Source organism: Aquarana catesbeiana, linkage group LG03 (genome assembly GCF_042186555.1).
Source record: "Aquarana catesbeiana isolate 2022-GZ linkage group LG03, ASM4218655v1, whole genome shotgun sequence".
Classification (NCBI taxonomy): domain Eukaryota; kingdom Metazoa; phylum Chordata; class Amphibia; order Anura; family Ranidae; genus Aquarana; species Aquarana catesbeiana.
In genome coordinates, this window is record NC_133326.1 from 99500223 (window position 1) to 99555929 (window position 55707).

General features: G+C 42.0%; 1 protein-coding gene across 1 annotated transcript; it reads right to left on the reverse strand.

Moving 5' to 3' along the window:
* Positions 1-13299: 13299 nt before the first annotated feature.
* On the reverse strand, positions 13300-40951 carry LOC141131511 (transient receptor potential cation channel subfamily M member 1-like). Its single transcript, XM_073618872.1, has 4 exons — positions 40760-40951; positions 23185-23387; positions 14749-14881; positions 13300-14646 (listed from the first exon to the last, which is right to left on the reverse strand). Exons 1-4 carry the CDS (start codon positions 40939-40941, stop codon positions 13359-13361), a joined length of 1806 nt encoding a protein of 601 aa, XP_073474973.1. The 5' UTR covers positions 40942-40951; the 3' UTR covers positions 13300-13358.
* Positions 40952-55707: the final 14756 nt, after the last annotated feature.

Below are 55707 nucleotides of genomic sequence, written 5' to 3' on the forward strand. Positions count from 1 at the left end.
TTTTACAATGGCTAATCCCCATCAGTGGACACCTCCTCAGGTAAGTCTTCCATTTCTCATTACACCCTCACACGCCTCAAATCACTCTTACACTCCTTACAACTAATGGATGTTTGGCGCATACAACACCCCACTGAGAGAGACTACAGCTGTTACTCAGTAGCCCACAATTCATATAGCTGCATTTTTTTTTTTTTGACCTCCCCCTTCAAGCCTTGCTGGGCAACATTCTCTGGTCTGATCATGCCCCTGTTCATCTACGCTTAATACAGTTGCCCAGGGCCCACAGGAAATCTTCGTTGTGCCTTAATGATAACCTACTTAAAGACACACCCTGTGTGGCAGCGATCAAACAGGCGATCCATGACTTTGTCTTGGACCACAGATCTGATGATACCAGTCCGTTAGTTAAATAAGAAGCACTGAAATGTGTGCTACATGGAGTTTTTATACAGCACGTTTCCAGATTGAAAAAAGCTTGAGCAGCTGACTTTGCTTGACTTCTTTCTACCATAGCCGCCCTGGAATTATCCCACAAACACCTTAGACTCTAGTATTTATGTTGACCTTTCCAATGCTCAACATGAGTTACCTGGGATCCTGCACTCTCACGCCCTTATAGCCAGGGATAAAGCACATAACTATCATTATTCTTTGGCCAATAAATGCGGGCATCATTTAGCAAAAACCCTACATACCCCCAGGGTATTTCCGCTACCTTTCGGCAATATTATTCTAAATTATATAACTTGCCCCCCCAACCTAGAGCCTCCATGCTGGGCCCCTCTTTGCCCACCAAATACAGGAATACATTTTAGAGACTGCCCTTCCAAGGGTGGAGACTGAAGATGCTATTGACCTAGACAAACCATTGTCTGACTCTGATGGGTTTTCCTCACGATTCTATAACGCATTTGCCCCTCTCCTCTTGCTCCATTATTATCAGTGGCTTACAGCTTGATAGATGACTCCCATTTACCATCCAAAGATCTCCTATCCGCCAACATCTCCATAATCCCCAAACCAGGCAAAGATCCTTCCCAATGTACTAGTTACCGCCTGATTTCCCTATAGACTTAAAATTATTTGCGAAGGTGCTGGCAAACCATTTGTCCCCCCTCCTCCCTGCAGTGATACACAAAGACCAGGTGGGCTTTGTGCCTGGTAGAGAGACACGTGACAACACCACTAAAACAATCTATCTCATCTCTTACATTCAGAGACACAATTTAAAAGCATGTCTTCTCTCTTTTGATACCGAGAAGGCATTAGACCAAGTGAATTGGCTTAAGTCTCTCCTTGGAACAGATCGGTCTTGGTCATACCTTTATCACTAAGGACATGTCACTATACTCCCAACCTTCAGCTTTTGTTCTGGTCAATGGCTCCTCCTCTATACCTTTCAACATAGCTAACGGAACCCATCAGGGCTGCCCTCTTTCACCCCTTCTCTTTGTCCTAGTGATAGAACACCTAGCGAGGGCTATCAGACAGAATGAGTCTATAATTGGTATCCAGATGCCATCCTCCTACCATAATCTATCGCTTTACGCTGATGATTTATTGATATATATTTAACAACCACACACATCCCCGCCTTCTTTACTACAGGAATTATGCAGATTTGGAGAATTCAGTAACTTTAAATTAAGTATGTCCAAGACGGAAGCCCTTAATATATCCCTACCAGCAACCACCCTTACTCAAATACAATCCAACTCCTCTTTTCAATGGAATACAAGAGGATTCTCTTATCTGGGTATAACCATACCCTCTAATCTATCAGACCTCTATTCCCTGAATTATGTCTCTTTACTGACAAGCATTTGGTCGCATAAACACACTCAAAATGGACACCCCCCCTAAACTACTCTATTTATTTCAGATGGTACCTATTACTGTCCCCAAATGCTTTTTTACCTCTCTTCACTCCATGTCTATCTGCTTTGTCTGGCATTGGAACCTATCGCGCATTCGCTACACGCTACTCACTTACCCCAATCCTCACGGAGGAGTGGGGTTACAAGATTTTGAACTGTACCATAAGGTGGTTATATTAGCTCGGGTGTTAGAATGGTCACCCCTTTACCAAGCCCTCCACTATGGTGGAACAAGACCTGTCAGCATTCAACTTACTGGCCCTTCTCTGGGGTCATGGATGAGACCTACAAAGACACTCTTCTTCCTCCCCACTAGCACCTGCTGCTCTTTACTTATGGTATAAAGGGAGAATGTCCTCTCTCCTATCCACTGACCCTTCACCTCTCACATCGTTGTTCGATCACCCTGCTCTGATTCAGGGTATAGGCTCTTCTAGTGTAGGTCCATTTACACGCTCCTCTTGGGCTGTAGCTCATTCCTTTGTATCTCCCAGCTCCAGCACCCCTAATGTCCCTGAGGGACAGGGTAACTGGCTCACTGCACTCCGAATATCCACATTCTGCTTTACTTTATTCTCTTCTTCTCAGACCAATAGGTCTCTGACAGGGTATGAACAGCTGTGCTCTCTGTCAGAAACACCTAGACATCTACTCTCATCCATTTATAAATGACTACATGGCTTACTACATGATCAACTCCCCCCTTACACCAGGAGGTGGTCCACAGGCTTGGGGAAAGAGCTTTCTGCAATTGACTGGCAAAAGTCGTTTCGCTTTACCAATAAATCATCTATATCTTGTTATACGCAGGAAAAAATGTTTAAACTCCTCTCCAGAGGGCACAGGTACCCACACTCTCTGCATAACATTTTCCCATCGGTTCCTCCCACTTGCTGGTGGTGCAGATCAGCAGAGGGGACCTACCTTCACGTTGAGTGGACTTGTAGTAAAATCCAGCCCTTTTGGTCTCAGTTTTTTTCCACACACAATGCCATGTATAACAAACCTCTGAAACCTACCCCGGAAATGGCACTTTTGTCAATGCTCCCTGGCTCAATTGCATCCAAAAAACTCAATTTGTTACATTTTTCGCTGTTGGCAGCCAGATAATTAATTCCTTTATTTTGGAAAACGGCCACCACACCCCCACTATCACTATGGGTCTGGAAGAATGGAAGAAATGCTGGCTTTAGATAGTGACACCTTTGATAAATTAAAACTCCTATGGCTTGTCTGGATAGATTTTTCCACCTCAGACCCACTGAAAATAACGTTGACAACGGATCATTCATGTGACCACGCTCCTTGCCTACTCCATGTGAGACACACCCTATCATGCTCATCCGACAGCCCCCCTTTTCTTCTTCCTTTTTTCCTTCCTCTCTTTTCTCTACCCGACCACACCGGGGTCTATTACTTCTTAACCCCCCCCTTATCCCTCTTATTACTTCCCCTTTTTGTCCTCTCTCCCCTCTTCTGACACTCTTAAAAGGATCATTTGTTCAGACCATGATTTCTCAACTTAGACTTTCCGATTATGTATGTTACCTGATGCACAAGCCTTTTCCGTTCAGTTATACGTAATTTTGTTCTCTTTACCTATGTTAAATAAATTGTACAATGTCATATGTAAACTGGATGAGAGGATTTTCCTCTATTGTTCTGATTACTTTTATTTTTTTAAAAACAATAAAAAATATATTTACCTCTAAACCCCACATGGATTTTATGGGTATACTCAATAAAGAAAATGATTTTTTCTCTATTTTTCTAACAAGAACTCTATAGAAGTGTATAGAGTTCAACAATTGTAAAGCACTGCTGCAGGTTTGTCTGCCTGCTATCTGCCCTCAAATCCTTATAGAAAGGTGCCGGCCTGGCTCACAACCGTGAAAACTTCAGACATCAAATGTGTGGACGCACACTGATGTAAGGAAACTCCAAGAAGTTATATTGTAAAGAAATCTACAAATAAACAAAATATCACAGCACCTAACCTTTGGGAGCGTATGCTGATGCGCATCACGCTAAGGAGTGCTTACTCATAACAATGAACCCATAGTGGTAGGTAAAGTGCATGAAAACAACCCTGGCATTAGACATGAAGAAGATTTATACTCAATGATTTAATATTTTAGAGATACATGTCTAAATCCTGTGACTAAAAAGACTTGTGTAGTCCAGTCCTAACATCTGTTTTATGCCAAAATTAAAATAAACCTTCAAACCTTTTATTGTGTTGTAACAGAATGTTCTTCTCGCAGAATATGAAGAGTTCTATGTCCTCTTCTTTAAATTCATTACACACTTGTAATAGTCCAAAATGTGCTGATTATGCATTATACAATGTCTGGAAACACTGAATCACAAACAGCATCAATAAATAAATCTTAAGCCATTAATAAGGATTTCATCTTCAGAAGCACCTTCTCTTTATCTTTTATACACCTTGCCATTGCAGCAAAATTTTTTGTATAAATATTTTTGTGGCTATGTTTTTGTGTCTCAATGACTTGATGCCTAATTCATGAAGTTTTTAGGTTATCAGTCAAGTGAATCCAGTCACTTTCTCATTTTGTTGGGTGGCACGTGTTACCAGACCTATGACTCTGGAGGCCCAGCAATTTGTTTGCATCTTTACCAGAGTTATGCCAAAGACAGCACACAGGCAAGTGTAGTGTTTCTCGGGTAGCGATGTGTTAAAGCCTAAGACCCCATACACACTATACATCTTTTGTTGTCAGATTTCCTTTAGATTTATCAAAACCATGTAGTGCAAGGGCCTGCCTGATTGCATACAAATTTAAACTCTTAAGGTTTGACCTCATATTATATGGTTTTGGTAAATCTGAAGGATAACATTTACATAAAATTGTATAGTGTGTATCCAGCTTAAGTTTGGTAAATTCATCAAAGTCCACATACCCCCACAGTAGCTGAGAAGCATACTTATTTACTATGAAACTCAGTGCCATCTAGTAGCCATAATATGGTATTTTTTTATTTTTATAAAGAACTTTTGCTCTGCAGAGAACAAAGACTGAGAACATTCACTGTTACCTAATTTGCACAGCACATATTTATATGCAGTTTTGATGGATAAACAGCTATGCACATTTTTTAAATACACCCCTTAATGTTGCTCAGTGAGCAGATAAAATGCATGAGCAGTAAAGTTTCTTAAACAGGGGTTTCCTCTAGTTTTAGAACATGCATTGCTGCTTGCATGGCTTAGTATCCTGATTCTTAGTACCTGGAATTGTTGTTGAGATCCTCTAAGAAGAGGTACTGTATATCAGTGGATATAAAAGATTCTGAATTATATTCAATGCAACTTTTGCCGGGAATGTTGAATAATAGAAGTTCATCAAATAACAGAAACTTGTTTAAAAAATGAGAAGAAAGAGCAATAATCATTGTGGGGCATTATTGAGGTTTATACATTTGATTTGTAAGTAAAAATGTAGACAACAAAAGTTGTGAAAATGTATTTTATCAAAACAGAATGAACACATTTTTTGCTGGTAAATTTACAGTGCAAGTAAATTATTTTAGTCAATGTTTCTTATGATAATAGGGTTTATTAGCTGTGTTTTCATAGTAGTAAAAGTACCCTAGTTTTAAAGCTGGACTCCAGGCACAACAAACTTAATTTAAATATTTGTCTTATTAGCCGCAAAGGATATAAATCCACCTTGTGTGCACCACATGCTTTTTCAAACAAAGTTATTACCTTGTAAAAGTAGCAGTGACATCATCACTGCACTGTACATAGCCAGTGCAGTAGGGCTGGTATGGGGGGGGGGGGGGCAGAAGGGACATGTGCCCCAGGTGCAGTCTCTCTATGTAGAGGCAGGAGTGCACTTGGAGTTCCAGCAGCTACCTTCTTCCCTCCATACTGATAGAAGCCACTACAGTATAACTTCTGTCAGTAGGGCATTTTTTCCTTTGGAGTTTGGCGGTACTCGATATTGCGCCCCCTTCACCACTTGTTGTAAATACAGAAGCTGACTTCCTGTGCCAGATTCTGTGTGTATAAGTGATAGTGCGCCTCTCCTCGCAAAGAGCACTCCCTGACAGCCTTGCCTCCTGACTGGGTAAGTAGCTGGGCCTGGAGTGGATGGGAGAACTCTGTACTGGGGAGGGGAGAGAGCTTTGTAGTGGGGGTGAGCTCCATACTGGGCAGGGGGGAGTACTTTGTAGTAGGTGGTGTTTGAGGGGTTGCGTTAAGAGTTCTCTACTGGGGGGGCTTTGTAGTGGGGGAGGTGTTGGGGGGGAGAGCTTTGAACTGGGGGAGGTTTGTAATAGGGGTTGAGGGGAGAAGGCGGGGGAGAACTCTAGTACTGGGGGGAGTTGGAGGGGTTGAGGGAAAAGTTCTATAGTGGGGGGCTTTGTTATGGTGTTTCTTCTACCACTGACTCAGGGACATTGTTTTTTTTAATTGACACCACTGACTCAGGTATATTTTTCCTTTTTGAGACAACACTGTCTCAGTGATATTTTTTTCATTCCAGTCACACCACCCACTAAATGACATTTTTTTATTTCAGTGACACCGCTAATGCAGGGACATTTTTTTCCTTTGCCACAGTTAGTCCTATATTAGTGCATCTAGTTTTAAACTTTTCAGTTGGTTGCAGTGTACCAAAAACATTTTGGTGAACTCTGATTTCGGCCCCATCCCATTCTCTACCTAACTGGGGGGTTGGTGGTAGTGGTGGGGTAATAGGTAGACATGTGCAGGTCGTTTCATTCCGAATTAACCACTTCGCAACCAGCCGCCGCAGTTTACACTGCGGCAGGTTTTTACAACTGCACGAGCCGTCGTAGCTGTACGTTGGCTCTTTAAGATGCTGTAGCAGGCACGCAAGCGTGCCTGCAGTGTGTCCCCGGAGCTGATGTGCATGCCCGGTGGGCACGATTGCTCGTGACAGAGCGAGAACCGAGATCTGTGTGTGTTCTGTCATGGGAGAGGAGAGAGATCGTGTGTTCCTAGTAAGTAGGAACAACGATCTCTCTCCTCCTCTAGTCAGCCACATTCCCCCCACAGTTAGAAACACACGTAGGGAACACAGTTAACCCCTTGATCGCCCCCTAGTGTTAACCTCTTCCCTGCCAGTGACATTTATACAGTAATCAGTGGCTATTTTTAGCTCTGATCGCTGTATAAATGTTACTGGTCCCCAAAAAGTTTCAAAAGTGTCCGATGTGTCTGTTGGAATGTTGCAGTCCCGATAAAAATTGCAGACCACCGCCATTACTAGAAAAAAATAATAATAATAAAAATGTCATAAATCTATCCCCTATTTTGTAGACGCTATAACTTTTGTGCAAACCAGTCAATATACACTTATTGTGATTTTTTTTACCAAAAATATGTATAAAAATACATATCGGCCTAAACTGATGAAGAAATTTTTTTTTTCTTTAATTTTTGGATATGTATTATAGCAAAAAGTACAAAATATTGTGGTTTTTTTTTTCAAAATTGTCGCTCTTTTTTTGTTTATAGCGCAAAAAATAAAAAGAGCAGAGGTGATCAAATACCACCAAAAGAAACCTCTATTTGTGGGGAAAAAAAGAACATACATTTTTTTTGGGTACAATGTCGCACGACCGCGCAATTGTCAGTTAGAGCAACACAGTGCCGTATCGCAAAAAATGGCCTGGTCAGGAGGGGGGCAAATCCTTCCCGGGCTGAAGTGGTTAAAATTTTAAAGAATTTTCAGAAATTCGGATGTATCTGAATTTCCGAATTACAATAGTACTGAATTTAAACGAATCTGAAATAATGAAAAATACATTTGGACAAAATTCACATTTAAATTTTTTTCTAATACGTTTTCGAATTCGACAAGTTTTCGAATTCGAGTAGTTTATAAATTCGTATTCGAAAAGTTTTCGAATTCGAATCATTTTCCAATTTCCAAAGAGAATAAAATGGAATAGAAAATAAAAGAATAGAATAGAAAAAAATAGTAGACTAGAAAAGAATATAACAGAAAATAAAAGAATATAAAATAATAGAGTAAAACACAGCAAAATAGAATAGAAAATAAAAGAACAGACTAGACTACAATATAATAGAAAGAAATAGAATAGAATAGAATAACATAGAATATTTCCATCTTCTGAAATTTGAATTTCAAATAGAATACATTTGAATTTGAATACATAAAAAAAGAATAGAATAAAAAAGAATAGAATAGAAAAAAAAGAGAATAGACTATATTAGAATAGAAAAGAATAGAATAAAATAGAATAGAATAGAATAGAATAGAAAGAATATAACAATTTCCCAAAAGTCAAATAGAATATAAAAGAATAGAATAGAAGATAACAGAATAGTATAGAAAAAAAATAACAGAATATAATAGAATAGAAAGAATATAACCATCTTCCGAAATTCAAATTTTGAATAGAATAAATTTGAATAGAAAATAATAGAATATAATAGAATAAACAAATAAAAAAGAATATAGTTAAAAAAACAATAGAATAGAATAGAAAGAATATAACTATTTCCCAAGATTCAAATAGAATCAATTCAAATTTTAATAGAATAGAAAATAATAGATTAGAATAGGAAGATGGTTATATTCATTCTATTCTGTTGTTTTTTTCTATACTATTGTGTTATTTTTATTTTCTATTCTATTCTACTCTATTCTTTTCTATTCGATTCAAATTCAAATTGATTCCATTTGAATTTTGGAAAATGGTTATATTCTTTCTATTCAAATCTATTCTATTCTATTGTTTTTTAATTCTATTCTTTTCTATTCTATTTGAATTTCAGAAGTTGGTTATAATCTTTCTATTTTATTCTATTCTTTTTATTCTATTCCTTTCTATTCTATTCCATTCTATTCTGTTCTTTTATTTTCTACCCTATTTTGTTCTGTTTTACTCTATTATATTATATTCTTTTATTTTCTGGTATATTCTTTTCTATTCAATTTTTTTCTATTTTATTCCTTTATTTTCTATTCTACTTTATTCTCTTTGGAAATTGGAAAATTATTCAAATTTGAAAACCTTTCAAATTGGAAAACTATTCCAATTCGAAAACGATTGGAATTCAAAAACTTTTCGAATTCAAAAACTATTCGAATCGATCCAAAAACGAATAAACGAAACTAATTGCGAAAACGAATTAAACAAATTTAACTAAACAAATTTATGTAAATAACAAATCGAATTTCAAAAAAAAAAAAAAAATGAATGGAAATTAAACACATTTTTTCGTTCTGCACATGTAGGCAGTGGGGGTTGTGAAGTGGTGGGGTACCGAGTGGGGGGGAGAGGCGCAGTTTCCCATCTTCACCCTGGACACTGGATGACCTTGTCCTGGCACTGCTGTGCAAACAGGGGCCCAGCAGCTCCAACCACTACAGGCTGTCTGCAAATAACTACGGGAAGAAGCGCAGACAAGACCAGTCAACCTGCACAAGGAGAGAGCTCAGACGTGAGCAGTCTTTATCACAGGAAGCTCCTGCGCAGGGGTAATATTTATCACTGGATTACTGTACAGATCTGGAAGAAATACACAAAGCACACCAAGATTCAAGTAAGAATACGCATTCCTCTTTCTGGAAAAAAAAAAAAGGTTACACATGCCTCTTGCATTTAGACAATATTTGCTTATCCTGGAGTTCAGCTTTAATCATTTACTTCAACTCACTATATTAATCAAAGTCCATCTAAATCTACTGAGTGCCAAAAGGGCAGCAGCACAGTTCCCTAGAGACTCTAGAGTTTAAGGCAGCACTCCACTCATAGGGGCTGATTTGTACAGACCAGAAGAAGTATCCTCAGCAACCACACATCAACCAACCAGACCCCAGCTATAATATGTCTTGTGCAGGTTTTGAAATAAAATAATTATCTGATTAGTTGTCATGAACAAAACAGCATCTTCCTTCCTTTTGGGCTTAATTAACAAACTCAATTGATTTATGTATTTGTGTTTGAGATACTTCCACTACTATCTTCTGTATTTATATAGCATTGACATATTGCACAATACTTTACAAAGTACAGAGAACGATGAGTAATACAAATGTAAACGTTAAAAGGCCACTTTTGGAAAAAGTTTGACATTAAAACAAACTCCAGGCAGATATAATAAAACTACAAATGACTCCAGTTATGTATTCATTAAAATTAATATATTTATTTTTAAGCTTGGCTAGTGTAAGTAAAAGCTGCCATTATAACAGCTTCCTGTAATGATTTGTACAGCAAAGGAGGGCAAGCATTGTAAGCCAATCAGCCTCCACTACAATTTTCATGTGATCGCTTGTATGAAGATTGTTTGTCAGAACATTTAATAATGCCATCAGTGTCTATACAAAGTTCATATAAAAGACCTTAAAAAAATCAAGGCAATGTATGGCAAGGAATGGCAAGTTATGGCAATTTTTACATAGTTACATTGGTACAGCTTGGAGTATTATTATGCCATATCCGTGGGATGCCAGTGGAAGCTGGAAATCACTGTAGTAGGTGCCACAGGAGTTCCATGCTGAAGCCAGTGGCAATCAGAGTCGTAGCAGTGCCTACTACAGTGATTTCTAGCTTCCAGGGGGACCTCACAGGTATGGCACATGCATACCTACATTGGACCAAACTGGACCAGTGTAACTATGTAAAAATTGCCATACCTGGAATTCTATACCTAGATTTCAGCTTGAAAATGTTTTTTTTCAATTGACAAGACAATGATGCAATACTTAACATTTAATTTGGAATGGATGGGAGTGAATTTGATTCCATATAGGAAGCACATTTACATTTAGACTTTTTGTTTAATCAGATAAAAAAAACAGAAATTTTCCATCCTTCTCTTCGATTTTCCTTGTCAACGAATTTAAAAACAGTTGTCAATTTGACTACATTGATCATTGAAAGAAGGTTTTAAAAACTACAGTTTTCAATTAAATTCTACCAGTGTATGGTTAGCTTAACACTAGGAGGTTGCTGAGAGTTTGGGAGAGCAAAATGTAGTCTGGAGGCTGGGGGGGTAGGCCGGTGATCATACTGCATTGTATAATTGTCTGTCAAGAGTGCCCGAGTCACAAGAAACACTGAACTGAATTATAAACAGTTTAGCAAACAAACAGTCTTTATATATGGTATATTTTAGATGTTTCACTAGATATTTGATTGGAATTGCTTTAAAATATGGTCCTTGGAGAGGTGACAATCCTGGGCCACTTTATAAATAAATTCCAATAAAATTGGTGTAATTTCAACATTTGTTAATGTGTGGAGGCTTAAGAATAGTTATAGACCTGTAATAACACAAAAAGTTGGACATTTTTCGTAGTGGTCTTTTAAATACTGATTCCTTGACTAAAGTAAGTGTTTTGGAATGTATTTATTACAAGTATAAAGAAGAATGATTTGTTGAAACCCATGACAACCAATCAGACAGCAGTTTAGCAAGAATTGCAAAACTGCTAAGTTGAAACCTTGCACCTTGTTAAAAAACACAACATTTTTCTAAAGTTACTTCTTTGTGTTTTTGCTTTGTCGTAGCCATGTTTCAAGTAATATTGGACGAAATTGGGTTTGCTGAGAAATGTGCAGTAATAATATGCAAGTGAAGTAACCCAAAGAAACCTATTGGAAATAATCTTGTAAATGAGTATGTGAGCCTGAAAGTGGATCGGTTGCTAATGGTTATAGCACTTTGTACATTACTATTGCACAACACTGTCGCATGTTAATTTTTTTTAACCTTCTCAGGCATTACTGTACACTTCTTTCATTGGTTCTGTCTTGTCTCTATAAATCACATAAAGGACAAATGTACAAAAACCCACAATACTTTTTCATTATCCCCGTTCACACCTAATCATTAATAAACTGGATAGGAAAAGAGAGTTATGAGTACTTTACTTTTAGTCCATTCCCCATTAAACTGACACAAATAATTTCTCAGAAATTACACGAAAACACTAAATAGTGGAGGTCAGCGTTAGTTGTATAGTTATCAAGTGTTACTGGAATTTTAAGGTTAAATTGGTCATACATGTCCTGAACTGCTTGTCAGATTAGGCCATTTTAAACATAAACTATTAATAAACACTTATGTATGGTGTGAAAATTATTTTCAAAGTATACCGTCATGATAAAAGGTTGAATACATGACACCTGGCATAGTACATGATAGCCATATCTGACAGTGCATATTAAAGGAATGCCCCTTTTGTACTCTTTGTGATTGGGGAATTTTGCTTGCAAGTCATAGATCTGACAACCTGGATTGGTGGCCAAGCTTGATACATATACTGATAGTCAGGCTGGTGTATTCACATACTTGGAAACAAATATATAGTGGTTGGTTTACCAAAGGCAAATAAACTGTTTACATTGCAAGGTATATTTCATTTTGCAAGGATTTTTTTTAGCCAAGTAAATGAGGTAAAGTTCTGAATTTTTTTTTTCTTGCATGTGATTAGGTGTTCTTTGAAAGTGTATTTTCCTACCACATTCATTAAGCAGAGGGGAAAATCCTATTTACCTGTAGTAAATCAACCCCATAAAGTTTGCCTTATTTTGAATGCTTGAATAGAACAATGATGATTATTTGACCAAATTGGTCAAATTGGTTTTAGTATGTAACCTGGGATAGTCATTTATATAGGCCTTCTGGGTCTCTGACTCTCACTTCAGAGACCTTTTTTACCGCTTATAAAATAAAATTAGCTTAAAGTGTATCTAAACCAAGAACAAAAAAATGTTTTACAAATGTATTACAGCTTACTACTCCTTGGGGTGGTGGCTGCATTTGTTTTTTTTAAGTTTCTTTTGCTTTATGTTCACCTAGTAATCTTGCAAATACCACACTCCCTGGCCCTGGGTGGTTAGGTCACTCCTCCATTGTATTAATGGAGGGAGTCATGGTTGTCACACTTGGCTGCTCTCCTGATATGGACTACAAACATATTCATATCTCTTCATCTCCATTACATGGACAGCAGGGCACTTCATAGTTTACAGAGGAAAACTGGGAAAGAAGTCATTCTTCAATGTAGTTCAAAGAAAGTGACAAGAACACTACATTTCTAGCAAGATAAACAGGTATTTTCTGTATTTGCTGAAAATGTTCTTAGCTTAAAAAAAAAGGAAAACTAATACAGTCACCATATTTAAGAACTGTAAGCTGCAATATAATGCATTTTTGTTCTTGTGTTTAGTTAACAGTTTAATTAACATACTTTTTGCAAGGACAGCATGGTGCTAAAGTTTCTTGTCCTTGCACCCATTCACTATTCTATAAATTAACAATTACCTTAATTTTACCTTTTTTAAAATGGTGTTGAAATTGTCAAGTATTATTTGTTATCAATATACTTTCTGGCATGAATTTCTGTGGTATTTTATAGAAGTGTAAAAAAATGAAAAAATCTTATGGTGATTAACCCTTCCCAATTTTACTCCACTAATTCAAATAAATATTGTTTAATATTAACACTCTGTTTCTGTGGATGCATTATCTTTCTTTGTTTTCGAATCATCTGCTGCGCTACCACAGGCCACTACAATATTCATGACGCTGCTTGCATGCCCGGGTCTTTCTAACTTATCCATTAAGGATCGTGATTTTCTTGAATGGCAATGTAAACTTTTTGATCTAGGAGAAGCAAAGCCACAAGTCTTGTCTGACTCTACAGACAGTAAGTTTTCTGTCTCTGTCCTTTCAGTGAAAGGTGTGCAAGGAAAAGAGGCACTGTTTCCTATTTCTCCAATATCACTTTCATCTTCTGTATCTGTTAGCAGTGGCTTAAGCTCAGCTTGAATCTCAGCCTCTGATACAATATTGGGAAGCTCTGGTGTTTGCTTTTGAGATTCTTCTCCTTTACAACTCCAGTTGTTTTCCCAATCTTCTATAGCTGGAGTACACATCTGATCCATAATTGTGCTGTATTCTGTTGTCCAGTTGTTAACTCCACCTACTAGCTTTCCACCTTGTGTAAAGAAAAAACTTCTAGATTTGGTCATAGTTGCCTGACAAGTGTTAAATGACTGACCAGGGTAATATCGCATAGCTTTTGATTTCTCTAAGGGATAGGATATGGTAGCTTCTAGTTTTGTCCTTTCTACTGTTAAATGAGAGTTTGAAAAATCAGAAGCAGTGACTTCTGATATGGACTGTCCATTCACGATGACATCAGTTTGCTTGGCCATTTCTCCACCAGAATTTTCAGAGTTTACATTAAGGTTAACATTTTCTGGAGTCCAGGTTTCTATGCTGGAAAGTGGTTTTGTTGGTGGAACTATTCCTAAAGTGACTTTGTTAAAATCGTTTGTTGCTACAGCATTTGCACTTGAGGCATAACGAAGACTTGCCTGCCGTGGAACAAGTTGCGTGTTTTGATCTTGTTCACCTTTCTCTACTTTCATCCCAAAAGAATATGCTTTTCTACGAAGCCCAGGAGCAGGTGACATTGAACCTATGCTATCATCACATGGTAATTCTTCAGGTTCATTATGGTATTTATATAAGCTGTTTCCATCAGAACTGTTTACACTTCCTTGTCTTAAGAGAAAGGCAGCATCTACATCTGATGAAGCTCGTGAGCGTACATGGATAAATTCTGATTTGTCAATTCCTGCAAGCTTTTCAAGAGCATTAACCATTCTTCCTGAAAGTTCTTCTAGTTGAGAAAGTCGAAGGTCAACCGTCTGCAGAGATGCCTTCATGAAATGTTCACGCTCGTTCACTTCTTCTAGCCGCATTGACATATTTTCAACTCTACAACAGTAAATAAAGAGTCATTTGGAGCTCATGCAATAACAGCTAGAACAATATGGACTTTACTTAAGTCACGTGAGGTCTATTCTGAAATTAAACTACCTTTCAGAAGTGACCCGAATACGCTCATCGTTTGATGATTGTTGCTCGTCCTCCTTCTCCTGAAAATACTCTTCCACACACTGCTCCTCAAACTCATACAGTTTTTTCAGCTCTTCTTCATTAAGAAACAACTCTGAAGGATTCAAGAAAACATTTACATTGATAAGTTATTACATCAGATAGTTTTTTTTTTTTTTGGGGGGGGGCGCAAAGAAAATTAAAAATGAAACAATTAGTAATGCAGGACTGTAAATACTTAAATTACTGCTAGATAAAATATTGAAAATGCCTCACTGTACCCATCAATTGCAGCCTCACTGTGCCTGTCAATAAATGCAGCCTCACTGTGCCCATCAATTGCAGCCTTACTGTGCCCATCAATTGCAGTCTCACTGTGCCCATCAATTGCAGTCTCACTGTGCCCATCAATTGCAGCCTCACTGTGACCATCAATTTCAGCCTCACTGTGCCCATCATGTGCAGCCTCACTGACTGTGCCAATCAATTTCAGCCTCACTGTGCTCATCAATTGCAGCCTCACTGTGTCCATCAATTGCAGACTCATTGTGCCCATCAAATGCAGCCTCACTGTGCCCATCAATGGCAGCCTCACTGTGCCCATCAATTGCAGCCTCACTGTGCCCATCATATGCAGCCTCACTGTACCAAACAAATGCAGTCTCACATTGCCCATCAAATGCAGCCTCACGGTGCCAAATAAATGCAAAATAAATGCAGTCTCACTGTGTCCATCAATTGCAGCCTCACTGTGCCCATCAATTGCAGCCTCACTGTGACCATCAATTTCAACCTCACTGTTCCCATCATGTGCAGCCTCATTGACTGTGCCAATCAATTTCAGCCTCACTGTGCTCATCAATTGCAGCCTCACTGTGCCCATCAATTGCAGCCTCACTGTGCCCATCAATTGCAGACTCATTGTGCCCATCAAATGCAGCCTCACTGTGCCCATCAATTGCAGCCTCACTGTGCCCATCAAATGAGGGCTCACTGTGCCCATCATATGCAGCCTCACTGTGCCAATCAAATGTGGCCTCACTGTGCCCATCAAATGCAGCCTCACTGTGCCAAACAAATGCAGTCTCACATTACCCATCAAATGCAGCCTCACTGTACCAAACAGATGCAGTCTCACTGTGCCAAACAAATGCAGCCTCACTGTGCACACCATATGCAGCCTCACTGTGCCCATAAAATGCAGGCACACTTTGCCAATCAATTTCAGCCTCACTGTGCCCATCAATTGCAACCTCACTGTGCCCATCAATTGCAGCTTCATTGTGCCCATCATATGCAGCCTCACTGTGCCAATCAAATGTGGCCTCACTGTACCCATTATATGCAGCCTCACTGTGCCAATCAAATGTGGCCTCACTGTGCCCATCATATGCAGCCTCACTGTGCCAATCAAATGCAGTCTCACTGCACCCATCAAATGCAGCCTTTACTGTGCACTCCATATGCAGCCTCGCTGTGCCCATTAAATGCAGGCTCACTGTGCCATCAAATGCAGCCTCACTGTGCCCATCAAATGCAGCCCCATTGTGCCGAACAATTGCAGCCTCACTGTGCCTGTCAATAATGCAGCCTCACTGTGCCCATCAATTGCAGCCTCACTGTGCCCATCAATTGCAGCCTCACTGTGCCCATACATTTCAGCCTCACTGTGCCCATCATGTGCAGCCTCACTGACTGTGCCAATCAATTTCAGCCTCACTGTGCCCATTAATTGCAGCCTCACTGTGCCCATCAATTGCAGCCTCATTGTGCCCATCAAATGCAGCCTTACTGTACCCATCAATGGCAGCCCCACTGTGCCTGTCAATAAATGCCCCCTCTCTGTGCCAATCAATTGCAGCCTCACTGTGCTCATCAATTGCATCCTTAGTGTGCCCATCAATTTCAGCCTCACTGTGCCCATCGTGTGCAGCCTCACTGTGCCCATCATGTTCAGCCTCACTGACTGTGCCAATCAATTTCAGCCTCACTGTGCTCATCATTTGCAGCCTCACTGTGCCCATCAAATGCAGCCTCACTGTGCCCATCAATTGCAGCCTTACTGTGCCCATCAATTGCAGCCTCACTGTGCCCATCAAATGAGGCCTTACTGTGCCCATCATATGCAGCCTCACTGTGCCAAACAAATGCAGTCACACATTGCCCATCAAATGCAGCCTCACGGTGCCAAGTAAATGCAAAATAAATGCAGTCTCACTGTGCCCATCAATTGCAGCCTCACTGTGCCCATCAATTGCAGCCTCACTGTGACCATCAATTTCAACCTTACTGTGCCCATCATGTGCAGCCTCACTGACTGTGCCAATCAATTTCAGCCTCACTGTGCTCATCAATTGCAGCCTCACTGTGCCCATCAATTGCAGACTCATTGTGCCCATCAAATGCAGCCTCACTGTGCCCATCAATTGCAGCCTCACTGTGCCCATCAAATGAGGCCTCACTGTGCCCATCATATGCAGCCTCACTGTGCCAATCAAATGTGGCCTCACTGTGCCCATCAAATGCAGCCTCATTGTGCCAAACAAATGCAGTCTCACATTACCCATCAAATGCAGCCTCACTGTACCAAACAAATGCAGTCTCACTGTGCCAAACAAATGCAGCCTCACTGTGCACACCATATGCAGCCTCACTGTGCCCATAAAATGCAGGCTCACTGTGCCCATCAAATGCAGCCTCACTGTGCCAATCAATTTCAGCCTCACTGTGCCCATCAATTGCAGCCTCACTGTGCCCATCAATTGCAGCCTCATTGTGCCCATCATATGCAGCCTCACTGTGCCAATCAAATGTGGCCTCACTGTGCCCATCATATGCAGCCTCACTGTGCCAATCAAATGTGGCCTCACTGTGCCCATCATATGCAGCCTCACTGCGCCAATCAAATGCAGTCTCACTGTGCCCATCAAATGCAGCCTTTAATGTGCACTCCATATGCAGCCTCGCTGTGCCCATAAAATGCAGGCTCACTATGCCATCAAATGCAGCCTCACTGTGCCCATCAAATGCAGCCCCATTGTGCCGAACAATTGCAGCCGCACTGTGCCTGTCAATAATGCAGCCTCACTGTGCCCATCAATTGCAACCTCACCGTGCCCATCAATTGCAGCCTCACTGTGCCCATAAATTTCAGCCTCACTGTGCCCATCATGTGCAGCCTCACTGACTGTGCCAATCAATTTCAGCCTCACTGTGCCCATTAATTGCAGCCTCACTGTGCCCATCAATTGCAGCCTCATTGTGCCCATCAAATGCAGCCTAACTGTACCCATCAATTGCAGCCCCACTGTGCCTGTCAATAAATGCAGCCTCTCTGTGCCAATCAATTGCAGCCTCACTGTGCCCATCAATTGCATCCTTAGTGTGCCCATCAATTTCAGCCTCACTGTGCCCATCGTGTGCAGCCTCACTGTGCCCATCATGTTCAGCCTCACTGACTGTGCCAATCAATTTCAGCCTCACTGTGCTCATCATTTGCAGCCTCACTGTGCCCATCAAATGCAGCCTCACTGTGCCCATCAATTGCAGCCTTACTGTGCCCATCAATTGCAGTCTCACTGTGCCCATCAATTGCAGCCTCACTGTGACCATCAATTTCAGCCTCACTGTGCCCATCATGTGCAGCCTCACTGACTGTGCCAATCAATTTCAGCCTCACTGTGCTCATCAATTGCAGCCTCACTGTGTCCATCAATTGCAGACTCATTGTGCCCATCAAATGCAGCCTCACTGTGTCCATCAATGGCAGCCTCACTGTGCCCATCAATTGTAGCCTCACTGTGCCCATCAAATGAGGCCTCACTGTGCCCATCATATGCAGCCTCACTGTGCCAATCAAATGTGGCCTTAATGTGCCCATCATATGCAGCCTCACTGTGCCAAACAAATGCAGTCTCACATTGCCCATCAAACGCAGCCTCATGGTGCCAAATAAATGCAAAATAAATGCAGTCTCACTATGCCCATCAATTGCAGCCTCACTGTGCCCATCAATTGCAGCCTCACTGTGACCATCAATTTCAACCTCTCTGTGCCCATCATGTGCAGCCTCACTGACTGTGCCAATCAATTTCAGCCTCACGGTGCTCATCAATTGCAGCCTCACTGTGCCCATCAAATGCAGCCTCACTGTGCCCATCAATTGCAGCCTTACTGTGCCCATCAATTGCAGTCTCACTGTGCCCATCAATTGCAGCCTCACTGTGACCATCAATTTCAGCCTCACTGTGCCCATCATGTGCAGCCTCACTGACTGTGCCAATCAATTTCAGCCTCACTGTGCTCATCAATTGCAGCCTCACTGTGTCCATCAATTGCAGACTCATTGTGCTCATCAAATGCAGCCTCACTGTGTCCATCAATGGCAGCCTCACTGTGCCCATCAATTGTAGCCTCACTGTGCCCATCAAATGAGGCCTCACTGTGCCCATCATATGCAGCCTCACTGTGCCAATCAAATGTGGCCTTACTGTGCCCATCATATGCAGCCTCACTGTGCCAAACAAATGCAGTCTCACATTGCCCATCAAATGCAGCCTCATGGTGCCAAATAAATGCAAAATAAATGCAGTCTCACTGTGCCCATCAATTGCAGCCTCACTGTGCCCATCAATTGCAGCCTCACTGTACCCATCAATTGCAGCCTCACTGTGTCCATCAAATGCAGCCTCACTGTGCCCATCATATGCAGCCTCACTGTGCCAATCAAGTGCAGCCTCAATGTGCCAATCAAATGCAGTCCCACTGTGCCCATCAAATGCAGCCTCACTGTGCATACCAAATGCGGCCTCACTGTGCCCATCATATGCAGCCACACTGTCCCCATCAATTGCAGCCTCACTGTGCCCATCACATCAATTGCAGCCTCACTGTGCCAATCAAATGCAGCCTCTCTGTGCCCATCAAATGCGGCCTCACTGTACCAATCAAATGCAGCCTCACTGTGCCCAACAAATGCGGCCTCACTGTGCCCATGATATGCAGCCTCACTGTGCCAATCAAATGCAGCCTCGTTGTGCCCATCAAATGCAGCCTCACTGTGCCCATCAAAAATGGCCTCACTGTGCCCATCATATGCAGCCTCACTGTGCCAATCAAATACAGCCTCACTGTGCCCATCAAATGTGGCCTCACTGTGCCCATCATATGCAGCCTCACTGTGCCAATCAAATGCAGTCTCACTGTGCCCATCAAATGCAGCCTCACTGTGCACACCATATGCAGCCTTGCTGTGCCCATAAAATGCAGGCTCACTGTGCCCATCAAATGCAGCCTCATTGTGCCCATCAAATGCATCCTCACTGTGCCCATCATATGCAGCCTCACTGTGCCCATCAAATGCAGCCTCACTGTGCCCATCAAATGCAGCCTCACTGTGCCCATCATATGCAGCCTCACTGTGCCAATCAAATACAGCCTCGCTGTGCCCATCAAATGTGGCCTGTACAGTATGGAGGGTGTACAGTATGTGTATATAGAGGGGGTGGATGGTATTAGTATATACAGGAAAGAAGGTGGGTGTATACAGCTATATATACACCCACCTTCCTTCCTGTATATAGAGACCTTCCTCCGTCATCACTGACTGCAGATTTACATCATCTGTCCTGTATACAGCTATATATACACCCACCTTCCTTCCTGTATATAGAGACCTTCCTCCATCGTCACTGACTGCAGATATACATCATCTGTCCTGTATACAGCTATATATACACCCTCCTTCCTCCATCATCACTGACTGCAGATATATATCATCTGTCCTGTATACACCTATATATACAGTAACAGGACAGATGATGTATATCTGCAGTCAGTGATGATGGAGAAATGTCTCTATACAGGAAGGAAGGAGGCTGTATATAGCTGTATACACTACAGGACAGGACAGATGATGTATATCTGAAGTCAATTCAGTGATGATGGAGGAAGGTCTCTCCTTAGGGCCGATCGCTGTATGCAGGGCTTTTTTTCTCAGACAATAGGTGCAGGAACTCCCCCTTTCCGAGTCACCCCTTCTCTCCGCCCCCTACCCACCTCCCAGTACCATTCCTTTTAGACAATATAGAACCAAGTATCATTTTGAGGTGCTAAGTAATTTGTATGGAATTTGGTAATGATATCAAGAAAAGCAGTAAAATATATCCCCTGCAGCCAGCAACAATAGGTCCCCCTAACAACAATGGACCAACCACAACATAATTTCCCCGCCAGCATCAACAGATCTCCGCACAGCCAGCATTAATAGTCTGTCAGGCTGCCATCAACAATAGACCCCTCCCCCAACAGTAGATCTCTTTCAGCAACAACTGATCCCCCAGGAACATAACACCCCCCCAGCAACAATAGGTCCCCCACCAGCAACAATAGGCCTCCCCAGCAACAATAGACCCCCCTTGCAAAAATAGATCCCCAGCAGTGATCATCAATAACCTGCAGCACACCCCAGCACCCCTTGCCATTACATACAGTCAGTCCAAGAGGTGCCGGAACTGCGTTCCCCCGCGTTCCCACTGAAAAAAAGCCCTGGCTGTATGTACATACACATATCCCAATCATTCATTCCCTGGGCCTAGTCTGCACTGCCTGAGGTGGACTGAGTGGAGAGACAAGCGGAAGTATGTGCAGAGCGGAGGGGCTCTGGGCTATCAGTGGGATTATGATACCAGCTGAGAGTAGTAATAGTGGGCCGCAGCACTTCTCATTCGGTGCTGCACTGCTGCTTACCCGTCCGGCCAAATATCAGAGAGGTGCCTGCTCAGGCCTTGCTGTGCGTTCCATAACATCCACACATTGCCTTTAGTTATAGTTTAAAGGACTACTTTTTTTTTCATGACTAGCTTTGGGGAGGCAGTCCCCCTATTGATGGGCCACCACTGATGCCAGCCATTCTGAATGGGCAAAGCTCCAGCACTTGCTTGTAAAAATGGAGCTTACCCACCTCCTTCTGCCTCACAGATATTCCTATTGGCCATTAAGGAAATCCATCATAGTGATGGACCAACTGGGTAGTGGAATGTATGGGAATAAGCAAGCTACAACACTACCCAGAATGTGCAGGCACCTCTAGGTTCCTTCAATTTATACTTAAGTCAGGAACACCATGTCAGCCATCAGAGAGATCGTGCCAGCCATAAGGCTCATGCTCATGCACACGTGAGGCACACACATAGGAACATACATACATCAGCATGTATGTGGATGCATGGACAATTCTACCACAAATACTGGCACCTATTGGCCTATTTAAACCTGTGATCATTTCTGGATTGGCCCATTTAAGCAAAAGAACATTGCTGTGTGGTCTTTCAGCTTGTATCTTTGTTATCCCTGATCCAGAATTGACTCTGTTATTGACCTAGCCCTCATTTGACCTGCCTTTGGCTTACCCTTGCCTGCTTATGTCTGCTGCCTACCTGTGTTACTGACCTCAGCCTAGACTCTTTACTAAGGTTTTGCCTGTCAATTCTCTACCTCGTCGTCTGCCTGCTGCCAACCTCCACTCATCTCTGGCCTTGATGCTGCTCGTGATCTGGTGTCTTCCTACTCAACTGTTACCAAACTTGGCTTGTGACCCAGTTCTGCTCTCTACTGGTCTGGGTGAAGTCAGGGCACCCTCTCAGCTGTGCTTCTGTATATCTGTTGCCAAGTTCAAATCTGCCATTCCAATTTCCAAGCACCTGTGCCCTTCCATTGCCCTGCTTGCACAGGAACTGAACAAGAGGCCACCCCATCTCAAGCTCCTCAAACAGGTACATGACAACTTGCTTGCAGCTCCCTTGACTATGACTAATGTGAATGCGACTCTTTTTTTTAAAGGGGCAGAGTCGCATTCACATTAGTCATAGTCAAGGCTGAAAGTTTTACCCCTGCTCAGCCTCCAAACAAAAGGTGAAATCCAGTCAAAGCACTGTTTTTGTTTTTTATTTTGCTGTATATATCCCAGTTGGGAAGATTTACACCTACTTACTGTCAAGGTGTGTAGGCACTGCGGTTAAATTAAACTATAATGAAAGGCTTCATATAGAGTGGAGAGAAATTATAACACTTGTCAGGTTTTTACTGCTGTAAAATATTACATTTTGGGTTGTGCCCAGTAATAAAGGGGAAATCTTTCAATAGGGATACTAATTCTGGTCACCCTGGTGACAATCAAGGATTCCCTCACTATGAGGGTATTTCCTCTCACTCCCTGTTTTGACTATGGGACAGGTAGCAAATCTTCCCAATCGAACACAGATGGCAAAAACTAATGGGTTATACCCCTCTTGTACTCTATCCAAAATGAAAAAAAAGTGGCTTTAGTTCTTTAATAAAAAAAATAAAATCTGTAGAGAAAGGGATCATTTCATTACACATATATATTCAATGGAGTTAATTCTCAAAGAATAAACATACTCAGGCCTCTGTCACGCTCATCCTGCTCCCCTTCTTGCTTTCTTCTACAGCGACAGCAAAGACGTTTCAGGATGATGTACAAGTGGCTAAATATTATCATTGGAGGAGGTAGGACGGGCCGGTCGTGAAAAGTCATAATGAGCTGGTAACGCTGGAACTTCCATACTTGATTTGAAATAGACTTTACTTCAAAAAAGGTGTTACTATAAAAAAAAAAAAGAGAATATAGAAAGTATAATCAATACACAAAAACTCCCAAACAAATAGTTTGTAACAGTTTATATATTACATTGTAATAGTAAGCCTGCTATGAAAGAAAATGTCATATTATAAAGACTCCAACAGCTACCTATTTCTGAAAAATATACATATATGGTGAACTGTTAGGAGTTCTAAATTAAAGACATAAACAGGATTTAACCTCCCTGGCGGTATGATTATTTCGGATTTTAGGTGCTGAAAGCGGTACAATTATTTTGCATGGAAATTTGGCGTTTTATATTGTAGGTCTGTAAATCTTAACAATAACACACTTAAATCTGTCCAAACCAGAGTCTAGTAGATATCCCGGGTATGATAAAGTTTGAAACACAAAAACATAAATTATAATATAATAAATAAAAATAAATAATTAAAAAAAAAAAAAAAAATAGTAATAAAATAAATTTCCCCACAATTCACTATCGCTCAATTCTGCAAGTGTTCTAATTTACTATCGCTGTTTTCTAGCTGGTCTAAAGCCACTTTTGACGTAAAGGGACACTTTTTGGTTGCTATGGACAATCTCCAGTTTCCAGGCAGAAAGAACAGTGTATATCATGTAAAACTGCATGCAGGGCATGGGACAAAGCACTGGGGACAAAAGGGATGTGAAATCATTTCATACAGTACTGTAATCTGTAAGATTACAGTACTGTATGTGTTATGATTTTTACTTTTTTTTTAATTTGCCGCCAGGCTCCGCCCCCGTGCGTCGCGCCGCTCGCAGGGAACGGAGCCTGGCACGGAGAGGCTTCGGAGGAGGACGGAGCCCTCGGACACTGCGGGTGACATCGCAGGATCCCGGGGACAAGGTAACTAAAGCCGCCCCAGGATCCTGCAATGCGATCCCGAGTGTGGCTCGGGGTTACCGCTAATGGTACTGAATTTTAACCCCGAGCCACACTCGGGAATACCGCCAGGGAGGCTACACAACAAAAAGAATAACTATGTTTAATACTATATTGACATAAAATAGTACATGGATGTAAGACTAGATATGTTTATTCTATATGTTTATTCTATGTGTAATGTTTTACTGAACAAAATGTACGAATTATATGTATTATGAGAATAATTTTCGAAAATAAAAAGAATTTTGAGTATAATACTATATTCAAAGTTGAAAACAAGAGCTAACACTAAAAACTGCCAAACGGTTTAACCACTTAAGGATCGGAAGGATTTACCCCCTTAATGACCAGGCCATTTTTTGCAATACGGCACTGCGTCGCTTTAACTGACAATTGCGCGGCCATGCGACGCTGTACCCAAACAAAATTTATATCCTTTTTTTTTTCCCACAAATAGAGCTTTCTTGTGGTGGTATTTGGCGGCTATCAGTCCAGGCACTTGGCAGTTCCAGACTTCCAGAGTTGGGATGACCTGGTACCTAGACTGATATTGGTGATGTCAACAGACTTCAGTCCGCTCTCTGTGGAAAATGGGTCACAGGTGTGCAAAACTAATTGCACTCCTGTGACCCATAGGAGAAGCCCAGCCAAACAAGCTCAGGCTGGACTTCTCCTTTAAAGCGGAGTTCCACCCAAAAATGGAACTTAAGTGAAGGTGACTCCCTGACATGCCACATTTGGCATGTCATTTTTTTTCAGGGGGGGGGGGAGCGGATACCCTCTTTTTAGGAGCATCCAGTTCCTATTTCCTCCCGGGGCTCTGCGGAGGCAGAAGGAAGTTCACCTCTCCCCCCTCCCTCCATGCAATCTTCTGGGACACGTCACAGGTCCCAGAAGATTGCCCAGCCAATCACAGCGTGCAGCGTAGCTTGTGCATGTGCAGTGCGTGCCCAGCTGTGAAGCCACAGTCGGGCGCCCACAGTCACAATGCCAGCGCCTGGGAGAGGAGGGGGAGAGGAGCGGGGCTTCGTTCGCCCGCATCGCTGGACCGTGGGACAGGTGAGTGTCCCATTATTAAAAGTCAACAGCTACACTTTTTGTAGCTGCTGACTTTTATATAGGTGGAGCGCCGCTTTAAATGGCATTTTAATGACAGAAATGGTTTGTGGCTAGAAACAGTGAGAATAACTGGTTTCAATTGCAATTGGGAAGTATTTATTTTTAAAAAGCTCTTGCTAGAAAAGTAAAAATAACTGCGAAAAGATTTAAGCCAACATTTTTGCAGTTGAACACTTGTTCTGGAATGACACCAGAATAGGCTTTCTAAGAAAACAAACTGCCATGGAACTGCCCCTCTTACTTTTTTTAAATCATTCCCCTCCCAAAATAAAAAATATCCTCCTTTTAAATAGCGAGTTAATGAAAATAGTTTTAGTAAGAAGCAGACAGAAAACTGCAAAAAATATTCCCATGGCTTACAGTTGTCACCACCAGAAAGCTAAAAATAACTGCAAAAAGATTTAAATGAATATATCTGCACTTGAACAACTTGAACACCTGTCACAGAACCACACCACAAGAAAACATTTGAAAAGGATAAAAACTGCCACTGAACTGCTCAACTGACTTTCTATAAAATCTTTTAAATGGCAGAATTTATGTTTTTTAGCTAGAAACAGAGATAAAACCACAGTGTCATTAGAGCAATATATAGCGTCACTAGGGCAGTGTCAATAGGGCAGAGGTTGGTGTCTGTAGAGTAGTGAACATTTTCACTCAGTAGAGCAGTGGATGGTGTCAGTCAGTAGAGCAGTGGATGGTGTCACTCAGTAGAGCAGTGGATGGTGTCACTCAGTAGAGCAGTGGATGGTGTCACTCAGTAGAGCAGTGGATGGTGTCAGTCAATAGAGCAGTGGACGGTGTCACTCAGTAGAGCAGTGGACGGTGTCACTCAGTAGAGCAGTGGATGGTGTCACTCAGTAGAGCAGTGGATGGTGTCAGTAAGGCAGTGGATGGTGTCATTAGTATCTTAGTTTATTTTATTTTATGTTATTTTTCATAATTTTATTTTTTAATTATTTTATGCAATTTTATTTGTTATGATATTTTCCTATTTTTTTAACAGCTTTGCTGAGAGGATTTGGTGAAATATCAGGGATCTAATCGGACCCCTAATGTCTCACTTTTGAGACAGAGAAAGGACTGTATCCTCAATCCCCATTTCTGCAGTCTCAGCTGAACTAAACAAATGAACAGGAAGAGCTCTGCTCATTCACAAACTGAAGCAAAGTAAACAGAGTTTACTATACTTCAGTTATGAATAAACACAGTAAGTGATCAGTACAGATCATTCACTGTGTTTGTTTAGAAAAAGAAGGGGCCCGTAAATGACATATTTACTTGCCCCTTCCCCCACTCTCCACCCTGAAACAATCCCTGCCGCAGCCAGCGGGAAAGAGAGAAAAGGGAAAGCCGGAGACTCTGCGAGGGGAAGGAGCACCAGGGGAGCACACATTGGGCCCAGGGCAGCAGAAGGGAGGGAACCTGGACAGGAGGGGTGGTGGGGGAAGCATTTACTGGAATTTATCCCCTGTAGTTCTCCCCAGCAGCAGCTGAAAGTTGGCTGGAGGCAGGGGAGGAGAAGCAGGCTTTTAGCTGTTGTGGGGGGGGCGACTACAAGGGATCAGTTTCAGTAAATGTTGCCCCTGCCGCTTTTCCTGTCCAGGTTTCCCTTCTTTCTGCTTGTCAGCAGTGCAGCATGCTAAGCTGTTCCTTCCCTGCACCACTCAGCATATGTGGGAGGAGCAGTTCAGGAGTCAGCAAGGAAAGGACGCAGTCTACCCATCACCTGCCCGCGATTGACGGGTTGCTGACCCCTGCCATGCCATAGTTTTTAGTCTCTATAGCTTTTACATAGTCTAAATAAAGACAGTTTTTTTTTCAACCAAAGAAATGTAACAAAATAAATTTTGGCCTTAGTGCCGGTTCAAACAGGGGCGACCTGTCAGGCAATTTGTCAGCCTGACAAGTTGTACTCCATTCAGTACAATGGAACTGTTTTAATAGGAGCGACTCAAGTCACTTCGACTTAGAAAAAGGTTCCTGTACTACTTTGGGGCGACTTCAGAGCGGCTTGCATTGACTTACCGGTATATTGAATAGTCATTTGCAAGCCGCGCTGAGGTCGAGCTGTGCGGGACGGCTTCAGAGTTGGATGACTTTGAAGCCACCCCTGTGTGAACCGGCACTAAATGTATGAAAAAAGATTATTTATTTATTTGCAAAGTTGTATAACAAAACTTAAGGGAAGCGTTTTTTTTTTTTCAACATTTTCAGTCAATTTTTCTTTATATAGTAAAAGGCTAAAAATCCAGCGGTGCCTAAATACTATATAAAAATCAAAAGTCAAAACAATGATATAAAATTAATTTGGGTACAGTGTTGCATGACCAATGAGTAAATGTCTCCCAAAGTATCACAATGCTGAAAACTCAAACATGGCCTGGACAGGAAGAGGATTTAACATGCCAGTCTTCAAGTGGTTAGGTCAATGCCCCCAAAAATAAAAAATATCAGTCCAGGCACTTGGCAGTTCCAGACTTCCAGAGTTGGGATGACCTGGTACCTAGACTGATATTGGTGATGTCAACAGACTTCAGTCCGCTCTCTGTGGAAAATGGGTCACAGGTGTGCAAAACTAATTGCACTCCTGTGACCCATAGGAGAAGCCCAGCCAAACAAGCTCAGGCTGGACTTCTCCTTTAAAGCGGAGTTCCACCCAAAAATGGAACTTAAGTGAAGGTGACTCCCTGACATGCCACATTTGGCATGTCATTTTTTTTCAGGGGGGGGGGGAGCGGATACCCTCTTTTTAGGAGCATCCAGTTCCTATTTCCTCCCGGGGCTCTGCGGAGGCAGAAGGAAGTTCACCTCTCCCCCCTCCCTCCATGCAATCTTCTGGGACACGTCACAGGTCCCAGAAGATTGCCCAGCCAATCACAGCGTGCAGCGTAGCTTGTGCATGTGCAGTGCGTGCCCAGCTGTGAAGCCACAGTCGGGCGCCCACAGTCACAATGCCAGCGCCTGGGAGAGGAGGGGGAGAGGAGCGGGGCTTCGTTCGCCCGCATCGCTGGACCGTGGGACAGGTGAGTGTCCCATTATTAAAAGTCAACAGCTACACTTTTTGTAGCTGCTGACTTTTATATAGGTGGAGCGCCGCTTTAAATGGCATTTTAATGACAGAAATGGTTTGTGGCTAGAAACAGTGAGAATAACTGGTTTCAATTGCAATTGGGAAGTATTTATTTTTAAAAAGCTCTTGCTAGAAAAGTAAAAATAACTGCGAAAAGATTTAAGCCAACATTTTTGCAGTTGAACACTTGTTCTGGAATGACACCAGAATAGGCTTTCTAAGAAAACAAACTGCCATGGAACTGCCCCTCTTACTTTTTTTAAATCATTCCCCTCCCAAAATAAAAAATATCCTCCTTTTAAATAGCGAGTTAATGAAAATAGTTTTAGTAAGAAGCAGACAGAAAACTGCAAAAAATATTCCCATGGCTTACAGTTGTCACCACCAGAAAGCTAAAAATAACTGCAAAAAGATTTAAATGAATATATCTGCACTTGAACAACTTGAACACCTGTCACAGAACCACACCACAAGAAAACATTTGAAAAGGATAAAAACTGCCACTGAACTGCTCAACTGACTTTCTATAAAATCTTTTAAATGGCAGAATTTATGTTTTTTAGCTAGAAACAGAGATAAAACCACAGTGTCATTAGAGCAATATATAGCGTCACTAGGGCAGTGTCAATAGGGCAGAGGTTGGTGTCTGTAGAGTAGTGAACATTTTCACTCAGTAGAGCAGTGGATGGTGTCAGTCAGTAGAGCAGTGGATGGTGTCACTCAGTAGAGCAGTGGATGGTGTCACTCAGTAGAGCAGTGGATGGTGTCACTCAGTAGAGCAGTGGATGGTGTCAGTCAATAGAGCAGTGGACGGTGTCACTCAGTAGAGCAGTGGACGGTGTCACTCAGTAGAGCAGTGGATGGTGTCACTCAGTAGAGCAGTGGATGGTGTCAGTAAGGCAGTGGATGGTGTCATTAGTATCTTAGTTTATTTTATTTTATGTTATTTTTCATAATTTTATTTTTTAATTATTTTATGCAATTTTATTTGTTATGATATTTTCCTATTTTTTTAACAGCTTTGCTGAGAGGATTTGGTGAAATATCAGGGATCTAATCGGACCCCTAATGTCTCACTTTTGAGACAGAGAAAGGACTGTATCCTCAATCCCCATTTCTGCAGTCTCAGCTGAACTAAACAAATGAACAGGAAGAGCTCTGCTCATTCACAAACTGAAGCAAAGTAAACAGAGTTTACTATACTTCAGTTATGAATAAACACAGTAAGTGATCAGTACAGATCATTCACTGTGTTTGTTTAGAAAAAGAAGGGGCCCGTAAATGACATATTTACTTGCCCCTTCCCCCACTCTCCACCCTGAAACAATCCCTGCCGCAGCCAGCGGGAAAGAGAGAAAAGGGAAAGCCGGAGACTCTGCGAGGGGAAGGAGCACCAGGGGAGCACACATTGGGCCCAGGGCAGCAGAAGGGAGGGAACCTGGACAGGAGGGGTGGTGGGGGAAGCATTTACTGGAATTTATCCCCTGTAGTTCTCCCCAGCAGCAGCTGAAAGTTGGCTGGAGGCAGGGGAGGAGAAGCAGGCTTTTAGCTGTTGTGGGGGGGGCGACTACAAGGGATCAGTTTCAGTAAATGTTGCCCCTGCCGCTTTTCCTGTCCAGGTTTCCCTTCTTTCTGCTTGTCAGCAGTGCAGCATGCTAAGCTGTTCCTTCCCTGCACCACTCAGCATATGTGGGAGGAGCAGTTCAGGAGTCAGCAAGGAAAGGACGCAGTCTACCCATCACCTGCCCGCGATTGACGGGTTGCTGACCCCTGCCATGCCATAGTTTTTAGTCTCTATAGCTTTTACATAGTCTAAATAAAGACAGTTTTTTTTTCAACCAAAGAAATGTAACAAAATAAATTTTGGCCTTAGTGCCGGTTCAAACAGGGGCGACCTGTCAGGCAATTTGTCAGCCTGACAAGTTGTACTCCATTCAGTACAATGGAACTGTTTTAATAGGAGCGACTCAAGTCACTTCGACTTAGAAAAAGGTTCCTGTACTACTTTGGGGCGACTTCAGAGCGGCTTGCATTGACTTACCGGTATATTGAATAGTCATTTGCAAGCCGCGCTGAGGTCGAGCTGTGCGGGACGGCTTCAGAGTTGGATGACTTTGAAGCCACCCCTGTGTGAACCGGCACTAAATGTATGAAAAAAGATTATTTATTTATTTGCAAAGTTTTATAACAAAACTTAAGGGAAGCGTTTTTTTTTTTTCAACATTTTCAGTCAATTTTTCTTTATATAGTAAAAGGCTAAAAATCCAGCGGTGCCTAAATACTATATAAAAATCAAAAGTCAAAACAATGATATAAAATTAATTTGGGTACAGTGTTGCATGACCAATGAGTAAATGTCTCCCAAAGTATCACAATGCTGAAAACTCAAACATGGCCTGGACAGGAAGAGGATTTAACATGCCAGTCTTCAAGTGGTTAGGTCAATGCCCCCAAAAATAAAAAATATATAATTTTTAAATATTTTAAATGGCATTTTAATGAAAGAAATGAATGAGTTTTATATAAATTCCCAAGCTTAATCTCAATTAGGAAGCATTTGCAAAAGCTGTTGATAGGGAAAAATAACTTGCAAAAGATTTAAACAAGCCTTTTTGCACTTGAACACATGTTCCAGAACTAGAGAACTTTCAAAAAGAATAGAAACTTCCAGAGAATTGGTCATTCATGTTTATTTTTTTTTAAAGCACCCCCAAAATAGCAAGTGTCCTCTAAAATCTTTTCATTTGCATTTTAATTAAAGGAATGAATGACTTTTAGTTAGAAACAGCAAGAAAATCACATACAAAAATTAATAATTTAAGCGGTACATGTCCGATCTAACCAAATAGATAGAACTGTACAATTATTAAAGCTTGCTGTCCATTTATTTGGTGAAGGAGGCAGAACATGTGAAGTTTCATCTTGTACAGTGCCTTGAAAAAGTATTCATACCCTTTGACATTTTCCACATTTTGTCATGTTACAACCAAAAACGTAAATGTGTTTTATTGGGATTTTATGCAATAGACCAACACAAAGTGGTGCATAATTGTGAAGTGGAAGGAAAACGATAAATGGTTTTCAAATTTTTTTGCAAATAAATATGTGAAAAGTGTGGCGTGCATTTGTATTCAGCCCCCCTGAGTGGATACTTTATAGAAACACCTTTTGCTTTAATTACAGTCTTTTTGGGGGTGTCTCTAACAGCTTTGCACATCTAGAGAGTGACATTTTTGCCAATTCTTCTTTGAAAAATAGCTTAAACTCTGTCAGATTGGATGGAGAGCACTTTTCAAGTCTTGCCACAGATTCTCAATTGGATTTAGGTCTGGACTTTGACTGGGCCATTCTAACACATGAATATGCTAAACCATTCCATTGTAGCTCAGACTGTATGTTTAGGGTCGTTGTCCTGCTGGAAGGTAAACCTCTGCCCCAGTCTCAAGTCTTTTGCAGACTCTTATGCCGTGTACACACGACCGGTTTTGCCGTCGGAATAAAATCCGAAGGTTTCTCTGACGGAACTCCGACGGAATTCCATTCAAATGGTCTTGTCTACACACAGTCAACCCAAAGTCCGACCAAAGTCCGACCGTCAAGAACGCAGTGACGTACAACACTTACGATGGGACTAGAAAAAGGAAGTTCAATAGCCAGTAGCCAATAGCTTCCATCTCGTACCTGCTTCAGAGCATGCATCGTTTTTGGCTCGTTGGAACAGCATACAGACGATCGGTTTTCCTGATAGGAATTGGTTCCGTCGGAAATATTTAGAACATGTTCCATTTCTAGGTCCATCAGAATTTTCGAAATACAAAGTCTGATGAGGCCTACACACGATTGAAATAGATGATGAAAAGCTTCCGTCTGACTTTTTCTGTCGGACATTTTGTTTGTGTGTACGCGGCATAACAGATTTTCTTCTAAGATTGCCCTATATTTGGCTCCATCCATCTTCCCATCAACTCTGATCAGCTTCCCTTTCCCTGCTGAAGAAAAGCATCCCTACAACATGATGCTGCTACCATCATGTTTCACGGTGGGGATGGTGTGTTCAGGGTGATGTGTAGTGTTAGCTTTCCGCCACACATAGTGTTTTGCTTTTGGGCCAAAAAGTTCAATTTTTGGTCTCATCTGACCAGAGCACCTTCTTCCACATGTTTGCTGTGTCCCCCACATGGCTTTTTGCAAACTACAAATAGGACTTCTTATGTATTTCTTTCAACAATGGCTTTCTTCTTGCCACTCTTCCATAAAGACGAGATTTGTGGAGTGAACAACTAATAGTTGCCCTGTGGACAGATTCTCTCACCTGAGCTGTGGATCTCTGCAGCTCTTCCAGAGTTACCATGGGCCTCTTGGCTGCTTCTCTGATTATTGCTCTCCTTGCCTGGCCAAGTCTTGGTAGGTTTGCAGTTGTGCCATACTCTTTCCATTTTCTAATAATGAATTGAACAGTGCTCCGTGAGATGTTCAAAGCTTGGGATATTTTTTTATAACCCTAACACTGCTTTAAGCTTCTCCACAACTATCCCTGACCTGTCTGGTGTGTTCCTTGGCCTTTATGATGCTGTTTGTTCACTAATGTACTCTAACAAACCTCTGAGGGCTTCACATAACAGCTGTATTTATACTGAGATTCAATTACAAACAGGTGGACTCTATTAACTAATTAGGTGACTTCTGAAGGCAATTGGTTCCACTAGATTTTAGTTAGGGGTATAAGAGTAAAGGGGGCTGAATACAAATGCATGCCATACTTTTCGAATATTTATTAGTAAAACATTTTGAAAACCATTTATCATTTTCCTTCCACTTCACAATTATGTGCCACTTTATGTTGGTCTATCACATAAAAAAAAAACAATAAAATACATTTATGTTTTTGGTTGTAACATGACAAAATGTGGAAAATTTTAAGGGGTATGAATACTTTTTCAAGGCACTGTAGGTTATACATTAGTCCTGGGGAAGCAGACCTGAAAATCTGTCATTTGCTCAAATTTGGTGTGTCCAAGGATTTTTGTGAGCTGGTGTCATCTTATAAATATTGCTTAGCTTCAAATTCCTGTTTAAAAGAACATCAAAGTTCACTGCAGGCACTGTAGTATACATCAGTTCAGATATGTCAAGTATAGGTTAGTAGCTGTAGCATTGCATGGTTGGCTTTCTGTAGCATGGATTACATGGATTGCTAGTTTTCAGAATTAATCACAAAAAATATCCTTAAAGTGATACCAAAGTCTCTTTTTTTTTTCTTTTAAAATAACAAACATGTCATACTTACCTGCTCTGTGCAGTTGGTTTTGCACAGAAGAGCCCAGATCCTCCACTTCTTAGGTCCCTCTTCGGTGCTCCTTGCTCCTCCCTCCTGTCTTCTGCCCCCACAGCAAGCAGCTTGCTATGAGGGGCACCTGAGTCGAGCGTCAGCTCTGTGTGTCCATTCAGACTTGGAGCCACAGTTTGGCCCTGTCCCCCTCTCCCCTGATTGGCTAACTAACTTTGATTGACAGCAGCAGGAGCCAATGGCACTGCTGCTGTGTCTCAGCCACTCAGGAGGGAGAGTCCCGGACAGCCAAGGCACTCGTGTACACCGCTGGATAGAGAGGGGGCTCAGGTAAATATTAGGGGGGGGGGCTGAGGGAGGCTGCTGCACACAGAAGGCTTTTTATCTTAATGCGTAGAATGCATAAAGATAAAAAAAAACCTTCTGCCTTTACAACCACTTTAAAGTACCTCTTACTTAAGAATAGTCCCAGGCTGTCATGCTGATACTTTGGCTTCAATTCAGTCCGGGTCTCTGACATATAGAGATAAGAGGGATGATTTACTCAAACAAATATTTTTCCCAGAGTTTAGTGAATGAGGTGAAGTTCTGTTGACTTTCATCATTCAAATATGTGCAAACAAAAAATTCTGATTTTTGATTTTCCTTGCACCTGATACAGCATGCTTATTCTGGGTCTGTTACTTAAAAAAGTATTAAGGCCAGATACATCAATTAGCAGCAGCCCCCATACTTTTCTCATGACATAGTCACTTTGATGTATTTTATTAGGATTACAGAAAAGCAGAGGAAAGATAAGTGGTTCACTAAGGATAAGTGCACTATAACTACACTTGCCCTTTAGTTAAAGGATAAGTTAATCTTCGGTAATATGCTACACCTGTATTTGGGGTGTTACATGTAATTTGTTACCAAAGAGCACCTGACCACACTCCCCTAATCCCCCACTGTGACAGCAGGCAGGGGATTTTTTTCCCGCGCTCGCTGTCACAATTGAAATCAAGAGCGTGGCTAAATTTTGTGAGTGAATGAACTATCATCTGACATTACAGTAGACAGCTTTTATTTCTCAATGAACTGAGCAGGTGCTGGTGAGCACTCTTGAAGTTCATTGATCTTCGCGCTCTCCAGTATGGGAGGTACGGCAGACAGCTATACTGAGATTCTGCAAAAGCCTGGTACTGACCACCGATACGGTACCTGCTGATTGTGAGTGCAATGCTTTGCAGGCGCTAGAAAAAGAAAAAAATGCACATTTTTTTTTACCTGCAAAATTCTATGCATTTTTTTTTTTTTAGGTGAAAGTAGACTTTAATAGTACATTCCAAAATGACTATTCTCTTGGCTAGTGTTAAACCAGTGCTGACAGCAGATGGCAGCCTTCCATATGAATTCGGTGTTTAAGTTGCCTTGAAAAATGGCTTCATTAGAAGCATTAATGTTTATTCAGGCTGCACACTGCTTTCTTAATAAGCTTACATTACCATCTGCTTTCTTTTAAACAGTAATTGCCTGGTTTCTGTAGGCCACCAAGTAAACCTATGCACACACAAACGTCTTCAGTCAGTTACAGAAAGATGAAACACCAGAAAATGGTTTATTTTACAGAAATTGTTATCCTTCATTGCTCAGTGTAATAATTTTTTCTTGATTATAATTACCTTAGTTATGAAGGAAATCACTAAAACATATATCTATGTATTGTATATGTAGCACCCTGATGTTTAGGCAGGGTTGCTAGTAAATTTCGTTTGCCAGGCAATAGTTGCCTTGGTTAATTGTTAGTAGATCCACTGATTCCTCTCTGGTTCTGGACTTGCTGGACCTTCTCTCTTCTGTCGATAGGTGGCATTATGTTGGTGACATTAGATAGACAAGGGCTTAGCAAGGTCAGGTTATGAATAGATGGGTTGTCTCAGCCAATGGGTAGGGGTTTCTTTAAGCCCCTTGGCCTGCTGGGAGAGCCTATTTATTTGGGTGGAGTCAGGTGATCAGGGTTCTGTGCCACCTTGATAGCTGTGAAGCAGTGCAGGGTTGGGACTGCAGGATTGGAGTCCAACCGAGGGTAAAGGTTCAGCCGGACGGGGAACCAGTTGTGGTCTGAGGTAGTGTCAGGCTCCTACTTACCAGACTGCTGAGTCCGCTTGGGCAGAAGGTAGGCTCCCTTACGCGTCCGACTTGCGGCCCCTGGTAAGGTAGACAGGAGGCACAGGAGTGCGGAGTGGTATGAGAGCCTGTTTGCAGGGATCCAGATGTAGATGGAAGAGCAGGCTATGATGGCTGGTGCTGGCTGGAACACAGGCAACAAGACTGAGCAGGATGGTCAGGAGACAGGCTGGGTTCGGCAACAGGCAGGCAGTAGAGGTACAGTGGAGCAGGCAAACGGATAGTCAGACAGGCAGAGGTCGGGTGCAGGCAGAGTTCAATGGGAGGTTCAGGAAACAAGGCCGGGTCGTCAGGATATCAGGATCAATACAGGTACAAGGGTCAGGCACTAAGGACGGCAAAGCTGTTGATCAGGCAGCACTGATCACAGAGGGAAGCCGGCTTAAATGGGCCGTTTGGCGCCAAACGACGTGCACGTGCGCGCACCGGCGCTCACAGGCACGCGCACGCCACCGCGAGCACCCTGCCCGCCGAGGTACGCTCTCTGACAGGTAGAGGGGAAGCTATCGCCACTAAGGAACCATCCACCTTGTTACCGGAGACCACTTTGAGTAAGCTGGAGCAAGTACCGGAGCAGTCTTCTCTCCAGCCGGGGATGGTGAAGAAATGGGAAAACTTCAGCAAGTGCCAAGCCAGGGACCCAGCGGAACAGCAAAAGTGACGCTTGAGGAGCATCGGTGAGTGCCAAGCCAGGGACCTAGCGGGTCAGCAGGGGTGAGGCTTGAAGAGTATCTGTGAGTGCCAAGCCAGGGACCCAGCAGTGACACTTGAGGAAGATACCGAGTTATGGAAGTGGAAGAGCTCAGGAGATCCAGTGATGATTGGGTCCAAGAGTCGAGTGAGAGACTGGGAGCATTATGAATAAAAGTCTACAGTGAGAGACTGTAGAGTGCGAGGAGAACTATTCTGTGTTACCAATAGTTGAGTACAATACCGTTAGTGACGGTTACAAGATTTGTTGCCATAGGAGACAACGGTCCTAGCTATACAGAAGTGGTGTCCGGCTGGAGGATTCCACCGTATAGCTGTCTACCTATAGAAGTCTCGGAGTCTGCCAATTATCATTGCATCTACTTAAGGGTGCCCTGGCCCTAACCCGCTCTCCCACAGTTCTGTTAAGAGACATTAAATCTCTTTTGCATTCAAAAAGTGTCTGGCGCCCATCATTCCACCTTGCATCACACCCACCATGTCTTGTAACCCACTCTACAAAGACAGATGTAAGCTATCCCTGACTCTGGAGGTCACCATTAGGCCTTTGGAGGTCTGGAACTCTGCTACATATACACCGAGGTTAATTTACTAAAACTAGAGAGTGCAAAATCTGGTGCAGCTGTGCATAGAAACCAAAACAGCTTCCAGGTCATTTTTGTCAAAGCTCAATTGAACAAGCTAAAGATAGAAACTGCCCCAGTTTTGCACTCTCCAGATTTAGTAAATCAGCCCCACTATGTCTAAATGCATTTCTTTTGGTGTGTAAAAAGATGTAAATGAAGCTGGAATGTAATCTGCCAATAAGGTCTTTTAACCTTTGTCTCTGGTTAGCAGTTCTCACTTACCATTTTACTAGTAAACTCGGGTTAGCAGTTTTCACTTCCCAGTTTACTAGTAAAACCCCATGCACACCTGTGTGTTGTGCAAATGTGTGGTTTTTGGCACGTTTTTTAATGCAACAGCAAAGGGCAGCCCATGCACTTAAATGGGCTGCCCTATACGTGACAAACGTGCCAGCTGCACCCTTTCAGCTGGTGACCTTTGCACTTTTTTTTACCGTGTGTTTTGGCATGTTTGTTGCACATTTTGTCCCGCAACAAAATGTACATTTACTAGCTGTGTTTAAAGTGGAAGTTCAGCCATAAACTAAATCTAAATCTATTGGCAGCCACATTCTAAGACTAATCTATGTAACACTGTAAAGCAAAAAATCGCTATAAATACCTTTTCTGTAGCCGATCTGGTCCAGTCTCCAGCAGGGGATGCTGTGTGTAAGAGAAAGCCGATAGGGAAATGACGTCACCCATAGAGTTACTAAGGGGCTTCCATTGTTGGCTGCCTCTCCTGCACACACCTACACAGAGAAGCTGCAGCTGACAGCTCAGCATGGGACTGGACCAGAGTGGCTGCAGAATAGCGATTGTATAGCGATTTTTGCTTTACAGGGTTAGATAGATTAGTCTTAGAATGTGGCTGCCAGTAGATTAATGCCACGTACACACGATGAGGATTTTGGTCGGAAAAAGATATGATGGCTTTTCTGAGGGGATTCCGCTCAAGCTTGCCTTGCATACACATGGTCACACAAAATGGTCACAACACTACGACCAGCCGAGAAAATTAAGTTCAATGCTTCCGAGCATGCGTCGAATTGTTTCTGAGCATGCGTAGGAATTTTGCGCGTCGGAATTGCCACAGACGATCGCATTTTCGGATAGGAAGTTTTTCCGACTGAAAAATTGAGAACATGCCATCAATCTTTTGCTGGCTGGAATTCGGCCAGCAAAAGTCTGATGGAGCATACACACGGTCGCATTTTCCGACCAAAAGCTCTCATCGGTCTTTTGCTGGCCGAATTTCCGATCGTGTGTACGTGGCATTTGACTGGGTTCACACTGGAGCATGAAGTGGCTCACAGCAGGAGTCCGTTGCGTCTCCAATCAACGTTTCAGGGCCGATTTCAGCCTCCACATCCAATTCGCATAGGTGTGAACCCAGCCTTAGAGTTTGTTAGTTTATGACTGAGCTTCTACTTAAAGTTACCATTAACAATCAATGGCAACACAAACACGACACATGGTTTTTGCATGCAGAAAAGCGCATTTCTGCACACATTTCCAGAATGCGCAGGTGTGAATGGGGCCTTTTCTGTATTTAGACTACAAAAATTACATTTAAATTACTGTAATTACCGTAAAGCAATAATACAAATTCAAAATGCAATGAATCTGAATAATACAAATTCAGATTCATTGCATTTTGGACTCTGCCTTAGTAAATAAGCTAGAAAAAAAATGGTGATTGCATCTGTAATCTCTGTTTTAGCTATGATACACACTCCTAAAGAGTAACTCCACTTTTGTTGAGAAGAAAACATTCCCCTCTGGTTGATCTATGTACATTGTAGGAATTTTAACAATCTTTGTGGGCAGATTCCTACCTTTTGTTATGTTTTCTGAAGAAATAGCTGTTTGTCTACTATGCTTTGATTAAGGCCATTGGCCGAAACATGTATGCTCTTTTTATCTGTTATCACCTTGTAGCAAATAAAGATTCAACATAGATATTTCAAGCTGCCGGCTTCCTGTATCTTATCTGCCCTTTTTTGTCTGTGTCCATGTGCAAAGTGAAGCGGAATGGGAGTAGTTTTATAATCATCAATCAATTACTGCACCTGTAGGACTCTAATGGGGAAAATTGCAGGGTCTGCTTCCCTTTAGACGTGATTTTCCTTTGGGAATATCTCAGCAAAAATGACATTTTTGTTGCAGGGTATGTTCAAAATCTGACTTGTATCTTAGTGCAGACTTCTGGGAAAATCAGTGAACCAACCAGACAAGCAGGAAATAACATATCTGGGGGTGTTCTGTACACCAGCTGTGTACAAAATGCCTCCAGGTAGTCATATTGCATTGCATTTTACAAAAAATAACAGAGCTGCAGATTGAAAAGGAAAGGTACTTTTAAAAACATCCAATTACAATATGACTTGTGTAAAAATTATATACACTATATTATTTTTTTTAACCACTTGCCGACCGGCTCACGCCGATATACGTCAGCAGAATGGCACGTATAGGCACATTAATATACCTGTACATTGCCTTTTAAGATGCAAGCTTCGTGAGTGTGATCGCGGGTCCCACGGACTCGATGTCTGCGGGGATACCCGCGATCGTCTCACGGAGAGGAAGAACGGGGAAATGCTGATGTAAACCAGCATTTCCCCATTCTTCCTAGTGACAGGACACTGATCATCGCTCCCTGTGATCGGGAGCGGTGATCAGTGTCGTGACACACGTAGCCCACCCCCCCACAGTTAGAACACATCCCTAGGACACACTTAACCCCTGCAGCACCCCCTACTGGTTAACCCCTTCACTGCCAGTCACATTTACACAGTAATCAGTGCATTTTTAATCGTACTGATCGCTGTATAAATGGTCCCAAAAATGTGTCAAAATTGTCCGACGTGTTCCGCCATAATGTCGCAGTCCTGATAAAAATCACAGAGCGCCGCCATTACTAGTAAAAAAAAAAATTATTATTAAAAATGCCATAAAATTCTCCCCTATTTTGTAGACGCTATAACTTTTGCGCAAACCAATCAATAAACGCTCATTGCTATTTTTTTTTTTACCAAAAATATGTAGAAGAATATGTATCGGCCTAAACTGAGGGAAAAAAAATGTTTTTTATATATTTTTTGGGGATATTTATTATAGTAAAAAGTAAAAAATAATGCGTTTTTTTCAAAATTGTTGCTCTTTTTTTTGTTTATAGCGCAAAAAATAAAAACCAAAGAGGTGATCAAATACCACCAAAAGAAAGCTCTATTTGTGGGGAAAACAGGACATCCATTTTGCTTGGGAGCCACGTCGCACGACCGCGCAATTGTCAGTTAAAGCGACGCAGTGCCGAATAGCAAAAAAAAGTGCTCTGGTCTTTGGCCAGCCAAATGGTCCGGGGCTGAAGTGGTTAATTTGCTATTTTTCCCCAAGAAAGGTGAGTTACCCTTTAACCTGTGAGGTAATTATTTTACCTTATTATATAGTACATTATATCAAGTTTTTGTGTTGCTTCATTGTTGTATTCAGAACTTACTTGAACACTGCTATTAAAAGGTTCACTAGTAGGATGTTTGCAACCAATAAATAACAGGCCATAATGGCTGGAGTGAGCCAAGCACCAGGAATACAGGGTGGAAGGCGCTTTCCATCATCATCGTACAGATTATCACCACAGGGAGCTGCAATAAAAGATAACAGGTTACTTGTTTTTGTCATTTCTGTTAAACAAATATTTAAGCATTTAAAGAATATGCTACGGCACCTCTACTATTGGGATAAAAATTATGAAGGGAGGTTATATTGGAAAGTTTAAAGAACTGCCAGCATATATAACTGTTTCACTGACCAAGTAGGTTTCTGTTAAAACTTATAAAATTATATATATATATATATATATATATATATATATACAGAAAATTTAAATGGCCTTAAAAAGTGCCCCCGTGGGGCTTATGCACACAATTCTATTATTTAATACTTTTAGTCACAAACATTTCCTTTTTTGAGCAACCACATGATAAAAAAAGGGGGTGGAAATTGATCAAGAATGCCTTGTCAAGTGGCATTGAGGTGGTTTCAATTGATTTACACCCAGTTTAGGCTAAACCTTTTTTTTTTGAGTAGTGCTAGCTGGAATCCACTGTAAAACTGTATTTTTGGAAGAGCAGAAAGGGAAGCCCTACAACTGACACTCTGGGGTTCATTTACTAAAGGAGTAGAGGCTAATCACTTTACTAAGTGTATGTTTGTAAGGTGGAGATACCACCCTGGTTAGTTCTCTTCCTTCTACTGGGCGGCAATGGAGGGTAGGTCTAGATATAGTTGGGGAGGGGTCAGAGAGGACAGCTGAGGAGTCCAGAGAGTGTGGAGAAGATGGAAGAAGGCAAGGTGAAGGAGAGTGTGGACTTCTATGGAGGGGTACACATGCTAAGGCCTATGGCCTGGGAGAAACCTAGACCATGAGTTTTGGACATCATGGCACACAGCAGCCACCCTCTCTGTCACTATTCTTGGATAGGACCAGTTATGAACTGTGAGTTCTTCTTCCATGGACTCTACATGTTTGGGACTAATGCTACCACAGATCTGGAACAGTACTTTAATAGTTTCATAGAATGTTGTTCTATAACTTTGCTGTTATGAAGAATTCTACACAGTAAAAGTCATTTTGCCTCCGTGTGATACTGAGTGTGATTTGTGATTAATCGCAGACATGATGAGTGCATTTGCTTAACGACCGGTGCATGCCGATATACGTCGGCAGAATGGCACGGCTGCGCAAAACAACATATGGGTACCTTGACTACTGCAACTCCCTCCTCATTGGCTCACCTCTAAAAAGGCTATCCCCACTTCAGTCCATCATGCACGTTGCTGCCAGGCTCATCCACCTCACAAACCGCTCAGCGTCTGCTATACCCCTCTGCCAATCCCTTTATTGGCTGCCACTCAGCCACCAAATTAAATTCAAGATACTAACTATAACTTACAAAGCCATCCACAACCTGGCCCCCAGCTACATCACTAACCTAGTCTCAAAATACCAACCTAATCATTCTCTTCGCTCCTCCCATGACCTCCCGCTCTCAAACTCCCTTGTCACCTCATCCCATGCTCGCCTTTAGGACTTCTCCAGAGCCTCTCCCATCCTCTGGAATGCTCTACCCCAATCTGTCCAATTTTCTCCTACTTTATCTACTTTCAGATGATCCCTGAAAACTCATCTCTTCGGAGAAGCCTATCTGGCCCTCACCTAACAACTGTACTTTTATCTTCTCAATCAGCACATCTCTCACAGTTATTACCTCTTGTATCTCTTGACCTTCCCTCTTAGATTGTAAGCTCTAAGGAGCAGGGCCCTCTGGTTCCTTCTGTATTAAAGTGTATTGTATTTGTACTGTCTACCCTCAAATTGTAAAGCGCTACGTAAACTGTTGGATTGTATAAATCCTGTATAATAATAATAATAATGGGTACGTTGTCCACTTTAAGAGCCGCCGGAGGCGCGGAGGCGCGCACAGCGGGTGACCCGATGCACATGGCCGGCGGGTGGGATTGCCACCAGCCATGCCCGATCGCGGACCCGAGAGCCAGCACGGAATTTGTGTGTGTGTAAACACCCGAATCCCTGTTCTGTCAGGGGAAAGGAGACTTATTGTGTGTTCCTAGTAAGTAAAAACAACGATATGTCTCCTCCCCCAGTCAGTCTTATCCCCATACAGTTAGAAACACTAACTAGGGAACACCTTTAACCCCTTGATCGCCCCCTAGTGTTAACCCCTTCCCTACCAGTGACATTTACACAGTAATCAGTGCCTTTTAATAGCACTGATCGCTGTATAAATGTCAATGGTCCCACAAATGTGTCAAAAGTGTCCTATCTGTCCGCCGCTAAAAATCGCAGATCGCCGCCATTACGAGTTAAAAAAATAAAAAATAAAAATGCTATAAAAATGCCATAAATATTTCCCATAGTTTGCAGACACTATAACTTTTGCACAAACCAATCAATATATGCTTATTGCAATTTTTTTACCACAAAAGAAGAATATATATTGGCCTAAACTGATGAAGAAATTTGTTTTTTAAAAACATTTTTGGGGATATTTATTATAGCAAAAAGTAAAAAATATTGTTTGTTTTTTTAAATTGTTTTTGTTTATAGTGCAAAAAATAAAAGCCGCAGAGGTGATCAAATACCACCAAAAGAAAGCACTATTTGTGGGAAGAAAAGGAAACAAATTTTGTTTGGGTACAGCGTCGCACAACCGCGCAATTGTCAGTTAAAATGACGCAGTAGCTCACAGCAGGAGTCTCCAATCACCGTTTCAGGTCCGATTTCATAGAGAGCCAGTCACAATCTCATGCTATGCGAATTGGATGTTAATGGCACCTTTAAGTAGAAGTTCAGCCATAAACTAACAAACTCTAAGGCTGGGTTCACACCTATGCGAATTGGATGAGGGAACTTCTACTTAAAGGTGCCATTAACAATTAATGGCAACACAAACACGACACATGGTTTTTCCATGCAGAAAAGCACATTTCTGCCCACATTTCCAGAAAAAATTACATTCAAATTACTGTCATTGCTGTAAAGCAATAATACAAATTCAAAATGCAATGAATCTGAATAATACAAATTCAGATTCATTGCATTTTGGGCTCTGCCTTAGTAAATAAGCTAGAAAGAAATGGTGATTGCATCTCTGATCTCTGTTTCAGCTATGATACACACTCTTAAAGAGTAACTCCACTTTTGTTGAGAAGAAAACATTCCTCTCTGGTTGATCTATGTACATTGCAGGAATTTTAACAATCTTTGTGGCACAGATTCCTACCAGTGCCAAATTGTAAAAAGTGCTCTAGTCAGGAACGGGGTAAAATCTTCCGGGGCTGAAGCAGTTAAAGGCTGCAGTAAGTCCTATGATGACCCACTGACACTCAGGTCCTGTCTATACAAGGGGCACTCCTGAGAGCAGCTAATTTGGAGATAGAAGTGGTGGTGATCAATTGCATGGGTCACTGAAATAGGTGACTCGACAGGTTTCCCAGGGCACTGACTAAAATGTCTGGGAATCTATGTTGCACTGGCTCCAGCTGTAGTCTTGACTGAACGTTATTTGCACCTGGATCTTGGCATCAACATCTGCAAATGTTACCATGCTGGACTCAAGTTTACAGTTCTGCCCTGTGAAGGACTGTTTTTTGCTGGGATGGACTGTTGTCCCTATGGTACCTTTTTGTTTGAGCAGACTGGGAGAAAGGCAGCTCATGACACCTCACTGTAATGGTTTTAGATGGAAAAAGTTAGAGTTGCAGCAAAGAGATACAGATATTGCCAGCACCACCAAACTGTCGGTGGACTCCAGAACTTCATCTCTTAGTGCGTTAAGCCGTATTTGCAGAGCAAAGTGAGGAGTCACAGGGCTTGGCTGCTTTCCCCAAGTATTCTGGGGTGGCGGCGACCCTGACAGAGCTGGAAGTTGCAGAGGACTGTGCCCTGAAATGGCTTTGCTCTGACTCCCAAATCGGAGGAAATCTTACCCGTTTTGGGAATTGGAAGCCCTGCAGGAGAGACCAAATGAGACTGTCAGGGAGGTACCATTATCATGAAACGAACTGGAGCAAACGGCACCAACTTTGAAGCCCCTAACTCCCAGCAAAAATTGTGTGGCTGTCTGCCTCATGCCAGATGCCCAGTTATAGGTATGATGAAATGGAGATTGCCATTCTCAACAAACCCTGTCAGCCAGACTTTTGCCGAAACCATGGTGGTACCCTTTTAAGAGGTGACGCCTATCTTCCTCCAGGTCAAGGAAGAGGGTGTATACTGACCCATTTGTCCTGCTTTCAGCATTTCCTGAACTTGCATGTCCTTGTAGAGTATGAGCCAAACTTCCTGTACATTCTAGAGGCTTTATTTGAAACCCTGGAGCAAGAGTAGTCCACATTTTATGAACAGTCTATATGGGATTTCCTAAAGGTATCTAAAGGGTTTTGGAACTACTCAAGACAAAGCTTCTTACAGGTACCAAGAATGTTTTGAAACTACGTTGAAACAAATCCAGCCTTCAGAATTATCAGGAATGATACAAAGAATTTCATGTTATCCACTTTATTAATGTCTATATATCGAAGTAGAGCAAGGAGACTTTATAGTTCGGATATAAAAAACATGCTTTGGAGGGGGAGCATGTAAGAGCCAGTGGTTACTTCTCTGGCTAGTACACTTCTGCGAACTGGGCGGCGATATAGAGAAGGCCTAGATATAGTAGAGAAGGGGTCCAAGAGGAAAGTCGAGGAGTCTAGAGAGTGCAGAGAAGAGGGAAGAAGACAAGCTAAGTGCACATTGACAGTGGGAAATTAACATACACTTCACAAAATGAGTATGCTCTATTCCTTTAGTAAATAAATCTCTATCTGTCTGTCTGTCTGTCTGTCTCTCTCTCTCTCTCTCTCTGTATATAAGGTAAGAGAGATTATTTTTAATACAGTATACACCTCATATACAGTATGTGTTATAGAGAATTATTAAGTTACATATTTACATTCACTGGGTGAGTTCCTTGAACCATCAATATGAGTGCCTTTATAACAGTACTGTGTGTGTTGTGTACACATATGCAAAAACAGTAGAATGATAGATGGCATACTTACGATTTATCTCCATTGCATACACTGTTCAGAAAAAAAAAAGATAAAGAAGAAATGTATGAAATAGAAATACATAAAACCAGGAAAAATATTATTCTTGTATAATAACACATAAAAACTTTAAAAGACAAAAATCCAGTGAGGCTTTCCTAAGACTATAGCCGTTTCATTGCCTATGACCTTGATGATATAAAAGGGTGATCTACCGTAAGAGCATTTTCTAGGCTAGTGTTACATACTGCGTTTGCTGCAAAAGCCAATCAAGTTATGTTGCCAAGAAAAGAGCACTTAGACATCCAGCATTCCACTGACAAGACTAAGTAACACACCTCTGCTTTGTCTATCACTGAGTGGGTTCATGTCATTCTAACTTGAACACTGGTGAGCCGAGCATTACGCATTCCAAACGCTAGGGTTTATTTACTAAAACAGAGGTGATTGTAGTCGTATTAGTGCAATTGTGACAGAGAAAATTGAGTATTGTCCGTGATACTTTTTTATTTGCACTAACATACAATTTTTCAAGACAAGCTTTTGGGGTATGTCACCTTCTTCAAGGTTTAAGCAGTACTGATTTACAAAAGTTGTAGCAGAATGTTAAAATGTAAAAAAAAAAAAAAAAAAACACAATCTCTGAGGGAAAGATAAAAAAAAGAAAAACAAACACCTACAAATCAATGTCTATGGCAATGGTAATAAAGCTAGAAGTAGAGTTAGTGAGATAAGACAGAGGGAGAGCTATAGACTGGGGGGCGGGGGGGGGGGGGGGGGTAACAATCACAGAAGGGGTCCTAAAAATGTAGTATAATGTGTAAGGAAACCAATATCTAAATTTAGGCCGTTATTTTTTGTGTCAAGAAGAAGTATCATTCTTAGTTCAAATGTTTTCCTTTCCTGGATAGTTATGAAATTCACTTTAAGAACTAAAACATTGAGGTCTTCGATAGAGTGGTCCAGTTGTGAGAAGTGATGTCCCACAGGTGTGCAGAAACTGTCTTCGTTATGTTCCTTGATGGTATGTCTGTGCAAATTCATCCTCGCTTGCAACTTCTGCAGGAAACTTCACTCTGATTATGAAGTCACAAATAATGGAAGCAAACCCTGCAATAAAAATCTCTGCAAACTGTGCAACCACATTAATCTATCCAAAAGTGTCACACACACAAATGGGACCTTCAATATCATGAGATTATACAGCCACCAGTAATATTGTGTACCTCTTACAATGCAAAAGGTGTAGCAATGGGTCTTATGTTGGTGAAACAGGACAGAAGTTGCAAGCGTAATGCTCGGCTCACCAGTGTTCAAGTTAGAATGAAGTTGCAAGCGAGGATGACTTTGCACAGACATACCATCAAGGAACATAAAGAAGACAGTTTCTGTACACCTGTCGGACATCACTTCTCACAACCAGACCACACTATAGAAGACCTCAATGTTTTAGTTCTTAACCCCTTCCCGCCGACCGAACGCATATATGCGTACTCGGCTTTCTGGGGTTATACCGGGATGATGCCCGCAGCTGCAGGCATCATCCCGGTACCGTTGTTTTCAGCGGGCGATCGGCTACCCGAGTATAACAACCGATGCAGCTAAAAGCCGCTCGGTTGTTATACCGGAGGAGCGGGAGGGGACATCCCCCCCTCCCGCCGCCTCCCGCCACTGTTACCGGGCCTCCCGTGCGATCGGGAGGCCCGGTGTCCATTCCGATGCCTTCGGCGGCTGGGGGCGGACTGGAACGAAGCTGCGAGCGGCTTCGTTCCAGCCTTCTTGCTGTAAACGCGGAAGCGACGTCATGACGTCACTTCCCGTTTACTCGGCTGCCAATGGCGCCGAATTTAAAAAAGTACACAGTATTCAGAATCGCCGTTTTCGGCGCTCTGAATACTTTGAAGTGTAAAGGAGGGATGGGGGGTCTTTTAGACCCCCCATCCCTCCATAAAGAGTACCTGTCACCAAATATTACTGTCACAAGGGATGTTTACATTGCTTGTGACAGCAATAAAAGTAAAAAAAAAAAAAAAAAAAATTTAAACACAATTTATAAAGTACAAAAATAAATAAAATAAATAAAAAAAAAAAAAAATTTTTTAAAGTGCCCCTGTCCCCGCGAGCTCGCGCAGCGAAGAAAACGCATACGGAAGTCGCGCCCGCATATGTAAACGGTGTTCAAACCACACATGTGAGGTATCGCCGCGATCGTCAGAGCGAGAGCAATAATTCTAGCCCTAGACCTCCTCTGTAGCTCAAACCTGGTAACCGTAAAAAATTTTTAAAACGTTGCCTATGGAAATTCAAAGGTACCGTAGTTCGTCGCCATTCCACGAGTGCGTGCAATTATAAAGGGTGACATGTTTGGTATCTATTTACTCGGCGTAACATCATCTTTCACATTATACAAAAAAATTGGGGTAACTTTACTGTTTGAATTTTTTAAAATTCATGAAAGTGTCACTTTTCCAAAAATTTGCGTTTAAAACACCGCTGCACAAATACCGTGTGATAAAAAATATTGCAACAATCGTCATTTTATTCTCTAGATTCTCTGCTAAAAATATATATATATATATAATGTTTGGGGGTTCTAAGTAATTTTCTAGCAAAAAATATGGATTTTAACTTGTAAACACCAAATTTAAAAAATAGGCTTAGTCATGAAAGGGTTAAAGGGAATTTCAGAACTATCCAGGAAAGGAAAACGTTTGAACTAGGGCCTCGTACACACGGTTTGATTGTTGTAGTATCGAGCATAAGGTTTTTTGTCAAAAGTGCGTGTGCAGGATTTTGTCTAGCATACTAACTATCCGCAAATTGCCGTTTGACAAACACGAACGTAGTGACATACTATGAGAGTATAAAGGGAAAGTTCATTTCTCAAGCGCCACCCTTTGGACCCCTACTGCTAATTTCATGTTAGTAGAAGTTTGGTGAGCGTTGATTTGCAATTTTCAGATCGTACAAAACAAATGCCTTTTCAAATACGTTTGGCATAACTACATCAGTATCACCAGCAAAGCAGCTTCATTATTATCCCATTAAAAAAGATGGGAATGTGTGCTGCATTTCGACATGTCATCAATTGCTGCGTCATGAATATTAATTCTAGATTACGAACGGTAGTTTACAAGACCACACTCTTCCAGCTCGTTCCTTGATTCTGAGCATGCGTGTTAGTACTTTTGTGTGACGATTTCTGTACTGACCATACGAAAATCAGATGTTGAGTTCACATCCGACAAAAATTTTATAGCCTGCACATCCAGCTTTTGTCTGACGAAAAAGGCAAATCAGCTGTCGAAAGCACCGTACTAACAATCCGAAAATCCACAGACAGCTCGTCTTAGGAATTTTGCCTTCTGATTTTCGCATTGTGTGTACGAGGCCTTAGAATGATACTTCTTTTTTACACAAAAAATAACAGCCTAAATTTAGATATTGGTTTCCTTAACCATTATACTACAGTTTTACGACCCCCTCTGTGACTATCACCCCCCCCCCCCCAGTCTATAGCTCTCTGTCTTATCTCAACTCTACTGCTAGCTTTATTACCATTGCCATACACATTGATTTGTAGGTGTTGGGTTTTCTTTTTTTCTCCTTTCCCTCCTTTCCCCCCGATTGTGTGTTGTTTTTTGTTAACATTTTAACATTCTGCTACAACTTTTGTGAATCAGTACTGCTTGGACCTTGAAGAAGGGGACAAACCCCGAAAGTTTGTCCTGAAAAATTGTATGTTAGTGCAAATCAAAAAAGTATCATGGACTTTACTAAAACTGGAGAGTGCAAAATCTGGTGTAGCTCTTCAGAGAAACGAATCAGCTTCCAGGTTTTTTTGTCAAAGCTTAATTGAACAAGCTGAAGTTAGAAGCTGATTGGCTACAATGCACAGCTGTGCCAGATTTTGCACTCTCCAGTTTTAGTAAATCAACCCTACTGTGCAGCCTTGATTCACACTGGTGCGACACGACAGCCGTCCTACTTTGGATCCGACTTTGGCCTGCGACATGAAGCCGGCATGTGTCCGATTTTTAATGAACGGGGATCCGACTTGGATCCCCGCCAATGCCCGGCACTGTGTTTGGTATGAATCTTTAGGGGGAACTCCGCGCCAAATTTTAAATAAAAAACCGGCATGGGTTCCCCCTCCAAGAGCATACCAGGCCCTTGGGTCTGGTATGGACCTTGAGGGGAACCCCCTACGCCGAAAAAACGGCGTGGGGGGTCGCCCCCAATCCATACCAGACCCTTATCCGAGCACGCAGCCCGGCCGGACAGGAATGGGGGTGGGGACGAGCGAGCGCCCCCCCCTCCTGAACCGTACCAGGCCGCATGCCCTCAACATGGGGGGTTGGTGCCTTGGGGGAGGGGGCGCGCTGCGGCCCCCCACCCCAAAGCACCTTGTCCCCATGTTGATGAGGACAAGGGCCTCTTCCCGTAAACCCTGGCCGTTGGTTGTCGGGGTCTGCGGGCGGAGGGCTTATCGGAATCCAGGAGCCCCCTTTAATAAGGGGGCCCCCAGATCCCGGCCCCCCACCCTATGTGAATGAGTATGGGGTACATGGTACCCCTACCCATTCACTAGGGAAGTGTCAATAAAAAAAACCACAGTACACAGGTTTCAAAATTAATTTATTGGGCAGCTCCGGTATCTTCTTCCGACTTCTCCCGGTGTTCCGCCTCTTCTCCCGGGCCCCGCCGCTATCTTCTTCCAGCTCTATTGCCAGCGAGGGGCCCGGTCTGCTGCCGCTGTCTTCTCGCCGCTGTCTCGCCGCTTCTTCTCTTCATCTCTTCTTCCGATGTTGACACGACGCTCTCCCCCGCTGGAATGCTCTCTGTGCGCTCTGCTCTGACTTATATAGGCGGTGACCCCGCCCCCTTATGCCGTCACAGTCTCTGGGCATGCTGGGACTGTGACGTTTTAGGGGGCGTGGTCATCACCCGATGACCACGCCCCCTTATGCCGTCACAGTCCCAGCATGCCCAGAGACTGTGACGGCATAAGGGGACGGTTCAGGAGGGGGGGGGGGCGCTCGCTCGTCCCCACCCCCATTCCTGTCCGGCCGGGCTGCGTGCTCGGATAAGGGTCTGGTATGGATTGGGGGGGACCCCCACGCCGTTTTTATCGGCGTAGGGGGTTCCCCTCAAGGTCCATACCAGACCCAAGGGCCTGGTATGCTCTTGGAGGGGGAACCCATGCCGGTTTTTTATTTAAAATTTGGCGCGGAGTTCCCCCTCAAGAACATCTGAGCACAAGTCGCTTGCCGAAGTCGGATCATGCAAGACGGCAATCCGACTTTGATCCGACTTCAATGATAGTCAATAGGCTGAGGTAGGATCAAAGTCGGACCAAAGTAGTACAGGGAGCATTTCTAAAGTCGGAACGACTTGTGTCGGACCAGTTAGGACGGCTCCCATAGGGAAACATTAAATTTCACACGTCATGCGACATGAGCTCCCAATGTCGGAGCGTTTGTCGGACCAGTGTGAACCCAGCCTGAGCTGTAAATTAGGGAACTCACAATTAAAGCTCCAAAGTCATTGATTTTCTACTGTGGATTACTCAATGGCAAGATGAAAGCAAGAGTGGTTGCTACATTAGTTGCATCTGCGGTTTTGGATTATATGTGACAGAATAGTTTGAGGAGAAGGGGAGCTGAAACTCTTTTTCATGACTGAGCTTTTCCAGTAAACACAGGTTTGCATTGCTAGTAAAATGTACTCTCTAGCAAATCAACCCTTGAAATTTTAATTCTATGTGAAAACAGTGAATTATGATTAATAATCTCCATTACTTGGCTGCAAGGTGAGGTAAACCTCATGTCTGCCAAATGTTCTGCAGTGTGTTTTGGTTAACAAATAATGAACTGGTTCTTGCATATCATACTGTGTTTGTCTAAAGCCCCATACACGCTATCAGATTTTCTGCTGATTTTTGTCTTCAGATTTACCAAAACCATGTAGTGCAAGGGCCTGCCTTATTGCATACAAATTGAAACTCCTAAGGTTTGACCTCATATTATATGGTTTTGGTAAATCTGAAGACAAAAATCAGCAGAAAATCTGATAGTGTGTATGGGGCTTAAGTTGGTATACTACACATACAGTCTGAAAAGTTAATTTACCTTTACTCTAAATTGAAAGAATTAAGTGGCTAATCTACCAAAACTTATATTTCAGTTTTTATTAGATAGGGGAGAATTAAAACACCAGGTGAGTTATTATATCTCTCAGTTATGAAATCTGTGCAGATATCTGCACTTGAATTTCTGGGACAGCACACCTGTTGTGGCCATTATGAAAGCGTTCTAATTTCCGTACTGGATTTTTATTTTATACTCTAGACTAGACCAATGCTTTTCAACTCCAGTCCTCAAGGCGCCCCAACAGGTCATGTTTTCAGGCTTTCCATTATTTAGTTTAGTTTAGTTTAGTTCTACTTTAAGTGCTACTTTAACCTGTTGCTTTGCACAACAACAGATGATTTAGTTAAAATAGGAAAAACCATATGTTAAATTCTAAAAAAACACATATTATTATTATAATGTTTACTTTCCCTCAGGGGCATTGCACAGGTACACATTAAATCGAAGCTCCACCCAAAAGTGGAAGCTCTGCTTGTTTGCACCCTCTCCCCCTCCACTGCGACATTTGGCCCTTTTTGGGGGGAGCGGACACCTGTAAAAACCAGGTACCCACTGCCACTTCCAGGTAAGATCACCACACAATGATGCAGTGATCTACAAAATTTCTGGCAAATCCCCCCCCCCTGCCTACTGGGAGACACACAGGTCCCAGAAGACAGCGCGACCACTCAGAAAGCGCAGAGCAACTCGCGCGTGCGCAGTAGGAAACAGGCTATGAAGCCGCAAGTCTTCACTTCCTGTTTCCCTTAGTTAGGATGCCTGCACTTGCACCCAAAGTCAATGGATGAATCGGAAGCATATGACAGTCCCCCGTGATTCAAGAAGTCCATTGACCTGTGCAAGCTGTGACAAGTTCGGAATTTGCATAGAGCTTTCTTTTCCCATACTGGAGGCCAAACAGGTCAGCATGTAGGCAGTGGGTTAAGACCCTTTATATGTAAGCCCCACCTCTGGGAGTGGTGGGGGGTTGGGTTCCTTCTCTTATATGTATTACCCCTGCAGGAAAGGAGGTTCTTATGAGAATACAGTGGCCTGATGCCAGCAACATGTGAGGCTACAAGGGTTTGGAGAAATACTTTTCTGCCCCAGGTCTTTCACAGGAGAGGAGAATCTGGTCCTAGAAGGCATGCTGTAAGCCTGAGCATAGGAGGACTGGGTGGTATGCCCTGGGTTTAAGGTAGAAGCTACCAAAGATGTTTGGAGAAGGAGGACACGTTGGGACTGTTTGTACCACCTTTTACATTTTCAAGCAAAAGCATCGTAAAAGGCTGGTTGTGTGGACAGTCATCTATGCAAAACTGTGACAATTTATGAGAGTAGGCCTTAGGCTGGGAATACAAAAGTAGCCAAGAGGGTGGAGTTCCTCACTAATTAAGACATGTGGTACCCCATCTCATTCCTAATTCAGGAGGACAATGGGTAGTGTCCTGGGCCAGTATGGCTGTTGCTGGTGGCCAACCAAAGACCACATGAGAGAAGCAAGGTTAGCATGTGCTACTGGGAAAGAAAGAGCTAAAAGAGCCTTTAACTTTAACTTTGCCCTCCATGGTCAAAGGAAAAGGTCACTTTAAAGTAAAAGTCTTGCATTGTTTTTCAGGTTTGGATAGAATGTACAAGGGTTATTTCCTCTATTAGGTTTTTACTGATGATGGTGTCCCTATATGGATCTCTATCACAACAAATTATACTAAATGAAGCTGCAAACATAATATTTTTTAAAATTTGTACATACAATCCCTTTTGGAGCACACATTTTCTAAGATTAGAATTTTAGTCATATTGGTATGTTTATTTCCATCGCTATGCTCTAAATTGAAATAAGCAATGAATCTCCTACTTGACTTGAACTGCATTGATTTCAAATATCAAGTTATATATATACAGTATGTATAACTTGATATTTACAGTATAAATGATTATGATAACATAAACATCTTTCAAAATCAGTAATATTATAATAAACTTTACAATAAACTATATATTGTTCTAGTTCCAGTAATCCAATGATCATTGGATTGTTAATGAAGTCAATCTTCTTTAGGGAGAAAGTGGCTAGAATATTATGTGGTTGGCAGATGATCAACTTTAACTGTACAACTATATATAATGTATTGTCAGAATTCCTAGAGTGTGCAGTACCCACAAAAGTCCTTTCTCTTCCTAAATATAAAAAAATGACCCACAGGTATCCCTTGTAATGTAATATATATACTGCATATTTGGAAATATGAACACATTTGTTATCACGCTGGCATTGGAAGTATATGGCACAACATCTGCGTGAACCTTCACAGGGTTTATGCACATACCACTTTAAGGTATAGGAAGATAAAAATACCCAGAGTGACAAAACCCAGCACCTGGGGTCCCACGACATATATATTATAAATCATAAGTCATTTTATATCTTTTTGACCATTTTGGAATTTTTACTGATCTCATTGCAAGGATTTATGAACTACTATTAGGTTCTTCTGGCGCAATCATCATCCTGTGTTCTTAGGCCCTGCTCTTAGGAATTACCACCTTGGTGAATATTGACTACGTACTACACAATAAACTGTAAAGTACATCTCACTTACATGTACTTAATTGGTCAAAGGTAAAGCGTGGCTGCTTTTACTTAAAACAAACCTGTCCATATCATAATGGAACTAGGGAGGCTGCAGCATTGCAATGCAAGAACATGGCAGTGCATTAAAACTGGGAAACATTTACCCCAAGCCCCCATGTAATAAACATGTAATAATGCAAAAAAAAAATCTCTCTATATATATCATCATTAAGAAGAATACCTACTTACACCCTAGCTTTGGATGGCTTCCCCCAGGTAAGGGTCATGCCACTCAGCCCCACCAAACGATCCTGGGAAAGTCAAGAATCCCTTGTCTAGATCAAGTGACCATATGCCAGGTAATAAGTATATTTTTCTTCTTATGCATGAGTGTTTTTTAATTGGGGTGGTTCTTTATTTTTGAGGATATGGCTAGCCCCACCCATACCTTCCTGTTGTCTTACTCTCTAAACTCTAGTGTTGAAATTTACACATTAGTTTAACCTGGAATTTTGGGTAGCAGAGGGAAATGGAGAACTCAGAAGGTGTGTTCAGTCATTTTTAAGGGTCTTCACTGTAGTGCTACAACCTGTTTTGTATCTTTACTGCACTGACACATTTACTTTAAACTGACCACAATCATCTACAGCTTAAATATATATATTGATTTAAAGAATTACAAGCAAAATATATTGTGATTATATGAATTTAATATTCCCCGTGTTGATCTATACAACACATTGTTACACTAAAGCAGCCTTTCTCAACCTTTTTATCTTGGAAGTGCTCTTGAAATTATGTTCAGGTTTCAGGGAACCCCTGCTAAAAAAATTATATTGACAGCTTACCGTTAGTGAAATCTGTAAGATGTAAACATAATAATAAACAAAATAATAAATAATGTGGCATACCTACAGTTCGTGACACCCAAGGCAGTTAATTGTTAACCCACAATACATTGGTGGCCAATGGAAACGTGACCCAGTATATTGGTATTTAATGGGAATAGAAAGGGCTTCTTTGTATTTGTGGTCAGTAGGAAGAGTGCCAATTTTAAGATGCATAAGCCCTGTAAGTGTGCAGGTATCATCAGTTAGAAAATGAACCCTCTACAACTCAACAACCTCT

Excerpts from the sequence above, each read along its gene's own strand:
- LOC141131511 (XM_073618872.1), bottom strand. The coding sequence starts at position 40,941 with ATGACAAAAACAAGTAACCTGTTATCTTTTATTGCAGCTCCCTGTGGT. Across the intron at positions 14,882-23,184 it reads TGAGCGTGACAGAGGCCTGA|AGTTGTTTCTTAATGAAGAA; the intron begins GTATGTTTATTC and ends TGAATCCTTCAG. Across the intron at positions 14,647-14,748 it reads ATTCGGGTCACTTCTGAAAG|AGTTGAAAATATGTCAATGC; the intron begins GTAGTTTAATTT and ends TTACTGTTGTAG.